Genomic DNA, 71,657 nt, shown 5'->3' with positions numbered 1-71,657 from the left:
CCAAAAAAGACAGGAAAATGGTGGTACCTGACACAGGTGCATCTTGATCCATGGAGTAGAAGCCAGGCAATAGATGCTAAGTGGAATGAACTGAGTTCAGTTTCTGCTTTTTATAAAGGAAGGCATTGGGATGATTTTAGTAATTCAACCCCCCGCCCTCCAATTTGAGCCAAATCTTCTGACCTTTCAAAGTTCATACAATTATCCAATGGTCAGAGATTAATAAGGAAAAGAGAAGGCGAACTTTCTCCCCTCAAACCCTAAGTCAATTCCTCTAACCAGCACTAGACTGGCTTGTTTCTAGAATCTTACCAGAAAAATCTAGGGTCTAAAAGGCTAGAATGCTGGAATATATAAGCCTAAAAGTGTGTCTGACTCAATAAAAACCAATACCCCTCTCTTTTGTGGTATCATCTGATTTTATCCAGTGATCAAAGTACTTCACTCCTTCCAAATTTATTAATGATGTGTTTTCACCTTTGACTGACTGTTCAAACTGAAAAGTCCAAGTCCTCCACTTTCAGATTAAATAGGGTTAAAGGCTTCTTTCTACCCCTCACCCTTGTACTTTTTGGAAACTGAGCCTTGTGATAACCTCATGGACTTGGCTCAAGGGAATTTTCATTTCTGGGTATTCAGAAGCTTTGGATGCTGAGGAGGTAGGGCAGAATCACCTGCAGAAGCAGTTGTTGGGTTACATCTCCACAACGGTTACTTCCCTTAATGGTGACTGCTAGGTCAGGGCTGGAAGCTGTCTCACTTCCAGTGCTCCAGAGAGTGGTCCAGGGGACACTGCTATGCCTGGGACTATTGGGAACCTGGCTGAGTGGAATATTAGGATCAACTGCTGGGGGTAAAGTGCATCTGAGACATGCCCACTGAGATTCTTTCCAGCTCTAAATCTATGATCCTAAGATTCTAGGCCATCGCCCTTTCTTTTCTACTCACTTTCTTACTGCCTTTCTCCTATCATACTTTTTTTTTCCTTTCTTTTTTTTTTCAGGGCAATGAGGGTTAAGTGAGTTGCCCAGGGTCACACAGCTATTAAGTGTCAAGTGTCTGAGGCCAGATTTGAACTCAGGTCCTCCTGAATCCAGGGTTGGTGCTTTATCCACTGCCCCTCCTATCATACTTTCTATATTGCCCTAGTGCCTGGCACATAGTAGGTGCTTGATAAGTGTTTATTGACCCACTCAACTGATTAATGACAGTAGTAATCTTGGAAAAGCAGATGTTGACATTATCAAAAGGAAGGACTTCAAGAGTTGGATAAAAACTTTTTTTAAAAATTACTATGGTTATTTGTGGTCATTTTTCCTTTTCTTTCCCTTCCTTTCCTTTTCTTCTTCTTCTTTTTTTTTTTTGGTGAGGCAATTGGGGTTAAGTGACTTGCCCAGAGTCACACAGCTAGTAAGTGTCAAGTGTCTGAGGCTGGATCTGAACTCGGGTCCTCCTGAATCCAGGGCCGGTGCTCTATCCACTGTGCCACCTAGCTGCCCCTATTTGTGGTCATTTTGAGCTTTGTTCATATATTCTGAGAAACAGATTAGAGGACTTTGTCCATATTTTCAAGGAAACAGCAAGACTTGATGTCCTAGGAAACAGTACTTGTATGTTATTAGGAGGGAGGTGGGGATAAGGGGGAAGTCCTAGGTCCCACTTGAGAAGTGCATATGATCAAAGTGATAAGCTATAGATGATTCCATCAGGCATTTGCCGTTTAACTGGCCTAAACTCAAGAAAGAGCATTTTATTTGGAGTACAAATGCCTGGGTTGTAAATCCTGGCTCTGCTACTTAGTATCTGTGGGACCTGTGCAAAGACAACTTTTGTGGTGTTCAAATTCTTCATCTTTGTGTAACACGTGGCCCAGAACCACAATTCTGGATTCACACGGACTTGGTTTGATCTAAGGGTTGTGTTTCAAAAATCACTCTTTACTTGTGCTCCCATCCAGTGTTTCCCTTGTGAACATCAGAATATAGCCCATGTATATTTAACAATGTTGTTATTCATCCTTTGTTATCAAAGAGGACCAATGACATCAGGAGGGTGATCTCTTGACTTGCAAGTATGAATGGGATTTAAGTGAAGCAGGTCTGTGCAGAGTCATCAGCCTCACTTTCATCTCCAGAGTCAAAGTCCAGTGGCAAGATATAGGTTGGGATAACAATGGCCCAGGATGCAGTGGGAAACCCTGGCCTTTTTAAGCCTAAATTTTCCCCAGGTCTTAGTTTATGTGAGGCAATGCCCATTCAGTGATTAAAGGAATTGAGGCAAAGACGGCCTAGTTTGCCTTCACAAAAGAATCCGTCTGGGAGGGGAAGACCCTCAGATTTTCTGGCCAGAACAGAAACAATCATTATTTATACTCACTTTGATTATTTGGGTTTGATATAACAATGAGAGTTGAAATGGATAATCTCAAAGTGTCCTTTCAGCTCTATGACCCTATCTGTTTCTGGCATTCCTCTTTACCCATTTTCTTGGCATCATTCCTCTGTCTCCTTTTTTTTTTGGCTGGGCAATGAGGGTTAAGTGACTTGTCCAAGGTCACATAGCTAGTAAGTGTCAAGTGTCTGAGGCTGGATTTGAACTCAGGTCCTCCTGAATCCAGGGCTGGTGCTTTATCCATTGCCACACCTAGCTGTCCCATTTCTCTGCTTATCTTGATAAAGTTGCCATCAATTCTCCTAGAAAACCTCTGGGCAACATTGGAACTCATAAGATGGAATGCACTAGAGATTTTACATTTTTTTTTTCTGGTGGGCTTTTGAGACTTTGTTATGACATTCTAGGTCCCTTCCAGTTCTAACAATTAGGAAACTATTAGTAACTAAGATGAATGATTTTTCCCCAAAATATTTCCCCATCTCCTTTTTTCCTATCCTGGAAGATTATATCAGAACTCCTAGAGAATACCCCCATAGCACTACATTAACTCTAGCCTTTCATTCATTCTCCAAACATTCATTAAATGCCAGGCGCTATGCCCTGTTATGGGGCAGCTAGTTATCACAGTGGATAGAGCACTGGCCTGGGAATCAGAAAGACTCCTTTTCCTGAATTCAAACATGGCCTCAGACACTAGCTGTTTGACCCTGGGCAAGTCATTTAACCCTGTTTAATTTAGTTTTCTCATCTATAACATGAGCTGGAGAAGAAAATGGCAAACTGCTTCAGGATCTTTGCCAAGAAAACCCCCAATGGGGTCAACAACAATGTCCTATTATTAGGATACAAAGATAAAAGAAAAGTCTTCTTCCTTAAAGCTTATATTTAAGTGAGATAAGGGCAGGAACAATGTCTATAAGGATGAAGTAGTAAATACAAAATACAAAGTAATGAGAGACAGGGTGGTATACAATACTGGATAGCGAGGCAGCCTCTGAGTCAGGAAATCTTGGGTTAAGTGGCTACCTCTGACACACACTGGCTGTGTGACCCTTAGCAAATGTGATACTCTTTTTTCTGTTTTTGTTTTTTAAATCTGATACTCTTAAAGGCTACAAGTTACAGAGCAAGTATAGATCTGTATCAATAGAAAGATTTTCCTTATCTGGGAGTTCTTAATACCAATAAAATCACAGGTCTGATTTTAAAAATACAAAAGAATATTGGGAGGGGACTTAACTGAGGATAAGATCAGGAAAGTTATCTTTTAGGAGGTGGCATTTGAACTGAGCCTTGAAGGAAGTTAAAAGATTGAGAGGTCGAGGTAAGGAGAGTGCATTCCAAGCAATGGGGAATCAAGAGATGGAATGTTGAGGACAAGCCAGTTTGACTGGAATGTAGAATACTTGATTGGGAGTCAAGTGAAATAAGCCCAGAAAAGATAGACTGTGTCCATATTGTGAAGAGCTTTAAACTCCAAAACAGAGGAGTCTGTATTTTGTGTCAAGTGTCTTGAGCAAGGGAGTAACATCCTCAGACCTGTGCTTTAGGAGTATCAATTTGGCAGCTGTTTAGAGCAAAGAACCCTGTCAGGGGAATTTTGAAAATCAGATGGTCTTACCCTGAAGATGGTGAATTTGTTTCTTAAATTGTTTTTTTTTTTTGTTTGTTTGTTTGTTTTTTTTTTGGGGGGGGGCTGGGCAATGAGGGTTAAGTGACTTGCCCAGGGTCATACAGCTAGTAAATGTCAAGTGTCTGAGGCCGCATTTGAACTCAGGTCCTCCTGAATCCAGGGCCAGTGCTTTATCCACTTTGCCACCTAGCTGCCCCCCCTTAAATATTTTGATAATTGTATTACAATATAATTTATTTCCTTTGTGATCTTCCACATTTCATTTTATGCATTTAAAAACATGATTTTGAGAAGAGATCACGGGGCAGCTAGATGGCGCAGTGGATAGAGCACCGGCCCTGGAGTCAGGAGTACCTGAGTTCAAATCCGGCCTCAGACACTTAACACTTACTAGCTGTGTGACCCTGGGCAAGTCACTTAACCCCAATTGCCTCACTGAAAAAAAAAAGAAAAGAAAAGAGAAGAGATCACAAGACTGTCATAACACACACACAAAAGGTTAAGAATCCCTGCTTCAAAGAATGGCATTCCTAGGATAAGGCCATTCGGATGTAGTGGAAAGCACACATTAATTTGAAATTTGGGATTTGGAACCTGAGTTTGAATCACAACTCTGCCATAAGTACCCCAAAGGTCACCTAGTCCAACACACTCATTTTACAGGTAAGAAAGCTGTGAAGCCCAGGAAGGTTGAGTGATTTGATGAAATCTCGAAGGGAACATATAAGTGGCAGAGGATGGATTTGCAACTATATACCAGGATCTCCAAGGTGCAATTTTGGTCAAGTCATTTCCCCTCTCTGAATCACAGCTTCTACCTCTGAAATGAGATGATCCCTAAAATTCTTCCAAGATCTAAATTCTCCAATTCTATCACTTTGGGGTTTCTTAAGACAGACATGCCATTTGTCATTTCTGACACACTAACCCTTGAAAGAGTGTGGGCTGAACCACCAAGTTCAATCTGACGTCATAAACGTCTATTAAGTCCCAACTATGTGTAAAGCACAGCAAGGCTCTGGGATTACAAAGACAACGAAGACACAAGAAGCTAACTAACATCCATCTACACAGATAACATACTAGAAGGTAGGAAGTAATAGGGTCAAAAGAGGGATCCAGATCAAAATGCTCTAGGAATGTTTGAAGAAACTTGCCAAAAATCATCCAGAAGGGGTTTGAAACGCAGGAGAAAGTTATCATCTGAGGGGGGAGTCTGTGATCAGAGGATTGGCAGGGCAGTGGCGTGCATTGTGACGAAAACAATTTAAAGAGATTTCGAGACCTCGGATGCAGAATGGGACACTGGCCATGGTCACTTCAGAGCTCGACCGCCTGGTGGAATATGGTTCAAGGAAGGCCCGCCCCAACGCCCCTGAGCCCCAAGTCCCAGTCCTAGCCTCACTGTGCTCCAGGGTGACGCAACTCCAGTCTCTTGCATCAGTCTGTCCTCAGAGTTCGTCTCGGCCCCGCCCTACTTGGTCCAGCGGATAAGCACAGCAGTCTAGCTTCTCTTCCCCATTCGTGGATCTGGACTCCGATTGGGCCACGTTGGGGCTGACCCTAGGCTTTAGCCAATAGGCGTCAGCCACAGTGTATCCAGTGTATTCGTTCGCAGTGGTGGGGAGGGGCTGCCCATAAAAGGCGGCTGGGTTGGGGTCGCGCGCACCAGATCTGGGAACTGTCGCTTTTGCGGTTGTTTGTGTCCCGAGCGAGGGAGCAGAGGCAGCGGCACCGCCCTCTCGTCGGTCTGGTCTGGTTTGGCCGCTGCGGGCGGAGCCCAGCCTTAGGAACCCAGAAGACATGGAGTCCGAGCCCGTGACCCTTTTGGTGAAGAGCCCCAATCAACGGCACCGAGACCTAGAGCTAAGCGGAGACCTGAACTGGAGCGTGGGCCGCCTCAAGGCTCACCTGAGCCGGGTCTACCCCGAGCGACCGGTGAGGCTGGGGGACGTGGTCCCGATTCCTTCCCTGTGCTCCCCGCCGGCCAGCTTGGCCGCTGCGCGGCTCCCAAGGGACGGTTTAGAGCTAAAAGGGGGAGGGGGGGACCTTAGAGATCGGCTAGGCCTCTCCCCGATTCTCCAGCAGCTGTCACCTGTCTGCTGTCCCTCTTCCCCATCGCCGTCCTCCCCCACCCCCAACTCCACTTGTCACCAACTACCCTGTGCCCTCTTGTCCATTTGTCACCGACTTCCCCCTTCCCCCCGCCTCGCCTTACAACCAATTCCCTTTCCTTCTCTCTACTGCTCCCTAATTTCCTATCTATATCACCCCACTCCCCGCCCCCAGGTCTCGTCTTCCGCCATAATTCCCGCACTTCCGAGGATCTGTTTTCTCACCAGGTCTTCTCCTTGCTGTCCACCTCCTCCCTGCTCAAGCCCACTTCCCTTAACTCCTTTTCCATTCCCCTCCCCCCACAATTCTCATCCACTTCCCTCTAACTCCCTCCAGTTCCCCATCCTCCAGGAATCGCCCCCTTCTCCACCCAGGAATCCTCCGGTCTTTCTTTCCCTCCCTTTCACGACTCCCCATCCACCCAATCCACCTCTCGCCCTAGTTCTTCATCCTCCCATCAGCCTCAGCCCATTTGTTCGCCCTTCTCCACCCCCACGGAGCAGAAACAGTTCTAGATGGGGGGGTGGGGGGAGGGGGGAGGGAATCAGGGAGTCAAGGAACCTGGGTTTCTCGTTCCAGTTCTGCCCTGACTCTGACCTTGAGCTTTACTCCTCTCTGACCTCAGTTTCTTCCCCAGTAAAGGAGGTGGTTGGATTAGGTGTTCTCCAACGTCCTCAACATAGTTGTTGTAAAAAATTATAGTTTCTTAATGTATTTGTGTCCTCTGTTACATATTGTGTCTGCAAATTTATAGACAAAACAGTGGGCAGACCTCCATATCCTGTTCAGTGTTAGCACTGTGACTTGAATTGATCCTTCTTGGTGTTGTTACTATGACAGTCCTGACTTTACTCTTACTAGGAAAGAGTTGGCTTAAGAGTTCTGCTCTGCTCTTTCCCACCTTCCTTTCTCCTAGTTCCTTATTCCAGTCACAGTGCACCTAAATTAGTTAGTGTCCTTTCTGGTACAGAGAGGCATTTTCTTGCTTAGGTGGTTATCTGAGATGAACTTTTTCAGAGGCAAATAGGACTTTGTGCCATAAGGATAGTGTCGTTTCTTGTTTGGGCTATTAAAATGATGTCAACCTTGCCTTTTATCTGAAACCCTTCCCCACGTGATCAAGTATGAGTTGTTGAGCCTTCGTTTATTTACCCTGTGGCCTTATATAATAGGCAACAGTAATGTTTGCTTCTAATTATATAATTCTTGATTATAGGGAGCAAAAAGAACCAAGGTGGCAGGAAAGGATTACAGAATATCTCTTTTAGAAACTGTTAGAACTCAAAACATTCAAATTTATTTAAAGTTAAATAGAAGTAAAACTTTCTGAACCTTATGAACATGTGAATTGTTTTTTGTTTTTTTACTTTTAACACAGTTACTTTCTTTCCAGCCATCAAGATTTAGATTGGTTTATTGTTCAATCCATTGTTTGCCGTATTGCATTTTGTAAGAAAACATTTGATTTTGTGAAATTTGTAAATCAGTGCCATAGAGTAATAATAGGTAAGGCCACAAGGATTTATTAAATAGCCCGTACTCCGTGCCAGGCACTCAGTTACACTGATATTTATGGAACTTTCAAGTCTACAAATGCCTGAAACTCCTACTGCACTGCTTAGGTGACTCTGGGTTCTTGAAGGCTTAGTCAACAAAGCACAACCTCTTGATAGCCTCTGCCAGGAAGGGCTTGGAAGAGAGTCCCAGCAACAGATTATGTCAGCTTTCTGGCGCAGTTTAGCCACTCAAGAGACTCATTTCATCCCCAGAAGGCTGACTCCTTGATGAGAAATTCTTTGGCCATGGTAGCCTGTAAACATCAAAATCCAAAATGGTGCTCAGTTTTCTGAGACCTACTTTCATACCTAAAGTGGCAAGAAAAAAGGAGGGGGAATTAAAGAATTACAGTTTTTAGAGCATTTATGGATTTTAACATAGCTGTTGATACTTTAAACAAGTGGAAATCCTTACTTAATGACTAAAAAGCACCTACCACTAGAAAGAACCACATCAATTGACATTCTCCTTAAAAATGAAACCAGAAGACAAAAGGAAGTTGTAGTTAAATATGACTGACTTTCATTAGAGAAATAAAAGGAATTGTAATTGGTTTTAGTGGTCATCTGAAGACAACAACAACAACAAAATACATTTCATGGAACATCATTCATCTAATATTACAGTATTCGTGATAAACATTTACAAGAAGCCTCCATGTAGCTAACTCCAACTTATGTACCAACTATCTATTGAAGGAGCTGAGAAGGTAGAGCAATTCAATGAATTTGATTAGCCCTCCCTCCAAATTCAGCATATAAATTAAATTATCTCGGTATAAATGCAAAGGCAGTCATTGGGACACAGCAAAAAAAATGTTGGAAAATATGATTTTGGAAGAAAGGAGAGAGCTCAAGCTTGCATAGTATATAGAAGCCTCAAAATCAGTAGTACTCTGAGAAGAGAGTCAGGAGGCACTGGACATAGCAAGCACCAAATAGCATTATGAGAAAAATGAAATGATTTTAACAAGCAGAAACTGGTTCCTTAAAGTGGGAATTGTTTTCAAGTTAGTGTCTTACTTAGTCAGACAACCAGATTTTTAGAGCTAATGTCAAAATCAATACCAAATAAAAAGAAAAAAATTTTAAATGCAAAATTATGATCCTGTGGATGCAGAGTTGTAAAAGACTATAATATTAATCTAGTCCAATCCTTTTATTTTACATATGAGGAAACTGAGACTCAGAGATCTTATAGTTGGTAAGATTTGATCTGAACTAAGATCTTTTCTGATTTCACTACACTGCCTTTCCAGGATATTGCAACTTTTTAATTAAAAGGTATTTTTCTTCATTTAGTTAAAATTTAGGAGAGATATTTTCATTCTTTGAGGGTTTAATATCCATCAGGTAAACATCACATTCTCTCTGACATATTTCAGTGGACTAACTGCAGGCATCTTTTAAATGTCATTTGGAAATTTCCTCTTTCTGGGGGTAAAATGACAAATAGTTCTGTGTTGTATAGTCCTACTTGGATTTTGTGAAGACTAAAGTTTAAGAGCATAGTCTCAGAAACCCAATTCAGATTCTGTTTTACTGAATGAAAAGTAGAGGTTGTATATTTCCTGGGACAAGTTCCAAATTCAACTGTACTTTTATCAGTGGGTAGGATAACTAGGAGTTGAAAATGTATTTTCCCTATGAATTTTAGGAGTGGAAAGAATTTTGCGTTACTAAATATATTTGTCAGTGAAAACCGCTGGTCAGCTGAGAGTGCTTTCTAAATTTAATATTTTTATGGATGTTAACGTAGTACTTTATAAGGATTTTTTTTCTAGAGAGTTGAAAAAAATGAGCATATCCAATATATTTTCTTTATAGAGGGAGTTCAGTATATAGGGAATTGACCTACCACAGTTACTGAATTATGATTTCTCTTCTGTTCCCTCAATAAGAGAGAAGAGGACCAGAGATTAATTTATTCAGGAAAGCTGCTGTTAGATCATCTTTATCTCAGAGATATACTACCTAAGGTATGTTACTTATAAATTAATTTTTGAATTTACTCAAAATATTTACCAAGTTTAATTCAGCTTTAAGGACCTTATATGTATATATATTTTTTTAATTTTAGCATGAAAAACGGCATGTTCTTCATTTGGTTTGCAGTATAAAAAATCCTTCAAAAATGCCAGAAAAGGTAAGTCTAATTTTTAGTATTGCTGTGAAAGACTCTTGAGCAAAAAGGGGTTGAATTTAAATTCTCAAGTTGACAATTTTTTAGTTGTAATATGTTCTTTTTTTCTCTTTTCCTTGGAAGGATCAGAAATTAGAAATAGTACCTTAAAAATAAAGTGAAAGTATATAAAAATTAATATACAGGTATCAGCAGGAAAGAAAATAGTTAATGTGAACAAGAATAAGATTTGATCTACATATACATGCATAACCAAATTCATGGCCTAGATTTCATAATATATTTTTATTGCATTTAGACCATTTTAAGGTATGACATGGCATAGTGTTCAACTTTTGATAGAAGGTAAATGAGTGACTATTTATCTTTTGCAAATTATTTTCCTTGATGTTACTATGTGAACATAGAATATTCAGCTGGGTATCAAAAAACCAAGATGTTTATAAAAGATTATAGAGCCTTTAAACATGTTAGACTCAAAAGCAGACATTTAGCATTGTTTCCCAAGGGATATCACTATATTTGCACTTCAAAAATAATTGTTCTTGGAAATAAAAATAAAAATCTATGGGGGTTTTTTATTACATAAAGTTTTATTTTTTTATTTTATTTTATTTTATTTTTTGGTGAGGCAATTGGGGTTAAGCGACTTGCCCAGGGTCACACAGCTAGTAAGTGTTAAGTGTCTGAGGTCGGATTTGAACTTAGGTACTCCTGACTCCAGGGCTGGTGCTCTCTCCACTGCGCCACCTAGCTGCCCCAAGTTTTATTTTTTAAAAGTACAATGATACATAGGAATTCTAGGTATGTTGTACAGATCAGGGCTTCTTAAACTTTTCCCCTCCATGATCCCTTTTCACCCAAGAAATTTTTACACCACCCCAGGGATATAAGTATATAAAATAGGTATACTTAACATTTTACTGTTGCCAAATTTTTCACAACCCCCACATTCAGTTAGTTACCTGACCCCATAAGACCCACAGTTTAAGGAGTTTAGGTATAGATGAACTTGATAGGTTAAGTACAAAAAAAATTGTTTTAAATTTCATTTGTCATTGTCATTTATCTTATACCAAAGATACATTGTATCATCAGAAAATGTTCTTACCAATAGAACTGATTTTTCACACTTCTAAAATGAAGAAATTTAACCAAATGGTATTTAAGGTTTCTCCCACATCATTCTCAGATTTTTTATGACCGTCTAAAGCCTTCTGTTAGACTGAATGAAACAAACAAAAAATGCTTACATTAAGAGAGTATGAGCTTAATAACCATAGATAAAATACTGTGTTTAACAAGAAACTTTAATAATGATGAAACTCAATTTATTTTACAAAACTTCTCGTAACAACCCAGTGAGGTAGGTAGTACAAATATTGTTAACCCTTTTTTTATAAATGAAGAAACTGAGGCTCAGAGTGGCTAAATGACTAAATTTATCTAGGACCAATAGCTAGTTAAGTATCAGAGCCAAAATATAAACCCATGGTATCTAATGCCTTCAAATCTGGTACTCTTTCTACAATGTTATGGCACCTCTCTTTGTGTGGGGAAAAATTAATTGAGAAGGCATGTTCATTTTCAGTTGATTCATTTTGATGCTTAAAAAATTTAAGTTTAGTTGTAGAAAGGAATATCACAAGATCAAGAAATATTTGCAGGCGCCACCCCCCCCAAAAAAAAAAAAAACTACTTTGAGCTCTATTTCTTACTATTGCATTAGCTATGTTGTTCTGAATTAAATTTCTGGTATTACTAGGTTTCTGAATCCAGTGAGCAGTCTACTGGCCTGAATCAAGACCAACATTCTTCTGTGGACTCCTCAAGTGCTGGATTAAGGCAAAGGGATGTTCTTCATAATCCTTCTCCACTTGCATGGGAAAATAATTCAAGGTGAGTGTACTCTTTAAACACTAAGAATGTTTTTGCAAACACCAAGTGCCATTTCTAATTGTAAAAAATTCTAGAAATTTTGTGGGGTTTTTTGTTTGTTTTTGGCAGGGCAATGGGGCTTAAGTGACTTGCCCAAGGTCACATAGCTAGTAAGTGTCAAGTGTCTGAGGCCGGATTTGAACTCAGGAACTCCTGAATCCAGGGCCAGTGCTTTATCCACTGCACCACCTAGCCTCCCCAATTCTAGAAATTTTAATGTTAAAAATGGATAGATTCAAGAGTGATTACTTGCATTCATTACAAAAGGAATGTTTTGCAAAGAGCTTTTTTGCTTTAGGGTATCTTTTGTGTCATGGACCCCTTTGGTAGGGAGTACTTCTCATCATGTTTGTCACCTACATTGATACTTTGAAGAAAATGTTATAGGATAGTGAAAATAAATATGCATTTTTTCCTGCCCAGGTTAGGAACCACTACTTTAAATAGTGATCTTTTCTAGTTATTAATATTTTGCAAATATTTTATTTACATATAACTTTGCAGGATTGTATTTGCCACATAAGTGAGGTACACACATTTTTGGAAGGATCTTCTAGGAGGAATTCATCATTTATCAATTTTGCTTTGATAGTTGGGTCTCCACATTTAAGCCTTTGGGGAAATTGAGCTGCACATTTACTACTCTCAATGGCTTTCAGTGTGAAAATAATCTGAGCAGCCTGAAAATTTTTTCTATTTAAGATAATTTAGGTATAAAATGAATTCTTAGATTGAAATATTGGAAAGCCCCTGTGGCACCATGATTTGTACAACACATACTGTGTCCCACCAGGGAGTTATTGTTTAGTACAAAGGTGAAAAGTTATATATCATGCTTAAGTTCTTTGAAATGTGAGCATTATAGAGTACAAAAGCACAAGATCAATGATGTGTTCCCATATGGAACTGTATGTATATCTTTTAAATATGGAAGAAAGCAAATAGGTTACAACCCTGTGGGTTCTGGAAGAAAAAAATGAAACTTATTCTTGACAATGGATAAGTCTGGTTTTATTATACATTTACATGAAAAACCTCTTCAGTTAAGTTTATTTTATTCTTTCAAATTTAAGTGATATCATGGCTCTTCTCATTATTATACACTGTATTACCCAATGTAACAGGAATGATTTGGATTTTTAGTAGAGAGCGCTTTCCGCCCACCCCCAACCCCCAGGCAAGCATGTGACCAAGCTCTCTATGCATAGAATAGAGAGGCTTGATAGTTTTTGTGCTTGCTTTGTAACTTACACTATACTACATAAAGATACTATATATAAGCTTAAAGGCCTTTTTGGTTCAAATGGAATCGCAAAGCAATCCACTAAAGGTTAAATCATCCTGAAAATCTAAAATGTTATATTTATTCTTTTAGAGGAAAAGGTTTTTGTTGCAATGTGGGAAGAGAGACAAAAATGTCAGTGTCCCATTCATTCACCTTTCATTTTGAATTAAGCAGAGGACTCATTCCACTAATTAGGCTGAAATGGAGGGGGGTTTTTTGTCATTCTCTGGATAGCTTAAAAAAAACCACACAACAAAAATGACCACTTTCTAGAAACAGTCATCAAAAACAAAGGGTACATTCCCTCCAATAGCCTCTGCCTATTAAGTGTGTGTGTGTGTGTGTGTGTGTGTGAGAGAGAGAGAGAGAGAGAGAGAGAGAGAGAGAGAGAGAGAGAGAGAGAGGGTATAAATAAAGAAAATTAGATATTGTACAGCTAGGATATAGATACTGATAAAATGAGAATTTGAAACTTTTTGGTGGTCGATGTTCTGTCAACATAGCTTCTGCCTATTTTCTATAATGAAAGAATGAAAGAAGTGGAAAGGGAATTAACATGCTCTGTCAATTAGTATAGTCCATAATCATGGACTATGGAATTTTGGAAGATAATCTAGTCAGTTCTTTCCTCTGACTCTTGCCAGTTTATTCCATTTTAAAGTTTTAATTGATTCACCCCTCTTAAATATGTGATCCTACTATGTGTAGGTTACTGGGATAGACTTTTTAATCTTAAACTGAATTTCCCTAGCTATTGTGTAAGTCTTAGTGAATAAGTAAAATTTAAATGTATCTTCTTTTATTTCCAAATTAGAATGGAAGCAATTCAACAAACTTTCCAAGGTGTGGGTCCTGGCTTTTCAGGCTATACTACCTATGGTTGGCTACAGCTCTCCTGGTTCCAACAGATATATGCCAGGCAATATTACATGCAATAGTAAGTATTTTCACTTATTTCTTCACCTCTGTGCGAACTAATGGAATTATCCACGTAGTGAGACTGTCTTCAGAACTCTTATTGTAAATCTAAGTTTTGCATTGTTCCAAAGATGAATCTTTTATGTGAGATTTAAAATTGGATATTAGATCATAAATCTCCCCTACTTAACCTTTCCCTTAATTTATCTCCCAAACTAGTAAATGGAAGCAGCTTTTGGTTTTCTAGATAGACCTTTTTATTTATAGTTATGATAGTCACAAGGTGATGTTGGTTAGAAGGATAGGAAAGTAGAAACACAATACAAATCGTCTTAAGTCTAAGCTTAGTCTATATTCCTTATAACAACTCACCAAACCGACAAGGCCACCTTTGGAGAGAGAATCTGTGCCGAACCGTCAGGAGTCCCGCCAAGCAGGCAAAAAAGGGCTCCTCTGCTTCTCTCCACCCCGGAAGTCCCCAAAAAACCCCGCAGGCAGTCTGACATGCGCAGCAGGCGCACTGTACCTGGCAGGCAGTCTGACATGCGCAGCAGGCAGACTGTTCATCTCCTCCCCAAAAGGGTGGTCCTTGAAAAACTGGCGTCTTTCAGTTATCCTAACCGACTGTTAAAAACTTTCATATTTTACCACATTTAGGAAAGACCATAAATGAGATCTCATGTTGTAATATGGAGATACATGTGGACATGTATGCAAGAAGAGTATATTTAGTGTAATATGAGAAAAAGATAATATCTTGAATGTTTTTTTAATCAGTATTAAATATTGAAATGTATTTTGTTAGGACATTTTAATCTCTAAAAGCATCATGTAGCCTCACAATGTCAATAAATCAAAGACCTGCAGTTTTTTTCATTGGGGGGGGGCCTCCATATACCATCATAGGTCATTACAGTCTGTCTACAATTTTTATAGTATTAAAAGGTGTTAGGGGCAGCTAGGTGGCGCAGTGGATAGGGCACCAGCCCACATCTCATCTGTCTGGATTCCATGTCCTAACCCATCCACCATGCTATGCTGCTCACTAAAATGAAATGCCATTAAGGCTGGAGAAATTTTGGTTTTGTAAAAATGGACACATGGTATTGTGTGAAAAGTATTGGACTTGAAACCTGAGGAGACCAAGCAAGGTTCATATCCTACTTCTGACACAATTAAGTGATTCATCTAACCTTTTGGAGTCTTGGTTTCTTCATCTGTAGGAGAATCAAATGAATGTATGTAAAGTGCAATACAAACCTTAGCTGATAAAGATAGGAACTGGACCTGTGATTTCACTGCCTAAGTATTCATTATTTATGTATGTAAGTGTATTCTGTGTCTTGAAACTAGTTCCACAAATATTTGGGTTCATTTACATTAGTGGTGACAAACTCAAATAGAAATGACTCCTTCAGGCTACATATTGACTTAGAAAACCAGCAAATTAACATTAACTATGTTGTATTGTATTTTTATTTATTTTGTTACACATTTCCAAATTATATTTTCATCATATTTCTCTATACTTGAGTAGACTTAAGTTTGATGTCTCTTGATTTACCAAAAAATACATTTATTTCAAACTGACAACTCTAGTTTTTTTTAACATCAAGCGTATTAATCAACATATGGCTTATTGGTAAAGAAATTCATATGTAGCCTTAATTATAAAAAAAGTGATAGCTGTGTGACCCTGGGCAAGTCACTTAACCCTCATTGCCCCACAAAAAAAAAAGTCAGGTGTGTTTCTTATAAAATTCATGGAGAAAAAGAAGTTTCATTCAGCAAATGTTGTGACCTTTATGGGCAAAATATAATCTGTTGATCTAAAGTATTCTTTTTTTAAAAAAAAATTTCAGTTTAGCAGCTACTGCTGCTTCAGGGGCCTTCACGTCATCACCAAGTGCACAAGAAATACCTGTAGTCTCAACCACAACTCCAGCACCTATTCACAATCAGTTTCCTGCTGAAAATCAGCCTGGCAATCAGAATGCTGCTGCTCAAGTGGTTGTTAATCCTGGAGCCAATCAGAATTTGCGCATGAATGCACAAGGTGGTCCCCTTGTGGAAGAAGATGATGAGATGAATCGTGACTGGTTGGATTGGATCTATTCAGCAACTACCTTCTCTGTCTTCCTTAGCATCCTCTATTTCTACTCCTCTCTGAGCAGATTCCTCATGGTCATGGGTGCCACACTTGTTATGTACCTGTAAGTAGACAATGTTTTCTTTTCCTAATACAAAACACTCTTTAGAAACACAAACACACACACACAGTGACTCAAACCAATTGAAGTTTTTGTTCCTCGTAGGCTGGTCTTGATCATTTTCTAGGAATAATATTTTTAATTGTCCACCATGCTGGTGCTCAGGCACAGACTGTATGAAACCCAAGGTGACTTGGGTTCATATCATTGATTCCACATTAACTAGCTGTTTGATCCATGGTGAGGTTCTTAACCTTGCTGAGTCTATTTCCTCATCTGTAAAATGGAGATGGTAATACTAATACTGCCTGCCTCACAGAGGTATTATGAAGAAACCACTTGGTTAACCTTAAGGAAATTTAGAAATGTGAGTAAGCTATTATTACAAGACAAGTGTGCAATGAGGAAATGTGTAGCTTGTTTGCAAAGATCAATTTTATTTTCTATTTTTGATATGAGCACTTTGAATCTGCTAATAAAACTTTGTTCTTTTGGTTTTTTGACAAGGTGCCCATGGTTTATAGTCCAGAAGAACATGATCACACTGAAAAATACAGAGACTGTTATTATTTGGTTAACAAATTTAGACAATATAAATAAATTTATAAAAATTGAGTTAAGAAGTTAATAGCTTATTTATGTGTCCATCTTTTTGCCACAAAGCTGGCCAAGTGACAGAGGTTAAATTAGCGCTGGCTTCTCTGGTTATCAGGGTCAGTCTCTGCCTACATATCCATTAAAGAAGTACAGAGTTGTCCTAGTCCCTTTCCAGGTGATTGTCAGGAGTTTAGAAGCCACCACTCCTCCAAGTTTGTATCTTAGAGTGATATGTTTCAGTCAGGTATGGACTTCCCAAGAAAGTTCTCAGTTTTCTCTGGCTCACTTGTGAATTTACCTATTTGGGTTACCAAATATCAGGTCTCGTCCTTTTAAGACAGTGCCTACTTTGTTTCCTCCTTTTGAAGGAAAAAATCCAAAATGTCCCTCTATCTTCAATCTAAGATTACTTTAATGTTCTTTCTTTTAAGGCATCACGTTGGGTGGTTTCCATTTAGACAAAGACCAAATCCACACATCCCAAATAACATGCCTCCTCGAGTCGCCGTTAATCAAGATCCAAACAATAACTTACAGGTATGTTATTCGATGTATCGAGACATTTTACATCATAACATTTCTTGATTAACCATATAGAATAATAAAATGGAAAACATAGCTTAACTGTATAGCATGATACATATAGAACCATATGGAATGATACAATCAGTTTGAAGCAAAATTCGGTTTCTTCAAACTAGTACATGTATTATCTATTTATTTGGTTATTGCCATATACATGATTCCTTGCAAGCCTTAAAGTATTATGTAACTATGAGCTGCTGTTATTATTGCCATGCTACTTGATCTTTATGTGTACAGGAGAGGAACTTAGTAAATATTTGGTGAATGATTTAATGAATTACCAGTGACTAATTTAAACCAATATGAAGGTCAAAAGATCCATCATTTCTTTTTTGGCAAATGATAATTTGCATTTTTATACAAGTCAAAATATGTCCCCTGTTTTGAGCTTTTAAAGTATGCTATGATAACACACAGAGCAGCTAAGCGATGCAGTGGATAGAGCACCAGGTCTGGAGACAGGAAACTGAAATATGGCCTTAGTCTTTGACTAGCTGTGTGACCCTGGGCAAGTCATTTAAACCCTATTTGGCTCAGTTTCCTCATCTGGAAAATGATCTGGAGAAGGAGATGGCAAATCACTTGTTTGTTTTTTTTTTTAAATATATCATAACACTTATCACTTTGAGATCAATTATGGTGAGAAGACAGGAAGAAAGCTCCAGGTCATTCGTTTTCAACAAGATCTTTCCTGCAGAGGGAAGTATGGCTGACTTTTCTATCAGGTCAATTCTAATGGTTTTCTCTATGTATTACCACTTCATAGGAGGAAAATGCTGATGGAGATGGAGAACCTGGATTAGTTCCTCCCCAACAGGATTTATTGGAAGGTCAACAAGGCAGTCCTTCAATTATGAGCACTGCATGGCTTGTCTTCAAAACATTCTTTGCCTCCCTCCTGCCAGAAGGTCCCCCAGCGGTAGTGAACTAACCAGTTTGGTTGCCCAGCCTTTAGATAATTTTCCAAGTGTGGACTGACTGGGTCGTGTAACTCCAACTTATGACTTCCATGTCTTCTCAACTGGACAGGGCTATGACTCCGAATAATTAAAAGAACCAGCAGGGATGTTCTTTTGTGACCAAGCAAATACAAAAAGCAGGATTCCCGAATCCATGTTACAAGTTTATGGACTTCATGAACTACATCGTGCTTACTATGTCTTTATTCCAAAGAGCTTAATATATGCTGAATTTAGTTTAATAAGCATTTTAAGTAGAAGGCATTAGTGTCGCACTGTTATGCCTGAAGAGCACTTAAGGTTGTGTGTTTGCATGTGTTTGTACATAGATGTAATAGGAGCAGAATGCTTGGTTCTGCCCGTGTGATTTGATTCCTGTTGGAATGTTTAAATGTGGTTTAAATTACACTAAGTGTAGTACTTTGTATAATCAATGAAATTGCTAGACATGTTTTAGCAAGATTTTTCTAGGGAAGATATATGTCTAAATTGCTTTTTTAAATGCAGTGCTTTATTTTAAACCAAGGGAAAATTTGTAGAGGTGGAAACCTTTGCTGGGTTTTCTGTACAATAAAGTTTTCCTACAAATGAGGTTAGCACAGACTCCTTTCATCTTAACAGCTCAGACTGTGCCCCTGCTGAGATGCTGACTGGATTTTTAGGTAGCCTCAATTTATATTTGGCTGTTTAAGAGGATTGTTTCTGCAAATGAAACATTGTACACACGCGTGAAAGTTTTTTCACCCGTTAAGAACATTATCTGCATTTTGCTCCCTTTTTTGTATTCAGGCAGCAATACTGTATTGATAATTCCTGTCCACACTGATCAAACACTGAAAAGAGCTTTAAGAAAGCGCTATGCTCCAATCCAACAATAGATATGCAATTCTCTTCCAGTAGTGTTCTGGGATTGCAAAGGTAAAACTGAAGAACAGTTCCTGCCCTCAAAAACGATCACTGGAGATGAGGGTCTTTACATGGAGGAGGATGAACACGTTCAGTGCAATTCATCTCTTAAACAGCCATTATGTGTTGGGAATGGAAACACTGAGAAAAAGAAATGAAACAGTCCTTTTGCCTTAATAATTTGAGGAGGAAAAAAATATTGAGTGTTGAAGGAAGCTAAAATTCTAAGGGGCAGAGAAGAGAGAGTACCTTCTAGGTGTGGGGGACAGACAGTGCAAAGTCCCAGAGTTCAGAGATAGTATGTAGATTTAAGAGATTGGCCAGTGAGTCAGTTCACCTGGAAGCAAAGCATGGGAAAGGAAATAACGTGAACTTTTATCTGGAAAGACATTCTGGAGCCACGTCAGGAAAGGCTTTAAATGCCAAGCATGCAAAGGTCATTCCATTTTGTCCTAGGTGTGGTAAGTAGCCCCTGAAGATTTTAAATCAGAGAAGTGACTTGAGCTTTAGGGAAATCATTTGATAGCTTTGTGGAGAATGGATTAGAGACAGAGGTGAAGAGTGGGAGATGGAGGACTTGGAGAGGCCACTGTGGGGTGTAAAATAGTCAACCAGGGAAGAATAAAATGATTGTGCTATGGGAGTCCAGCTGAAGTTAGGTAACGAATCTGCAGTAGATCTAGTCATGGTTGTTCAGTAATAAGGAGTAGAGAAAGTAGATGGACAGGAATTGGAGGGGGTAACCCAGGCATTATGGGCCATGGCAGTATGACAAGGGGCCAAGGAATTCAGGAGTAGAGCATGGGATAGTTGTACTGATTAACCATAGTATCACTACTGTGAAAAGGAAGAAAGACCAGAGTAGAGGCGACACACTCAGAGAGCAGGAAGGACTAAAGTGGCTGTAGATCTGAAAATTACTGTCTTGTAACTTGGATCCTTCCAAGTAGGAAAAAAGGTCAAGTTTTGGCTTACTTGCCACATCCTATGCATAAGATCCTAAAGGCAGGGGGAAAGTTATTTCCAGTATATCAAATTGACTGTTTCATTGAGTCAAATGTGGTGGTAAATAAAATCGGGTTTCATGTGTCAATTTGCTGATTTAAAAAAAATCTAAGTACTAATTAGGTATATGGCACTATATACTAAGTACCAGAGGGATTTACAGGGTCTAAAACATGGTCCCTGCCTCCAAGGAGTTTGTAATCCAGTTGAAATGAGATGAAAATGTAAATAACAAGGGAATTCTCTAAGTACAGCCTACATTCCTGCAATGATTGAGGTAGCAATACAAAATGGAGGACATATAAAAGGCATCATAAAACTGGTTCTCAAACAGATTGTACAAACTTGGCTCTAGTATTGAGAAGGTGAGGTCTCCATGGGCCAGGCTAATTGGAGAAAATGTTTGGAAGATTTAGGATTGGAGCTGAAAAATGGTGAGCAATAACAAACAAAAGTCTTGTTGTATTTTGTAATCCTTAGTAACATCCTGAAAGTTGTGGTTACAATTAGAAGGCCTTTATAAAAACAAATGTTGAAAAAAAAAACTTGGTTTTTTTTTTTTTCCTATAATATGTAAGCATTTGGCTGGAAGCATAACACTTAAGACAGCTGTTCTTATGACTTGTTTCTAAACATCTGAATGTTGTAGGTGTACTGTTTTCTTTGATATAAAGATGAGTTATGGCTCTGAAATTCCAAATTCCAGTGGTAGCAGAAGTTTGTTTTTAAAGGAAAAATCTTTGGGAGGACACTAGATCCACAGAGGATAATTCAAGGTGACAAAAAACATCTGACAAGTTGCGGGGGGCAGCTAGGTGGCACAGTGGATAGAGCACTGGCCCTGGAGTCAGGAGGACCTGAGTTAAAATCTGGCCTCAGACACTTAACACTAGCTGTGTGACCCTGGGCAAGTCACTTAACCTCAATTGCCTCACTAAAAAAAACAAACAAAAAACCAGTGCTGGAAGCCCTTGGGATTCTAAGCAGCACTGAAGATCTGGGTATGTGATCTTTCAGAGATATTAATAGATATTCTATAGAAGAAAATATGGCCTAGTGTTAGAACTAAAGTCTAAGTAGTATGAAAGGACAATCTGATGAAAAGCATTAAGTACCTAAAAACACTAGGGGATACAAAAAAGAAAATAGTCCCTACTCCTAACAAGCTCTCATTCTAATTGGAGAAGATAACAGTTAGGGGGTAGTAGCAGGTAGGTGGATAGTAAGGCTTGGGAATCCATCTCATCCTCATAGGAAGGATTGTAGATGGGAACTTCAGTTCATCCAAGGAATATGAGAATCCACACTGCAGCACAGTGGGGCTTAAGGGGGCCTCCCCACATTGAGGGGTGGGCCCTGAGTCCAAGTAGAGCTGGGGTTCTGTGTTCTTTCCCACCAGAGAGGAGATTGGGACTTGGGGGAATTCACCAGCCAGTAATGGGGAAAGCAAGAAGGTTGAGAAAGGCCTTCACCGGCAGACACTCTTTTCTGGCCCCCTGTGGGATCTGAGTTGGCTGGGTAGGGGAGGGAGAAAAGGATACCCAAAAAACATGTATTCCGTGCTAGGTACACCCCAGAACTTTAATGGGTTTTGCTTAAGATTCTGACATCTAATGAGGCATGCTTCTTTCCCTTAGCAGTCCAGAGATCTCTGTACCCTTACATTAATGTTCTCTTCTAGCCTGTAGCCAAGCAGGGTGGCCCTACCCCCAGACTTCGTTTACCTGAGGGCTTCTCTCCCAGAGGCCTGCCTTCCCCCTCCACAAACCCCAACAAGAGCATAGGTGGGGGGTCTCTGAAATTACCCCTTCTCCCAGGGCAACTACACTGTACTGTATATCTGCATGCCCGTTGTCTCTTTCCATCCTCCCATATTTCCCCAGTCCTCTCTATAAGGAGAAACTACAATATGACTCCTGGGAAGTTCAAATGGGGGGTCTTCAGTTACCCATATCTTGATGGGAGGGATACTACCTGAGGAAGACCATGCAGATAACACTTTCCCATTGACTCCCATTAACATTGTGTGTTAATTTTAACACACTTTTGCTCTTTGGGAATTATACATGGCTAGTCATGCTTCCCATTGAGGATAGACTATGTTTATTAGGTTCTCTTGAGTTCTTTAAGATTCTTTGAGCTAATATATAATCATGTTCACAACCCAATTGTAGTAAATGTAACATTCTGGGAGGAAAGAGAAAGCTTTCATTATGATGCCAAGAACCAATATGAATTTAATCTTTTAGAGATTGGAATCATGTCAAAATGTAGATTGAGGGGGTAAAGTGGAAAGGAAGGGTTAAATAACCTTGAAGCATGTTTAAACATTTTATGGAAAGCTGGAGAAAACATGTATTACAAATCAACAATACCAGGTATTTGAAGAAAACCACTTAGCTAACTGGAAAAAAGTTGGCAGTAGTGACGAAAGGTTTAATTGAATGAAAATAACATATAAGTGAGAAGAAGGGAGGGCAGTGGGATAGTCCAGTCCAAAGTAGATTGGGAAAAGACCTGGCAGAATTACAGCTCTGCCCTTAACTTGTTATATTTATCTTGGGCAACTTACTTGCCCTCTGTGCCTCTGTTTTTTCATCTATTAGATGAAGGATTTTGACTTGATCTCTACAGTCTTCCTGAGCATTAATGAACTAGAAAATTCAGTCTTTTCCCATCACCCACAAATCACTAGATTGGGGTATAGCATCCTCATCTCTGCATCCTTGGCTTTCCTGGTTTCCTTCGAGTCTTTGTTAAAATCCTATCCTCTGCAAGAAGCCTTTCCCAGTCCCCCTTAATCTATAGGACCTTTCCTCTTAAGATTTTGTCCAGGGGCAGCTAGGTGGCGCAGTGGATAGAGCACTGGCCCTGGATTCAGGAGGACCTGAGTTCAAATCCGGCCTCAGACACTTGACACTAGTTGTGTGACCCTGGGCAAGTCACTAAACCCCAATTGCCTTGCTAAAAAAAAAAAATTCTATCCAATTTATTCCATATCTTGTTTTTAGGTAATTGTATGTTTGGCTGCCTCATTAGGCTGTGAGAACCTTGAGCTCAAGGACTGTTTGGCTTTGGGTTGGGTTGTTTTGTTTTTGGGTTTTTTTTTTTTTTTGAGGGGTTGGGGAGGTTGGCACACAGTAGGCACTTAATAACATTTGAGTAGGTGTTTAATAAATGTTTGACTGTTGTGATGGCTTTTGGCCACAAGGTGGCAGAAGGTGAGAATGTCCCAGTTTTATTCTTGAACGAGGAAGAGGCTCCCTTGAGCAGAGTCAGACTTTGGGCAAAAAATGTTTAACAACAATTTTTACTCCTCCACCCACCCTAAGTCTTTTCTTCCTCCAGCTAAATATCTTCAAATATAAATAATGCCCCAAGGCCATTAACCAAGAAAAACTGATTAGGCAAACCGAAAGAGGTGGTGACAGCCTTTGATGCTTCATCACTCCAAGTCTCCAGACAGTGCAGCAAAAGAGGGAGGGGGATACATTTCCCGTCTCTGGGACCACAATTGACCATTACAATTACACAGTCTTTGGCTGCACTCGCATTCTTTCATTTATAGCCCTTAGGTTTCACTGTAGGGCTGGCTATTTGTATCATCCTTCCCAGCCAGAAAGGGATAAACCTCTCCACCTCCTCGGACAGCCGGCATCAGACTTCTAATCCCTTCTCCTCCTCCTTTTTCTCCTTTCCCTCCCTCCCTATCTCTGTCTTTCTATTTCCATCTCTCCACTCCTTCTCTTGGTGGGGGTGAGGGAAAGGGAGGTAGAGGAGTAGTAGAAAGGAAATGCTTACCTTCTTTCCAAGGAAACCAACCACACCTGGTTATTATACCCAATGCAAATGGGTTATAACCTTATGGTCTCTGAACAGAAAGAAAGCCCTAAGATCCATCTGAATTCTGTTCTTGGCAGTTTAGTTATGAAATGTTCAGGATAAATAGTTCATAAAATATGCCCCGAGGTAGTCTCCTTGACCACAAAGCCAGGAGTGGAGTCCTGGCTAATAATATATTCTGTAAAATAGTGGAAAATGGATTCTTTATCTAAATGAAACAATTTAAACAATAACAGAAAAGAAAGGAGTGAAAGATAGTCAATCAGTGGAAAAATAGTCAATAGTCAATAAACATTTAGTAAATGCCTGGGGAGATACAAGTAAGAAAAAGAAAGTCTTTGCCCTGGGATACAATCTAATAGATAAAGGCAAAACACAAAAGGAAGATTGGGGGAGGGGGACAACCGGAGGAATTGGAGTCAAAACAAAGTCGAGATAGTTGGAAATTCTAAGGCCACCTATAAAAGGAGGCTTTAGGAGGAGCCCTTCCATCCTAGGGGAGCGGCAACTGAGGGAGTAGAAAACTTTAAGGGGAAAAATTCTCTTTGGAAGGGAGGGAAGAATGGAAGGAGATACCCTAAGCTGCTTACCTTTGCAGCCTTATGAGGGAGAAGACCACTGCCAATATTTTATTCTACTGCTCTGTTTCCTAATACCCTCCCTGCCTTCGCTTCACTTGCATAGTCTATCTGCTCTCGCCATCTGTCAGCTGCAAGATCTCATACTTTCTTGTCCCCAAGTCCCCACAACTACAACTGTGAACTCCATCCTCCCCATCCCAGGGAGCTCTCTCAGTCCCTGGAAGCTTGAGGGAGGAGCTACACAGTCATTGTGTAAATTGTTTTGCTAGTTCTGCTTCCTTCACTGAATCATTTCATGCAAGGTCACATTTATTTTCTGAGCTCAAGAGTAAGATTTTTGTGTTTATCCACATAAAACTTCATCTTACTGAATCCAACCCCAGGAATCCTATCACCCAGTGTACTAGCTCTCTCTTCCTTGGTTACTGAAGATATGCTTAGGATTCTTATCTATGTCTTTATTCATTGAGAAAAATGTACATGTACAGTACCAATCCAAGCTTGAATCCCTGGAGCACTTCACTCCCCTTGGACCTCCTTCCAGTTAAAACAGACCTATTAGTCATTCTTCTTTGGGGTTAGCCATTCTACTGACAAGTTATGAATCCACCAACTAGCATTGAGACTGGCTCTCATTTTTTTGTTCTTACAAGAATAATACGGAAGACTTTATCAGATGCTTTGCTAAAATCTAAGAAAAGTAGATTAACAGCATCCTTCTGATCTATTTGTTCAGTAACCTTGTCAAAAAGCATGACTTCTTCCTGGTGAAATCAAGCTTCATCTGTTATCACCATTTCCTTTTCTAGATATTTACTAACCATCCCTCTAACAATATGTTCTGGAATTTTTATAGACTTCATTCCCTTCCTGTTTTTGCAAATCAGAACATGTGCTCCTCTCCATTCTTTGGTACTCCTCCTGTTCACCACAAACTTAAAAAAAAAATTATGAGCTTTACAATAAGAAACATGATCATTTCAATATATGTAGAGCAGAAAGTAGACTTGTGTATGAAACTATCACAACAACATCACTGACAGTGGCTCAACAATCACATTTTCCAATTCTTTTGTGCCCTGTGGGATTTGGTTCATTTGGACCATTGTGACTTGAACTCACAAAAAAAGCAGATGCTTTCTTACCATCTCTACTATCTTACTTATCATTGCTATTAGTTGGCCTTTGGTAACAGCCACTTTTATTCTTTCTGGTTAAAAAACAAAATTCTCCTTGGCAAAGAAAACAGAAGCAAAATTAGAATGAGATACTGAGAAAGAGACAGAGAGACAAAGATGACAGAAGTGTTATGGGCCTAGCTTTCCAGAAGTTCTCTGGGGTACATCAAAGAACCTTCTCCTTCAGAAACTAAACCAAAGGACAGACACACCTAAAGAGATAAGTGGCACAGGATTCAGACTGAGTTAGCTCCAGGACCACAACCCTTCATTCCAGTCTCCCCCACCCCAGGGGAGATAAGATTAGTTGTGGCTGCTGCCTTTGTGGCCCGAGGAAGAGAGAGATGGCTTGAGAGATCCGAAGCCATCCCTCACTCAGCTCCCCCAGCCACCACCAGTGGGGGATGGTCTTCCCCCAATAAGGGAGCTTTCCACAGTCAGATGATCATCACCTCTATAAAAGTATCTGCCTGTCTCCTGCTGGAGGAGATAGGTATCTCAGAGCCCCGCCTCTATGCTATGCCTTCTCCCCAAGAGAAGTCAAAGGATTTCTTTCTTGGTCTCCTTTCCCTAGCATCCTAAATAAAGTATCTGCCTGTCTCCTGATAGGTATCTCAGAGACACGCCTCTGTGCCATACCTTCTCCCCATGAGAAGAAGTCCTAGGATTTCTCTCTTGGTTTCCCTTCCTCAGCTCCTAAATAAACTATTATCTTATTCTATTTGGATTTGTGTGCAAGAGGGTGTAATTCTTTAAAGAGGAATTCCTAAGAACCCCTACCCCAAATCCCTACCCCATACTCCTATCCCAAACCCCACTCTATTTCCCCCATAACAGAAGGGAGAAAAGAAAGGAAGGAAGAAATTTATAAAGAAAGCTCTGGTTTCTGTCATCAATTATTATCATCCTAATCACTCCAAACATCAGTTCTACTCTACTCTTCCTTGATCCTCCTTTTTTCTCCTCTGTAGTATACACACCACCTTCCCTCCCCCCCATAAATCTCTTATCACCTTTTCTGTTGTCCTTAACTTTCCTCACCAGTCTGAGTTCATTCTGCACTTCAGCACTACAGACACTATTCATTCGTACAGGACTATGCCATGGAGTTGTATTTATCCTCCGTTAACTATCCTTGTTTCCAGTTTCTATGTGTGACTTGTTAAAACCTAAATTGGTTCCCTATGAATCTGAAAAGGTCTTTTTAGACAAGTTTCCTTTTTCTTCCTAATTGGAATTATTTTTGTGTCTTCAGAGTTTCACTTTGACAGCTTCCCATTCTTTCTTAGCTGACTTTCCCTGTAGAATTTTTTAGTTCATGAGATCCTATCTAGTCTTTCCCTAAACTCTTTGAAATCTGCTCTTCCAAAATCTAGGATTTACGTCAGACTATTTTGGGCTTCCTTTTTCTTCTTGATCCTAAATTCTAAAATGAAGCAGCTACTTCCTCATAAGGTTTTCATCAAGGCTATTTCAGCAACATTTTCCCTTGTTGGTAAGAATCAAGTCCGGAATAGAATTTGCCCTTTGTTCCTGCACTTTTTGAAGGATGTGCCCCTCCCCTACCCCAGCCAGAAGGAATTTAGCCAGAAGAAGTCTATTGTCTTGACTGAAGTGCCCTAGGGGTGGGCAGGAGATAAGGGCTGTGCCTCCTACCTCTAAGCCGGCTAGGTCAGCTAGGTCAGAAGTCAGACCCATGGCTGTGGAGAGCAAGCTGGTTTGTTCCACCATTAAAAAAAAAAAAAGAACAGACCCTGATTTGTAACATATGAAGAACTCTGACAAAGAAAATACACTTTGACAGCTTCACACCCTCACTGCAGGCACCTGATTAGAGCTTTCAGGCTCTGGGGGACCAGAGGCCAGAAGGGCTGCCCCAGTTAGCAGGAGAGTCAGCCATGCCTACTGGTGGGACTCTTTCCTCCTTCACCAGGGTGGAGCCTGCTCACTGGCTATCAGCACTTATTGCTCTGCTTCTCCATTCCAATGTCTCTGGTCTCATGAAAATCTCTAATCTCTGTGTCACCCTTTCCAGTGTATGTGGGCAGAATGGTTGACACATCTGCCAGCAAGTCTGAGTTTATTCTGAATACAGACTGGGCTAAGAGGCTTGGTGTTGGAACACAGTGCCAGTAACTGGTAGTTTGTGGATTCAAACCATGTCGAGGTCAGTCAGCTTCACTCATAGACATTTTCACCCTCAAAAATCAGCCCCTTAGAAGTATGTCTACTGGGGCAGCTAGGTGGCGCAGTGGATAGAGCACTGGCCCTGGAGTAAGGAGGACCTGAGTTCAAAGCCAGCCTCAGACACTTAACACTTACTAGCTGTGTGACCTTAGGCAAGTCACTTCAATTGCCTCATCAAATAGATAAATAAAAGATTAAAATAGTAAAAAAAAAAAAAAAGAAGTGTGTCTACTTGGAGAGGTCAGTAGCATCTCGATGCCTCAGTGTACTCTCTCTATTTTTTTTTTAGTGAGGCAACTGGGGCTAAGTGACTTGCCCAGGGTCACACAGCTAGTAAGTGTTAAAGTGTCTGAGGCCGGATTTGAACTCAGGTCCTCCTGACTCCAGGGCCAGTGCTCTATCCACTGTACCACCTAGCTGCCCCGTACTCTCTCTATTAATGGAGATTGATGACTATTTGGTAAAATTTCTTTCTTTTTCCAGAAGAACTGTATGAAAACCCAGCCTAACAAATCAGAGGTCCCTCCCTTATGGTAAGAGATTGAACCTGGTTGATATGTGAATAATCAGAAGTTTTTGAGCAGTAGAAGGACAAACCAAGTAGGTTTCTCTTGAATCTTCTGGAGACAGCATTGTTTGCTGTCTAGGCTCCCCGACATCACTGAGCTAATTGGGAGGTTACATGGATTTCTCTTATCTGCAAAAACCCCCAGAGGCTTCCTGCTTCACATCCACTGTGTTTGCTTTTAAGGAGTGAACTAGAGTGAAATAGAATTAAGAGCATTCTGTTGCAAACCCAGGAAGCAATCTTGAACTGACTGATCCAGGGACTGTACAACCTTCCCTTTCAACTGCTTGAATACTTCTTTTCCACATCTCATGGAAATCTCACAAACAACAAACAATAATATACCAAATCTTTACAACTTCATAGTTAACTGAAAGATATAGAAAATATAAGATGATGTTGTGCTTATGCTGAGAATAAAAATGGGTTCTTGTCCTTATAACTGTGATTCACTCTGCATCTGTTTTTGTGGGGGACAGGTTTCTGTTTAACAAGATGCAACTTGTAGCACATGCCCTGGTAATGGTGGGGAGAAAATTCATTGGTATGGAGCAAGGAGTTCTTAACCTGGGGACCACAGAACCCTAAAAAATATAGATTTCAGGGTGTCCTTGAACTTGGATGGGAAAAAATATTACATCTTTATTTTCATGAACTTCTAACTGAAATTTAGCATTTCTTTTCATTATGAATGTAGGCAACAAACGGAAGGGATCCACAGACTTCACTAGACTTCCAAAGGGTCCATGAGAAACACAGAAAAGCTTAAAAACTCCTGTCATATACAGAATCCCACAATCACTGCAAAGTGACTCTGGGGGTCTATCAGATAGAAAGGAGGGTGACTGTTTTCTGCCTTCTGGCCTGTGATAACCCCAGAAGAACAGGAGAGGGAAACTAGGGGATCATTTTATTTTCTTCTTCTTCTTCTTTTTTTTTTTTTTTAGGCAATGAGGGTTAAGTGACTTGCCCAGGGTCACACAGCTAGTAAGTGTCAAGTGTCTGAGACCGGATTTGAACTCAGGTACTCCTGAATCCAGGGCCGGTTCTTTAACCACTATGCCATCTAGCTGCTCCGGCGATCCTTTTCCATGGGTGTCAATGAAGACATTTGGAGCAGCCCTACCTCAAGGCAGGAGGATGGACATGATGCCTCCCTAGGGACCCATCTAACCCAAAGTACCTATGGTAAATAAACATAGGAGCAGAGATTTAAAATTGGAAGGGATCTTGGAGGCTAGATAGTTTAACCCCTTCATTTGACAAGTGAAGAAACGGAAACTCTCTCAACCTCAGGTGACTTCCCTAAGGTTACACAATCAATATCTGTCAAAAGTAGTGTTTGAATCTGGGTCTTCCTAGCTCCAGGTTCAACACCCTAACCACTATGGTGCTCTGCCTCTTAGAAGCCTCCAAACCCAAACTCACCTTGGCCTGAAGTTTCTGTCTCTGACTATAAAGGGAATTTAAAGGTTTCTCAACAAAAGGGTGAAACCAGGACAGAAGGTCAGCCAGCTAGGACAGGATGGCCAGCTGAGACCTGACACACCCTGTCCAGAATTGTAGGACTTTTCCCTCCTTCAGAAAGGAGCTTGTGCCAAGACTTTTGTTTGGAACCCTTTGGGGGTGTGCTGTGTGGCATTCCTGCCTTAGGTAAATGACCGGGAGTAACTCTTGGCCTCAAGTTTCCAGACTGAGGTCCTTTGAATAGACTTCTCAACCATGGTCTCTAGGGGCAAACCTGAGGTCATAAATCTAGGCCAGAAGTTCCTCTGGGTAGGATTAATTGGAATTAAAAATTTCTCTGGGTAGGATTAAATAAGCAGCAAAGCACAGGGGAAAATACCCTGACCTGGGAGTCCATAGATCTGTTTTAGGCTCAGCTTTACTGCCAATGAGCCATGTGACCTTGGATAACTTATTTCTCCTCTCTGGGTCTCATATGATCATTGGTCTAGAACTGGAATTGGCCTTAAAGATCATCTAGTCTATCCCCTTCATTTTACAGATGAAGAAAATGAAGCCTAGAGAGTTAATAGACTTGTTAATAGTTTAATAGACTCACCCAGAGTCACACGGCTAGCACAGGGCAGAGCTGAGATTTGAAGTCAGGCCCTCTGACTCTAAATTCTGTGGTGGTGGTTGTTTACCACTCAGCATTCTTCTCTAGGGAGAGAGAAATTGAGAGTTGGTCCAGCTGATGCTCTTCAAAGAAGTAGCTCTAAGCTGGATCTAACCATTGAATCATTCCAAATCTGATGTACTCACTGTGGTTTTTAGGAGCAACAGAGTTTTCCCTGAAGTGATACAGGCACCTGTGACTAGCTCCACTTATTATGGCAACTATACAAGGTCAGGTGAGCCAGAACCAGCCAAGGTAGGTACCCAGGCTTCCCCACCTCCTGATCCTCCCATTCCTGCTTTTTAAAAATTAAATAATTTTATTATTTTTTTAGCTGACAAGAATTTATTTTCTCTTCTTCCCCAGTTGAATAATATATATTTTTTAAAACCCTTACAACCTATATATAGGCATAGTCAGGCAAAGTAAATTCCCATATTGGCCAAGACCAAAAATGTATGTCTTATTCTGCAATTGGCATCTATTTCCTCTCTGTCAGGAGGTGGGCAACATACTTATCATCAGTCATCTGGAATCATGGTCTGTCAATGAAATTTTTCTCAAGATGTTTTCCTTTATACTACTGTTTTACAAAATAAATCGTCCTCTTTCTTCAGCTCTCTTCCCTCTTCTTCACCTCATAAAGCTCTTCCCAGGTTTTTCTAAAACCATTTCATAAATTCTTATGACCCCAAATTATTCCATTACATTCATGTAGCATAGTTTGTTTAGCCTTTCCCCAGAAGCTAGACATCTCTTTCATTTCCAATTTTTTTTTTTTTGCTATTACAAAAAGAGCTGCTACTTTTGTATATACGGGTCTTTTTCCTTTTTCTTTGATATCTTTGGGATAGAGGACTACCAGTTTCCTAGGTAAAAGGCATGCATAACTTTGAGGAGTAGTTCCAAATTACTTTCCAGAATGGTTGGATCAATTCATAGTTCCATCAACAGTGCATTCGTGTGCCTGTTTTCCTGTGGCCCTTCCAATATTTTTCATTTTTCTTTTTTCCAACTTTTATAGTCTGATGGGTATGAGGTAGAACCTTAGAGTTTATTCAATTTGAATGTCTGATTTTATTTGGAACATTTTTTTCATATGCTTGTCTATACCTTAGATCCCTTAAAAAAATGCTTTTTGATATCATCTGACCATTTATCTATTGCTTCTGGGTCACATGATAAACAAGATGGTGGACTAGATATTTTCCCTGATCCCTTAGACCTCTCAAAACTCTCCAAAATAGAAATTGTGCCAAAGATAAAGTGACTCTGGCTGTTTCCATGGTCTAGGACACCTGGAATTTCAAGGAAGATTAAAAAACAAACACCTTGGAACTGACATCTGCCTTGAGCTCACTCAGGACCCTCTTCACCAACCATATACTATGCTACCAGCAATGAGGCTGTACCAGCCAATGCAAGCACCCTGTCCCCACTTATGCCTACTAGTACCATGGAGATCCTGGCTCTGGGCTGCACAAGCTAGCTAGGGCCATGTCAGACAGGGGTAGCATTCTGTGCTTCAGAAGATCTCTGAAGGGGAGCTGAGGACCAGAGGGGAAGAGTCAGGACACATGTCTGGGCTTGAAATAGAGCTCAACCCCATAATTCCCCAGCTCCTCCCAGAGCCTCAGAGACCCAGACTCTAGAAATTGACCATATAGCATCAGCGCTGCCAACGCTGAACTGCTAGTACCGGATCAAAGAACTGAGGACCAGGAAGGGAGGGAGAGAATTACCTTATTTGATCCTCACAACAACCCTGTGAGGCAGGTGCTTTTATCATCTCCATTTTATAGTTGGGGAAACAGAGGCAAAAAGATATTTAAGTGACTTGTCCCAGATCACACAGCCAGTAAATGTCTGAGGTCAGATTTGAACTCAAGACTTTCTGACTCCAAGCCCAGTACTCTGTCTACTATACTACCTAAATTTCTTCTGTACCACCTTGCTGCCTTGAACAACAGAACAGGTCATCATGTGGGGGTGTTGCACAATTCTTTGAGCCTAAGGAAAGGAATTCAGCATCCAGCTAAGACCTGACCATACAAATAGTTGTCTCCCCCAAAGTTCACTTGAGGCAGAGACTTAGGCTAGTGAACCGTATATTGCTCAGCATGTAAAGAGGCTAAGATGCTTTGAGATTCAGCCCCAGGGAAATCACCTTTGGTGGGGAAGGAATCAGAACATAAGCAATTGGGGAAAATAAGGGGGACAGAAGGGGGCAGGGGATAGGACTGAAAGTACCAAAGATCTCAGGAAGAAGAAAACAAAAGCAGACAAATCGATAGGAAAAACAGCAGAAGGAAATACAGCCTCCAGATCTAGTAAATGAGTTCAGGCATCTATGAATAAAGAATACAAAACAAAGGGAAATGGTTAACACAATGAGTCAGAGAACCCTCTAGAATCTGAAGAGAACATGGAACATGTAATTCCTAAATGGTTTGAAAGAGAAAGGAGGGGCAGCTAGGTGGCGCAGTAGATAGAGCAGTGGCCCTGGATTCAGGAGGACCTGAGTTCAAATCCGGCCTCAGACACTTGACACTTACTAGTTGTGTGACCCTGGGCAAGTCACTTAACCCCAATTGCCCTACAAAAAAAAAAAAAAGAAAGAGAAAGGAAATTTATGACAGCGTAATTTATGATCTGCATGGCAAAAAATAATGGGCAGAATAGAAAAACTGCAAGTCTCACCAAAGAAACAAAAGAAAGAACAATAGTTTGGGAATACAAATATACACCATCGAAGGACACTCTGGAAGAAGAGAAGCATAAAGCAATTATATGAAAAGAAAAAATGCCCACTGTGTAGAAAGACAGGACTAGCTTAACAGATCTCTTAAGGTACTTGCAAATCTAACTTGTGATTCTGCCATTTAGTTTACTCTTTCACCCCCACGGCTGTGAGGTTTGGTTGATCCTTCTCTGAACTGGTAAAGCAGGCCCCAGAGGACGAAGCCCAAGAAACTTGTATCCATGATTCAGGTCAATATTGCTTCTTTTCCCCATTCAGAGAAAACTTGGAATCATGCCATGTCTGCACATGAAGGCAGGTCCTTTATGTAGGACCATGTAATATAGGTAAGATGAATGCTGTATAGGAACCGAGTTAAGTTTTGACCTTACTCTCAAAGATTGAGGATGGGGCTATGCCTTCGAGGTATTAGGGAAAGTGTTTGCCCATTTGTTTTTGCTGTACCTTTGAAGAAAATATCCCTTGATCAAAGCTAATTGAGGTACTAGTTAAATGAAATTGGGACATCACTGGTCCCCAAAGTGAAGGAAACAGCTGGTGGGAGCTCAAGCCAATGGCATTAGAGATTTAAAAAAAAAAAAACCTAAAAATCCATCAGGAGACCCTAGAACCCCGGCAGGGAGATGTAGGCTGCCTACAGGCTACAGGGAAAGCGAACGGGGCAGACATGCTACATAGTTATACAATTTTTTTTCAATGTTTTTGGATTTTAGTTTAAGAATTCATGGACCAGCTGATTTTTAAGGTTGCTTTCAGCTCTAAGATTCTGTGAGAGATAGAGAAGGGGAAAATTAGGAAAAGTGAATTGGAAGACAATAGCTAGTGGATACTTTAAGAGACAACACTCCCCCACCCTCCCCCATTCCTTTGCAGAAGTGGGAGATCCAAGGGGGTGGAACATTGCATGTATTGTCATTGTTGTTTTTTTTTCAATGCATTTACCAACTTCACTGATTTTTTCCTCTTCTTCCTCATTTTCTTTAAAAAACAAAACAAAACAAAAACATTATTAACCTGTAAAAAGGGGAGGGGAAGAGATATAAGGGGAAATTGGGCAATGCAAAAACAAGACATACCAATAAATTTTTTTTTTTAAAAGAGGAGACCTCAGAGTTAGATAGATGTGTCCCTCCCCCTTTGCAGGGCTTTGTGACCATCACCACCACCATCATTATCATCTCATTTCAATTCAACAAACATTGATTAAATACCTTTGATTAAATACCATTAAATACCATTGATTAAATACATTTTGCCATGTCAGGTATTGGGAATACAATGATGAAAAACCACACAGTTCTTGCATGAAGAAACTTACAATCTAGGAGTAGGAGGGAAGAAGCATATACACCTCTGACTCTTCTAGTTGGAGTAAAATTCAGGGAGACAGGAAGTGGTCACCTCTAGCTGGGGGGAATTGCAGAAGGTAAGGCCTAAGAAGAGCATGCTAGCTGAGTAATCTATCATATGTATCCTTTTTTTGTTGTTTGTGTGTGTGTGTGGGGGGGGGGGGCGATGAGGGTTAAGTGACTTGCCCAGGGTCACACAGCTAGTAAGTGTCAAGTGTCTGAGGCTGGTATCATACATATCCTTTCCCAAGTCATTTTTCCCTCCCAAGAACAGGGAGTTTCATCAACTTATTAGCTGTGGGTTCTCAGAGGGAGCCAGCCTCCCCACTGCTCTGGCCTCCTACCCACTAAGCAATGACCGACAGTACCCTTTCTGGGTATTCACTGGGGTCATTGACAGTCTCAGCTCCAGAATAAAGCATAAACAACCAGTGTATGCACCACTGGCCCTGTGCCTATACACCTCCCCCGTGAAGTGACCAGGAAGAACAATACCCATCAGGAAATCCCTGTGCAGCTGGGGAAAGACACTGGCCATTCCATGAAGAAACCTCTCAGAGTGCTCAAGTTCCCAGAGTCAAGTCAGGCTGAAATGATTCCTTACTGTACTCCAAGTGAATTCATGAGCCACTTCTTTTTTTTTTTTTGGTGGGGCAATGGGGGTTAAGTGACTTGCCCAAGGTCACACAGCTAGTAAGTGTCAAGTGTCTGAGGCCGAATTTGAACTCAGGAACTCCTGAATCCAGGGCTGGTGCTTTATCCACTGCACCACCTAGCCGCCCCCCATGAGCCACTTCTGATGAGGCCAACATCCCTCTATCAATCAATCAACAAGTATTTATTAAAACAGCCTGGTATAAACAAAAGTTGAGAACTATCTTTACATGTAACGGAAAAAATAAAATACCTCATACATTAAAAAAAAAACAAACGGAAAAAAAAAACAGCTTGGGGCAGCTAGGTGGTACAGTGGATAGAGAACCAGCCCTGGAGTTAGGAGGACCTGTTCTCAGACACTTGACACTTACTAGCTGAGTGACCCTGGACAAGTCACTTAAGCCCATCACCTCACAAAACAAATAAATAAAATTAAAAGGTCTGTGTCAGGCCCTCTGCTAAATGCCAGGAATATGAGTAGAAAGAAGGAAACAATCCCTACGTGCAAGGGGCTTACATTCCAATAGGGAAAGCATTTACATATATGGGTATGTAGAATAAACATAAAGGGAATCAATGCAAATAACTACAAAGTAGGTCAATACAAGTTAGTTTGGGAGGGAGGGAAGTCAGGTGAAGGAGAGATCAATAAAGGCTTCATTTAGAAGGTGACACTTCAAGGTGTCTTGAAGGAAGAGATTCTATGAAGCAGAGGTGAGGAGGGAGTGCACTCCAGGTATGGGGAATGACTAGTGCAAAAGCATGGAGATGGGAGATAAAGTGTTGTGTATGAGGACTAGAGAAGCAAGTCTGGTGAATCATAGTGTACACGGGATGGGGGTGGGGGGTAGTAAAGTCCAATAAGGTTGGGCTCAGGTTGTGAAGGACTTTAAAAGCTAAACATAAGTGCTTAGATTTTATCCTAGAAGCAATAAAAAGTCACCAGAGTTTATTGAGTAGAGAAGTGACATGGTCAAATCTGTGCTTAGGTATAATTGGTTTAGCAGGATGTATCGGAGCAAGGAGATCAATTAGGAAGGTGCCGGAATAGCCTTGCTTTTGAGTCATTTCAGTCATATCCAATTCTCTATGACCCCATTTGGGTTTTCTTGGCAAAGATACTGGAGTGGTTTGCCATTTCCTTCTCCAGCTCATCTGACAGATGAGGAAACTGAGGCAAACAAAGTTAAATGATTTGCCCAGAGTCTCATAGCTAGTTAGTGTCTGGCACTAGATTTGAACTCAGGTCTTCCTGGGACCAGGCCCAAATACTCTATCTGCTGAAATAACCTGAGTGAGGTAAGGAGAACCTTAATTAAGGTTACAGACATATGAGGAGATAGAAAGGTTGCAAGAGATATTGCAGAAGTTGAAATAGCATATTTGGGCAACTACTTGGGTATGAGAGTAAAGACTTGAGGAAAATGCTGTCATTAGGAACCTGAGCAACTAGAAGGATGGTGATAACTTCATCAGAAATAGTTTGGAGGAGAGAAGACTTTTGGATAAAAGATGAGTTAAATTTTGAACATGTTGGATTGAATATGTAGCTGGGGTATTTGAAATGCTCAGTAGGTAGGTAGTGAGGTAGAATTGAAGCCCAAGAAAGAGGTTGGAGCTGGATAGAGAGATCTCTGAGTTGGCTGCTTAGAGATGATAGTTAATCCTTTGTGAACTAATGAAGTTAGACAACCAGAGGGGACAGGGAGACACAGACAGACCTACAGACAGATGGAGACTGGGAGGGAAAAGAGCTAGGACAGAACCTTGGGGAGCATCCCCATTTAGGAAGCATGCTATGGGTGACAGGCAAACAAAGGAGACTGAGAAGAAGCTGTAAAATAGGTAGGAGAGGGGGCAGCTAGGTGGCACAATGGATAAAGCACCGGCCCTGAATTCAGGAGTACCTGAGTTCAAATCCGGCCTCAGACACTTAACACTTACTAGCTGTGTGACCCTGGGGAAGTCACTTAACCCCAATTGCCTCACTAAAAAAAAAAAAAATAGATAGGAGAATCAGGAGAGGGAAAACCCATGCCATGAAAGCCAAGAGAGAAGAAAGTGTCTGGGAAGGCGGTGGTATAAGGTGAGGAAGATGAAGAATGAGGAATTGATAACTATGGAAAAAGTAGCTTCAGTTTAGTCATGAGGTCAGAAGCCAAGTGCAAGAATGAAAGGAGGTGGGGGGGCAGCTAGGTGGCACATAAAGCACTATCCCTGGATTCAGGAGGACCTGAGTTCAAATCCACTTACTAGCTGTGTGACCTTGGGTAAGTCACTTAACCTTCATTGTTCTGGAAAAAAAAAAGTGAAAGGAGGTGGGGAATGGAAGCAACGAATACAGACAGTTCCCTACCCCTACCTCCCAACCCCCACACCAGAGTTTGAGAAAGGGAGGAGAGATATAGGATAATAACTTGAGGGGTAGGGCAGCTAGGTGGCACAGTGGATAAAGCACCAGCCCTGGATTCAGGAAGGAAACTGAGTTCAAATCTGGCCTCAAACACTTGACGCTTACTAGTTGTGTGACCCTGGGCAAGTCACTTAACCCTCATTGCTCTGCAAAAATAAATAAATGAATAGATAAATAGATAAATAAATAAATAAAACAAAATAAAAATAACTTGAGGAGATAGTTGGGTCTAGTGAACTTCTTTTAAGAATGGAAGAAACTTAGACATGTTTGAGTTATAGATGAAGTGCTTTGCAAACCTTAAAGAGCTATATAAATGCTATTATGAAGATAGCAGGAAAGGAACTAGTAGCGAGGGAAAAGTTGAAGGAGTGTGTGTGTGTGTGTGTGTGTGTGTGTGTGTGTGTGTGTGCAAGGGAGAGACACAGACAGAGACAAAGATAGAGACAAAGGATGATTAAGGTTTTTACCTATTAGAGAAGATGGGAGATGATGGGATCAAACATACTGGCTTAGAAAAGATGGCCTTGTCCAGAAGGGCCAGCTCTTTGTCACTGACATGGGGAAAGGAAGAGAGAAAGGATATGAAGTCAAGGGATTTTGAGAAGAAGAAAGTTGGAGAAGAGGGAGTTCAGTTTTCTCAGTGAAGTCATGTGAGTGATGATGGCACAAAAGATGAGGTATTTGAGAGCAGAGGGTGGTGTAGAGTTGGAATGGCTAACAATAGGGTTCGTACTGGAAGAGGAAGAAAGTAAAATCATAGTCGAGGTAATGTTCTGAGAATGTATTGAGTTGTGGAGAGGTTGGAGATGTCAAAGATGAAGAATAGGCTTAGGAGCATTGAGGTACAGGGAGAGATGGAATGACATAAGGTTATGGTCAGATAAAGGAATGTGTGACTCCAACTTTAGTTGGTATGTGAGCTTAGGAAAGCTAGCTCTAAATGAGTATTCTTTTATTTTAGAAATCCCACATGGAGAACTCAGAGGAAGATTTCATGATGATGAAAATCCAAATGTGGATTTGCTAAAATAGGTCATTGTTTGAAAAGGCAGTTGATAGTCTACAATTGTGTTAGAAACTGCAGCCTTGAGTATAATATAACCAAAGTAGTATAAGGTACTAACATACATATGCATATATGTGTTATATTGATATAGACATGTATTTATCTGTATATATTTACAAAGAAATGGCTGCTAAATTTGGAGTAGCTGGGCATCAGGGTTAGAAAGCAATTAGTGGCTTGGATACCTATTTTTTACAGTATACCTTGTTGTTTAAAGGTTGTAGTCCATAAGGTCAACTTCAGTTGTTGGCGGCATTCTAGAACAAGTGGTTAGAAGTGACGCTTGTAAATATTTAGAGAAAGAAGTGATCATTACAAACAGCCAACATGGGTTTATCAAGGATAGACCATGCCAGGCTAGCCTCATCTCCATGGGTAGATCAGAGGAAGCCATGGGAATGAAGGAGTGCAATTATGATCACCAACAGATCTGCCATCCTATCAACTTTGAGTAGCCTAGAACAGGGGGACTAAACTTATTATGCATAAATAAGGTTATTAGAGATAAATGTAAAACTCTACATTTGGCTTTACTAAAACAATTATAGAGGATGGGGGAGGCTTAGCCTAGCTAGACAGTGATTGATGTCTGGGGGGTTTAGACTATAAACTCGATATTCGTGAGAAACGTGATAGGGAGCTTTAAAAAAAAAGCTCATTTGATACTAAGCCACATTAGTAGAGGTGAAAATATAACTGTATTCCCTCCCAGCCAAAGCATATTTGGAATATTCTGCTTGTGTTTGTGTATTGTATTATAGGAAAGAATACATTGTTAGACCAGGAAAGACAGCATTATATAGTGGATCTGATCTGGAGGCCAGGAAAATCATGTCCTACCTCTGACACAGACTGCCTGTGTGACCCTGGGTGAGTCACTTAACTTAATGTTCTAGGCAACTCTCTATGACTCTAAGTTGCAGAGAAGGTAGTGCTCCACAGTGAGAGTTTGTTGAGCCTGGAGTTCCCTTTATCAATGAAATCACAGATCTAGTCCCCTCTTCCTTTCCTATTGACAATCAAGAGAGATTCCCGAGGAAGGCAAAAGGCATCCAGGAAAGAAAGGAAATTGGAGACCGTGCTATACTAGGGGCCATCAGAGGAAATGGAGATTTCTAGCCTGGGGAAGACAAGACTTAAGTATGAAATGCTGTTAGGAAGAGGGGTTTCACCCATTTTGCTTGGCCTCAGTGGGCAGAACTAAGAACAGTACATAGTAGGTATAAATTTAGGTTCAGTATGGGGAAAGTGTGGGGCAGCTAGGTGGCACAGTGGATAGAACACTGGGCTAGGAATCAGGAAAACTCATCTTCCTGAGTTCAAATCTGACCTCAGACACTAACTGTGTGACCACAGGTAAGTCGCTTAACCCTGTTTGCCCCAGTTTCCTTATCTGTCAAATGAGTTGGAGAAGGAAATGGCAAACCACTCTAGTATTTTTGTCAAGAAAACCCCAGGGGCAGCTTGGTGGCATAGTGGATAGAGCACTGACCCTGGATTCAGGAGGACCTGAGTTAAAATCCAGCTTCAGACACTTAACACAAGCTCTGTGACCCTGGGCAAGTCACTTAACCCCAATTGCCTCACCAAAAAAAAAAAAAAAGAAAAGAAAAAGAAAACCCCAAAGGGGACAGGAAGAGTCAGATGTGACTGAAGTGATAGAACAACAACATGGAGAAAACATACCTAACAATTTAGCTGTCCAAAAGTGAAGTCAGCTGCTTCAAGTAGTAATGAGTTCCCTCTTTCTGAAGGTATTCAAGTACTAGAAGCTGGAAAGAACCTTGGAAGCCCCCCATTTATGGATGTGGAAACTAAGACCCAGCAAGATGAAGTCACTTGCTCTAAGTCCTAGGTTCTTAAGCTGTAGGTCGAGACCCTACATGGAATGGTGTAACTGAATGTGGGGGTCGTGAAAAATTTGGCACCAGTAAAATGTTATGTATACCTATGGTCATGTAAAAATTTCTAGGGCAAAAAGGAGTCTCGAGTGGAAAAGTTTTAAGAAGCCCTGTTCTAGGTCATGTGGGTAGTCATGGTCAAAGGGGTCATTTGAAACCAGGCCTTGGATAATGTTGAGAAGATTCCTGTTCTGTATGGTTTGGACCAGATGACTCAGGAGGTACCTTCTAATTCCGCCATTCGATGAGATGCTGACAGTACTTCATATGGTACTCTGTACAAAATAAGCACTGAATAAATATGCTTTGAACATTTGTATTTTATGGTGGCTGCTCAGGGTGGGTAGGTGGTGCAGTGGATAGAATGCCAGGCCTGGAGTCTGGAAGACTCATCTTTCTGAGTTCAAATCCATTTTCAGACATTTACTAGCTGTGTGACACTGGACAAGTCATTTAACTCTGTTTGCCTTAGTTTCCTCATCTGTCAGATGAACTGGAGAAGGAAATGGCAAACTACTCCAGTGTCTTTACCAAGAAAACCCCAAATGGGGTCACAAAGAATCAGACTTGACTGAAATGACTGAAAAACAACAATGAACAACAAAAAATGGCGACTGGTTAGTCTCCAGTTCAGAAGAGGTAGAGAAAGCAGACACTAACTACAGACTATAGTTTTCAGGGAAGGCTTGGAGCTCACCTGGACTTTAAACTGGGCCTTGAGGTACAGAGTCAGAATCTTGGCTATTGGTAAGACATTATTATGAGACATTCTTCCCTGCTCAAGGGGAGAGCTGAGGAAACTGGAGGCCAGATCACATTAGAAAGGAAGGAATAATCCCTAGGGACTGATAAGGAAGACTGAGGGAATAATAGACCTAAAAAGAGGATAGGAATGTTCCAGAAGACTGAGCCCTGTACTAGGGATAAAAGGGCCTTGGGAACAATGAGGGGAAAGGGGAAGTGATTAGATAGCAGGCAGGCAAACACCCAGGTTCCTACTCTCTCCAATACATTGCCCTGCCCCAGAGAGTGGCCTTGGTGGCATTTCTTTAGAGCAATTGAGGTCTCTGGGGGGATGATAGATAGGCATTCCTAGTAGCCCTAAGTCCCTGACCCTCTACCCTGGCCTGGTAGTTGGGTATTTTTCTTTCTGGTCCTGGGGGCTTATATCCCACACTAAGCCCACTGTGAGAGCCTTATCTGAACTTGTACTTTGTAGTTAGCAGGATGAGGGGCTGCCATTCTCTAGGGGATAAAGACCGACACTTTTAGGAAGTGGCCCAGCTATTAAGGAAGCCAGTACTGCTCCCCCCCACACACCCGGGCCCATCGGGAGTGAGGGAAGTCACGTCAGTCCCGCCTCTCTGTTTCTGGAGTATAAGAGCTGCTGGAGGCTCTGGACAACCAACTGCTCTCTCCCCTGGGCCTTAAGGACCATGTTGGTGGCTGTCCTTCTCTCACTGGCCCTGCTGGGCACAACTGAGGCCTGCAAAGGGCACTCTTCCTCCTCCCAGACTGGCATTGTATGTAGGATCACCAGACCAGCCATCTTGGTGTGTAAGTTTCAACTGTGGGTCCCCCCTGGGGAAGAAGTGGTGCTCTTCAGGGTTGGGACAAGCCCTCTGACGGGAGCCTTTAGGGGCAGTCTGCCTAGGGGGAACATGTTGGCTTTTCTTCTCAGCCAAGCTGAGCCCATTTCAAAAGTGGGTTTTATGCATGGGTTAAGACATCCAAAGAGAATGGGGGTGGGGTGGGTCTTAAGAGTATCAGTCCTCTTCAGGTTTGTGGCATAGACCCCAAATGACACCACAGTAGCTCTCCATTAGCCACACTTGGCTTATACCAGGCAGCTATTTAATCTCAATTTAACTACCCCTACTTGACCTCCATTGCATCTTTGATAGATGATGTGAGTCAAGTGTATGCTCAGAAAATTCAGACTCACTTTGTTACCAACCAGAGACAAGCATAACTTGGAAGGGCAATTTGCCCCAAGGGGGAAAATATCATACTGATGACCATCTAGAGCATCCTATATCCAGTTTTAGGAGAGCAGTCTATGGCCAAGGTTTAGGAGCAAGGCTATGACTGGGGGCTGATGGCTGGCAAGGTGGATAGAGTGCCAGGCCTGGAGTCAGGAAGATTCATCTTCCTGAGCTCAAATCTGGCCTTACACACTTCCTAGCTGTGTGACCCTGGGCAAGTCACTTAACCCTGTTTGCCTTAGTTTCCTCATTTGTCAAATGATCTGGAGAAGGAAATGACAAACCACTCCACTATCTTTGCTGAGAAAACCTCAAATGGGGTCACAAAGGGTTAGACATGACTGAAGAACAACTATGATGGAAGCAAGAGAGGTTATAGCCTGTGATAAAAATCAGATGGTCATTCTATTATCAAAGTTAGAGATCATTCTATGCCTAGGGTTAAAGGTCAGTCCTATGACCAGGCAACTTTCTTAAATGCACAGAGGTCTTTAGCAAATTATTTAAATGTAGGTGCTTGAGGGGTGTAGTAGAAAGTCTTATGTTCACATTTACTTCTGTTTCTAGTGAACCAAGAAACTGCAAAAGTGATTCAGAAGGCCTTCCAGCGTGCCACATATCCTGACATCAAGGGAGAGAGAGTCATATTGTTCCTGGGCAAAGTCAACTATGGCCTATACAAGTGAGTCCAGGGACCTGATGAGAAACCAGGTTATTCTTTGCTCTCTTTCCTATTTCCCATCCCATATCATACACATTCAAGGTCAAGATGCTCTTGTGGGAAGAGGACAGGCCAGGAGTTTCTTGCCCAAGATCACAGAGTCGGGGCACAGTCAGACCAGAACCTAGGTTTCCTGACTCCCTTCTCCCTGTTCTTGCTGCACCAGAGAAGAAGCCCTAGACACACCATCCTGTCTAGACATGGCATGCTATACTCTATGAAGCAACTATCCCCACCCTGAATGAAGTCACAGCTCTGAAAATAAGTGGAACATATTGTAGCACTGCATAGATGCCTGCCATTTTTGTTAAAAACGAATGAATCGGGGGCAGCTGGATGGCACAGTGGATAAAGCACCGGCCCTGGATGCAGGAGGACCTGAGTTCAAATCTGGCCTCAGACCCTTGACACTTTCCAGCTGTGTGACCCTGGGCAAGTCACTTAACCCTCATTGCCCCACCAAAAAATAAAAAAAAAAAAAAAGAAAAACGAATGAATCATAAACACAATCAAGGTGAATTGTTATATTCGCCTCATAGTTTAATTAGGTAAAGCTTATTGATTTATGAAAGGTGGTATAGCGTAGTGAGTAGAGAGCTGGCTTTGGAGTCCCAAACAGCCGGCTTCAGGGCCTGTCTCTAACACGTGTTGGCTGTGTGACTCTGGCTAAGTTAATGTCTTATTGTCCTAGTAACTGATTATCTGCCTGGAGAGAGATGATTTCCTCATGGTGTATGTCCCCTATCCCAATGAAATTAGAGATCTGGTCCAAAAAGAATGAATAATAAATACATCTAATATTCATATATCTACTTGTAAATGTTTGATGTTTTGTACTTAGACCCTCTGTGAGCCCATTTCCCAATTCTAAAATTATAGAATTGGGGTCAAGATGGCCTTGGAGGTCTCTTTTCCCTCTGATATTCCATATTCTAAGAGTGATTTAGAGCACAAAGAGATGGCCTCAATGCCAGGAAGACCTGGGTTCAAATTCTCCCTATGACTCATCCTTGGTATAAGAATCTGGGTAAATAAAGTGTCTAAGACTATATATTGAGAACAGGAGTGGGCCTGCATTGGAGGGAATGCCTCCAATTTCCATTAGAGAGAAGTTTCTAATACAAATGAAATTCCAGTCCCTAGCACCTGCATTGCCTATTGTCAGGCCCCTTTTAGTGCCAATATTCTGTGATTCTTGGATTTATTTAAGTAGTGGTGACTGGGGATGCCTCTTCTGCTCTCTTTCTGCCCTGGATCCTGCTCCACCCCCACCCCAACCCAGTCTGATCTCTGTTCCCTCTCCCAGCATTCAGATCAGCAACCTGTCCATCTCCAGTAGCCAAGCAGAGCTGAAAAAAGACAAGAGCATAGACATTACAATTCAGAATGTGTCTGTGATCTTCAAAGGGACCCTCCAATATGCCTACAATGGCGGATGGCTGTAAGTATCATTTCAAATACTTTCTTGGACTCAGAGACCTAGCTCCTTGAGGGCAGGGACTGTCTTTTTGTATCCCTAGCATGTTAGCACTGAGCCTGGCACATAGTAGATGCTTAATAAATGTTCATCAAGTAGCAGCTAGTTGGTGCAGTGGATAAAGCACTGGCTCTGGATTCAGGGGGACCTGAGTTCAAATTCGACCTCAGATACTTGACACTTTCTAGCTGTGTGACCCTGGGCAAGTCACTTAACCCTCATTGTCCCACAAATAAATAAATAAAAAATAAATAAATGTTCATCAGCTGACTGAGTTCCAACTTGCTGTGTGAGGTTGAGCAAGGTGTTTCTCTCCTGTAGGCCTCAGTTTTTTCTTCTGCAAATTGGGAGTACGGACCTAGATTCTCTCCTAGGAACCTTCCTTCTCTGATGGCCAATGGTTCCATAATCCCAAATACCTTCAGGCAAATGCCTCCTAGAAGAGCCTTTCTAGCTGAGTTTTCCTTTCTGGTTTCCTGTTATCCCAGATAGTGCTTAAAGCTTCTCTGCAGATAGGCTTCATTTTTCTTTCTTTCTTTCTTTCTTTCTTTTTTTTTAGTGAAGCAACTGGGGTTAAGTGACTTGCCCAGGGTCACACAGCTAGTAAGTGTTAAGTGTCTGAGGCTGGATTTGAACTCAGGTACTCCTGACTGCAGGGCTGGTGCTCTGTCCACTGTGCCACCTAGCTATCCTAGGCTTCATTTTTACAACAATTCTTTATACCGAAACCCAGAAGCATAGCAAGGATATGGATGTAAATAAATCATATTACTTGAAAATTCACACTTAAAGGATTTGGGGAAAAGATTCCTGACTGTATCTGGGAATTCCAGACCCTGGGACAAATTCAGAGTGGAGGGGAGACAGAGACCCTGGACTTTTTTTTTTCCTTCGGTGAGGCAATTGGGGTTAAGTGACTTGCCCAGGGTCACACAGCTAGTAAGTGTCAAGTGTCTGAAGTCGAATTTGAACTCAGGTCCTCCTGAATCCAGGGCCAGTGCTCTATCCACTGCACCACCTAGCTGCCCCAACCCTGGACTATCCCAAGGTGAGTACAAACTGCCTTTGCTGTTGCTTCCTGGTGCCCTGTATATCATGGTTCCCAAACCAGGCAGTATGAAGGCACAGCTTGTGTCTGTAGGATTCAGATCTTTAAGGACTGGGTGTGCATTTACTTCTTCCCCACACTTCCTCAGGGAGGAAGTGCCCTCTCTAGATGTCAATACCCTGTGACAAAGCCCTTCACACTCCATGCTAGTTACTCCTCTGCAAGGACCTAATGTGATCTCTGATTGATCAGCTCCAGGGTTCCTGCAGCTCTGCTCAGTTAGCTTGCTAAGTGTCACAAACCTGGCAGGTCTCCCACTCCTTGGGTCCCATGCTATATCTCTTATTTTATAACAGGAGTTTGTGGGGACGTAGAGTTTGTTATGCAGAATTTCTCTTGCCAGCAATGCATTAGTTTGCCCTGGTGGAGGCTGGTTGTAGAACAGACCCCTGGATTTTTTTTTGTTTTTTTTTGCAGGGCAATGAGGGTTAAGTGACTTGCCCAGGGTCACACAGCTAGTAAGTGTCAAGTGTCTGAGGCCAGCTTTTGAACTCAGGTCCTCCTGAATCCAGGGCTGGTGCTTTATCCACTGTGCCACCTAGCTGCCCTCCCTCTAGGTTCTTTAAGGTGAGAAGGGATGAGTCTTGGTTCCATGGAGCCAGAGAAGTGTATTTTAGTACCTTAACTTTCCTTATTCATCTTCCTTGTTAGATTTCAAGTTCATCGGTCTGTTGACTTTGAAATTGACACTTCACTTGACCTTCAGATCAACACCAAGCTGGGTAAGTAAGCAGATACTGAACCATGCTTTGTGACTTGGGCCCTGCTCTTGGCATCTGGGAATTTATTCGGCCCCAGGAGTCTGAAGCAGCTACTTGGGGGTGAGCTTAGGAGCTGGGTCCTCAACTCTATCACTTGCTAGTTATTTGACCATGAGACAGTCATTTCATTCTTGTTTTGTTTTGTTTTGTTGGTTATTTTTGTTGTTTTGGGCAGGGCAATGAGGGTTAAGTGACTTGCCCAGGGTCACACAGCTAGTAAGTGTCAAGTGTCTGAGGCCGGATTTGAGCTCAAGTCCTCCTGAATCCAGGGCCTGTTCTTCATCCACTATGCCACTTAGCTGCCCCCCAGTCATTTCATTCTAAAGCTTTCATTTCCTTATCAGTCCTGTGGGAATAAGGCTGACCTTCATCACAGTTTTGTAGTAACTGAAATCAGAAACATGGAATAGTCACATAATGAGCATGAAGGATCGGTTTTACCTTTGCAATCTCTGTGGGCCCCTACACCCATCCCAGGAGGGGAGAGACTGCACACAGAACACCTACATGCCCACCACCCACAACCCATTGCTCAGTCGGTGTGGTGTTGTGGCCTAGATGGTGCTTCTGCTCCCCCTGCTGGCTTAGGCTGCTTCTAACTGGGGTTTATTTTCCAAGAGCAGCTTGCAATGCAGGGCGTGTGCAGGCTGACACCTCCGACTGCTACTTGTCTTTCCACAAGCTGCTCCTGCATCTTCATGGAGAAAAACAGTAAGTGCTTCCCTTACCCCAGGAACTAGCTCCCACATCCTGTGTTCTAAGGTCCTTCCCAGCTCTTATATTCTGTATGCTGAGGTTCCTACTTTCATTTTCTAAAAAAATAATAATAATAAATTTAAAATATGTCTATGTCTATGTGTGTGTAACCCATGTAGACACGGGTCTCCATGAGTCCACAACTGTACTGTGCATAGACATGTTACAGTCATATATTACACATAATCATGTGCTTGCATATAGATAGAGCTCTTTAGGGTCAGGGACACAGTGTATTAAAGTAAAAAGAACGATGACTTTGGAGTCAAAGGTCCTGCCACTCATTATCTCTATGACCCTGGGTAAGTCACCACCTCTCTGGAACGGTTTCCTCATCTGTAGAATGAGGAAGTTAAGGCACTCAAGGATCCTTGCTAGCTCCAACTCTATGATTTGTAAGCAGTGGAAGAGCTACAAGCAGTAATTTGGGCTTCTAGGGAAAATTCAGTTGAAGAAGGTCTAGAAAGGACTTGTGGGTTCTTTTCTTCTTTGTATCCCTCTGATGGGAGTTATAGGCTGCACAGGCAAAAAATCCCTTTTCCTGCTATCATTCCTTGTTCCTTTTGCCCCTTCTCCTCAGTTCAACATCTCTGGAGTACCTGTGCTACTGCTCTGCCTTCCCTTTCCATTGTGCTCTCTGGAATGCCTGTTCCATTGATGACAACCCCCGCCCCCCTTGTCTTTCTTCACTCTCTCTTTCATTTATTTTCTTTCATGTAAACTTATTTCCCCAAGAAGACATGCATTCCTGGCTACTCCCACCTCAGTACTATATTACCTTCTCCCATGGCCCAGACACAGTGAGCCAGGAGGAGGAAGAGTAGGCATAGCCTTTGCTTCTCACTGACACTTCCACATTTTCCCTCTACCAATTTGCCCCATCCCTCTATATACCACCCTATATATATATACCATATATGGGTGGCTATTACTAAATGGTACCCATCCCTGCCTCCCTTGCTATTCTCACCAAATTTCTACCACTAATGATCCTCATCCCTGGATAACCTTCCCCTTTAATCCCAATGGTAATGGTGGAGAACCTCTAGATGAGGCTGGTCTCCAGACTATAGCACAGAATGCTTCCTTAGATTTCAGTGCCTGGGTCAAAGCCCTAGCTATCCCACATGAGTTATGACTCTGAACAGAAGCATAACTGGAGGGTCTCCCTCCTAACCATGAATACACTAAAACCAGATGCTTTTCTACCTCCAACAGACCAGGCTGGATTGAACAACTGTTTACAGACTTCATCTCTTTCACCCTGAAGCTGATCCTGAAAGGGCAGGTGAGGAGTTTTCTATAGAGGCAAGATGACGCTTCCCCAGAATGCCTTCCTCTGAGCTGACAAGGCTCTGTCTCTAAAGACTAGGCTGTGGAGCAGAGTGGCAGGTGATTCAGGCCTTCACATTGAAAAAGGGCCCACAAAGCAGGTTACCCCAAGTCCCTGAAAACAGATGCTATTGACCTTTGAAGGAATATGACTGATTCGTCATACTTCTTCCTTGGGTTCACTTGGCTTGACCCATATCTCATTGCTGGGGAGTTAAGGTACCTGATGGGGCTGAGACCTGGAAGGGAGGGAGGATTTAGCCAGCTGTAATGCCACCAGGGATTTAAAAGAAGCCCTCTCCCTAGTCTGCACCCCCTACATCTCCTTTTCTGCTCTCATCTCTCATTTCTCAGGTGTGTAAGGAAATCAATGTTCTTGCCAACATCATGGCCAATTTTGTCCAGGAAAAAGCAGGTAAAACGTGACCTCTTTTAAACCCTCCCTCTGTTTTACATCTGACCTCTTGCATCTCCATCCTTCACAAATTTGTGCTGGGTAGCCCAACTAGTGGGTCAAAGAATGCTGCCCATACCTTCTAAATGTTACCCGGAGGGCAGCTAGGTGGCGCAGTGGATAGAGCACCGGCCCTGGAGTCAGGAGTAGCTGAGTTCAAATCCGGCCTCAGACACTTAACACTTCCTAGCTGTGTGACCCGGGCAAGTCACTTAACCCCAATTGCCTCACTTAAAGTTTAAAAAAAAAAATCTTTATAAATGTTACCTGGAGCACCTAAGTGACTGGGCCTCTGAACCACAGAGATAGCAGTTTAACTGGAAGAGGAGGAGGAGGAGGAGGAACAGCAGCAGCAGCAGTAGTATTAGTAGTTAGCTAGCATTTATATAGCAACTACTATGTGCCAGGAACTGTGCTAAGCCCATTACAAAGATTATCTTGGGGGCAGCTAGATGGCGCAGTGGATAGAACACTGGCCCTGGAATCAGGAGTACCTGAGTTCAAGTCCAGCCTCAGACACTTAACACTTGCTGTTGCTGGCTGTGTGACCCTGGGCAAGTCACTTAACCCCAATTGCCTCACCAAAAAAACAAAAACAAAAAAACAAAGATTATCTCACTCGATCCTCAAAACAACCCTGGGAGGTAGATGCTATTATTATCCCCACATTTTTTTGTTTTGTTTTTTGTTTTTTGATGAGGCAATTGGGGTTAAGTGACTTGCCCAGGGTCACACAGCTAGTAAGTATCAAGGGTCTGAGCCCCGATTTGAACTCAGGTCCTCCTGAATCCAGGGCCGGTGCTCTATCCACTGTGCCACCTAGCTGCCCCCTACTCTAGTTCCTTTGGAAGGAATCATTAAAAGCATGCCTGTTCATGAAGAAGCACACACCCCACCCCCAAGGTTGTGGCTTGTGGGAAAAGCCCCAGCAGCCTCATGCTGATGTGGCTCTGGTTTCAGAAAGTGCTCTCTCTTGCACCGAAGAGTCTTATTCAAATTAAGTCAGTAAGTGTTATCCCTTACTGCACTTATTATGCTAAGTGGTTGTGTCCTAGGCACTATAGGGGGCTAAAAAAGATTAAGTGTCCCTGTCTAGAGAAGCAGTACAAGAATCACCCATGCATCAATGGAGGCTATGTAAATATCATGTGAAAGGCCCAGATAATAAAAACTAGAGGAGGTCCAAAAGAGAGATACCTGCAGGCCAGGGTGGACAAGGAAGGCTTCGTGATCTGAGCTAGACCTTTCTTGTTATCATTAACAGTAGCAGCAAATATTTGTAAAGCTTTATTCTGTGACCAGCACCATGCTAGGCATTAGGGCTACTAAGAATGCTGCCTGGGTGATTTGGTGCAAAGTACTTAACCCCCCTGGGCCTTATTTTCACTCTCCATAAAATAAAAGGGACTAGACTAGATGACCTCTGAGATACCTTCCAGGTCTAGCTCTCTAAGCCTAAGTATAAGATGTAAGGAGCTAAAATTCTAGCTAGTCTGTCTAAAATCTAATGAGTGGTCACCAATAAATTAGAAGCTTTAGCAAGAGTTTAGACTTTTAAGCATTTATTAAGGAGAATAAGAATTTGGTGAAGAGAGAGAAAGAGGCCTAGATGCCTACATCTATCTCAGGGAGCCAGCATCTCCTGCTCCGCTCCCCCCTGAGGTCCTCATGAAAGAGAGCAAGAGAGCCAGCCTCACCCTTCTTCATCCTACAAGTCTCCTGTGGAACTGGGAACATTCCATACACACATACACACACACACACACACACACACACACACACACACACACACAGCTCCAAGCTAATTGGCCGGTAGCTTTGATAGACAGTACCCACGAGCAAATGTCACTTCCTGACGTCAAGAAACTGACCACATGGCTTGCCCTCTGATGCTTTCTCCTCATGGTGGAGCTTTCCTACAGTAACTCTCCAGCAGGTGGCATCATTGGCAATCGTTACAAAGACACAGTCCCTTCTCCCAAAGCGGGGAAATTAACTTAGAAAACAAGACAGATGACATTGGTCATTTGTCAATGAGAGATACATGATGTGGGATGGAATTTGGGGTCAAATTGATTGTCCCAAAAGAATTACAAGACTCAGTGACTCAGTTTCCCAAGTTTTATTGCAATACTGTGGGTGACCACAGGGAGAGAACCAGAATAGTGGAAAGGTATCTCTCAAATAGGGAAAGGAAAGACAGTTATATTTATAGTATGGATAAATTGATTATCAGTCTCATTATAATAATCTCCACCTTGGGGAGGTACAGGGGAGGGCCTGTCCTACTCATTATAATATTCTCCACCTTGGGGAGGTACAGGGGAGGGCTTATCCTAATTTGGAGTTCCTGGGGGTCCTAAGCCAACCCCCGAGGTGGGCACCGTTTTCAGTGGAGGTGTGTTTTGGGGGTTTACACATCATCAAGTGAATCTGGGGACAAATTTGGCCTTTTCTATGCATGTCTCTTTCTGATTCCCATGGCTAGTTTCAAAATATAATCATTTTTCTTTAGAATTTCTACAGTCTTGTCAGGTCTCCACGGCCTAGCTCCCTCTGTTCCTGTTATGGGTACTGATTTCTGTGGGTACAAGGACCTAGTATAAGTTATCCATTAACTGGGGTCTGACTCCCTTTTAGAGCTAATATCTGAATTAGAGCTTAGATCTTGGGCTTTTCTATTAACCCCCTTTTGCCTCCTACATCAATACAGACTATAAGTGCTTCAGGAGACCAGAGACAGAAGAGATCAGTGAGAAATAGAACAAGGGGAGACTTTGTAGAGGAGGGAAGATATAAGATGGGCCTTGAATGGGTTTAAAAAGAAGGAAGAGATGAAGACATCCACCCCCCCCAAATTGGGGGCCTTGGGGTATCACTTATGGCTTGCCATGCTTGGACTTTAACAGAATCCCGAGGTGTAAAGAGAGGGGAAAACTAAGTACAACCCCAAGATTCTGAGCCTGAGTGACTGGAGAATGGGAGTACCATGAACAAGGACTGGGATTTTAGGAGGGAGACTGTTTAAGAGAAAAGGAAAATAAGGAAGTCGAAGCCATGACCACACCCTCCTTAATCATTGGGGAAAGTGTGGACGACTTAAATTTCATTAACTCTCCAATCAAATGCCCCTTTGCCTATGGGGAGAAATAGGTCCTGACCTGGATCCATTTTGTGCAGGCAGGAAATATCTAAGTCTAGAGAAATGAGGTCATTTTTCTCCCTAAATCAGAACTGAAATGGGGATAAAATCTTGGTGTCTTAAAACTAGGCCTCCAAATCCCACAGTCTTGTCTCCTCCCCCTGTATGTATATGTAATGGCTGGGGGGTGGGGGGCAGATGGGGATGGGAGTTAGAACCAGATGAGGTTGAGAAGAAAATGCCAAGAGGGGCATTAAGGATTCCTAAGAGCTCTTGTTTTTCCTCCTTTCAGCTAACTTCCTCACAGATGGAGACATTGGTGTGGACATCTCCCTGACCAGAACCCCAGTAATCAAAGACAGCTACCTGGAGTCACATCACAAGGTTGGAATGAGACAGGGAAGGCATATGTAGGTGGGGCTTCTGGAGGTACTGCACCTAGGATAAACCAGAATTCTTTATTCTACTCCCCACTCCTCTCATTCATCATTCTTAACTACCACTTATCACTTATCTCTTAAGCCAATAGCACCTAGGGAGAGAATTGGGTTTAATGGAAAGAACATTACATTTGGAGTCAGACAATTCTATTACTGGGATATACTCTGCATGAGATCTTGGACGAGTCATTTCATTTCTCTGGTCCTCATAAAATGAGAGAGCTGGATTAGATTATCTCTAAAGTGCTTTCCAATTTTAAATCCAATGATACGTACCCAGCTCCCTTCTCATGGAACCCATTTGTGGCAAAAGACCACACTTGCTTTACTCTCTGTAAGGCTCTTTCTCAGTGTCTGTTTCAGAGGTTAATCTCTTGGGAATATTTCTGTTCCTCCAAGTCATACTGTAGCCCCTGTACTATTTGTTTCCTTACCTTCACCACCGAATTAGGGCAGAGATCAAACTCTGTCTCCATCTGCAAAGTCAAGTCCAAAAAACTGACTTTGCATGCTAACAGGGGGGAGCATCTGGCATGGGATAATCCAGGAGCAAGAGGGAGAAACTAGCAACGGAACAAATTTAGTTTGGTGGTGAGTGAAAGCCTAACAAAGTGGAAAAGGCTGCCTCAGGAAGTGGGGGATGAGGACCTCATTGAAAGTCTTAAGCAGAGATTGTATGACTGTTTAGTGGGTATGCTGTGGAAAGGATTCTTTTTGAATTATGGATTGGACAAGATGGCTAAGGAGGCCTCTTCCAGCTCTAAAATTCTGTGATTCTGATTCTGATAATATTTGGTTTTGAAGTTTGGGGATATATGATAAAATTTGAGCATGACAGCAGATTGCCATTTCTAATTTTCTCTGACTTGGGCTGATCACTGGATCATAGATTTTGTGCTGAAAGGAACTTCGGGGTCATCTATTCCACTGCCCCTACCCATTTTACAGATGATTAAACTGAAGATAGGAGAGGTAAAGTCGCTTGCCTGAGGTCTCAAGGTAGTAAGTAGCAGTAGGTTTGAAGCAAGGTCTTCTGAATCTAAATCTTTTTACTGCTGAACAGTGAAAAGGATCATTTTGCTGATATTAAAACCAGTCTCTGTTCTTTACATGTGAAATAACTGATGTCAAGGTACAGAGAGGGCCCGGGTGATGTGCTGGAGGGCAGGGAGAATTAACATTGTCTACAGTTAATATGAAAGACTGGCAAATCTACCAAAGAGTTGAAAATAACTTGACAAAACAATGTTTTGGAGATCTCTCACCTTCCTGATTTTCCTTCTAGGGTTTCCTGACCTACAAGAACCAATCTTCAGGCTTTCAAGATAACACCTATACCCCAAACCTCCTGGGTGACTCCCGCATGCTGTACTTTTGGTTTTCTGATAAAGTCTTAAGCTCCCTGGCCAAGGCTGCCTTCCTGGATAAGAGACTAATGTTGACCCTGACAGGAGATGAGTTCAAGGTCAGAAAAGATGGGCTTTTATGTCTGTGGGGAGGTGTAAGAGCCACCTATGCCTGATTTTAGAGAGTTAGCTGTGGAAAAACTTGTTGGCGCTCGAACTCAGCTCAAATAGAATATTTCGGTAGGATAATATCTTATTCTAAAATCACAGAATCTCAGGGTTGGAAGGGACCCTCAGAGTCATCTAGACCAGCTGTCCTTGAACATAGATCCCCTCCACAATAGCCCCAATAAGGGGCCATCCAGATAGAAAACCAGATCAAACAAATTCTCCTGAGGATTGATAATTATATGGAGTAAGACCCTGAAAGACAGTGTTGCAGAGGCAGCTAGATGGCACAGTGGATAAAGCACTGACCCTGGATTCAGGAGGACCTGAGTTCAAATCTGACCTCAGACACTTGACACTAGCTGTGTCACCTTGGGCAAGTCACTTAACCCTTATTGCCCCACCCAAAAAAAAAAAAGACAGTGTTGCAAGGAGGTGAGAGAATTAGCCACAGAGGCAGGATGTCCTGGGTTGAGTCCTGCCTCTAAAATATATTGGTTGGGCAAGCTGCTTAATCTCTTAGTATTCTGAGAAATTCTTTAAGACTATCGATTGGAAAGGTGCTGGCCTGCTTTGGTAGAGGGATTTTTCTCTCCTGAAAGTTGTCTGTAGGAATGAAATCATAGGTCCATCCCTTTCCCCTTATTCCTAAGACCACTGGTATAAAATTATCATCCTCTTGGGGGCAGGTAGGTGGCTCAGTGGATAAAACACTGGAACTGGATTCAGGAGGACCTGAGTTCAAATCCGGCCTCAGACACTTGATACTTACTAACTGTGTGACCCTGGGCAAGTCACTTAACCCCCATTGCCCTGAAAAGAAAAACTTGAAAAAAAATTATCATCCTCTGGTTTGAGGTAGTCCCCCTCATACCAGCTTTGAAAAGGGCCAGCACTACAGTTGTATAAGGATGTGAACCCAAGATTGGTCCTGTGCTGCTGAACATTTTTATCAGTAATCTAAATAAAACTGCTGATGGAATACCTCTCAAATTTTCCTCCTAAGCAAATCAGAGAGATATAGATCTAATTTGCTGGATGACAGAATCAAGATTCAAAATGATCTTTGATGGTCTAGAATTCTGGGCCAAATGTAAGAAGATGAAATTTAACAAAGACAAATGTAGTCTTCTACTAGGGTTCAAAAGAACATACTCCATAAACACGGGAGGTGAGGCATAGCTTGAGAGCAGTTTGTCTGAAAAAGGATCTAGGAGTCTTAGTGGAATGCAAGCTCAATATGAATCGACAATGCGATATAGCACCAAAAAAGTGAATATACTTGTATGTGTGTGTGTCTGTATGTATATATGTGTGTGTGTATAAATATATAAATATATATATATATATATAATTTAAGAAGCTAATGTAATCTTGGGCTGCATAAAGAGTAATATTCATGTTATCTAGGATTAATGAGATCATAGTACTTCTGTACTCTTCAGCAGTGGTAGTAGTAGTAGCAGCAGCAGCAGCAACAACAGCAATAGCAATAGCAATAGCAGCAGCTAACATTTATAAATACTATGTCATTTTTCCTCACAACAACCATAGTAAGTAGGTACTAGTATTATCCCATTTTGCAGATGAGGAAACTGAGGCAGATAACGATTAAATGGCTTGCCCAGGGTCACATAGCTAGCAAGTATCTAAGGTCAGATTTTCATTTAGGTCTTCTTGATGCCAGCACTCCATTAACTACACTTGGTAGACCACATCTAGAATACTGTGGTCGGTTCTGGTCACAGTGTTTTAGGAAGGACATTGATAACCTGGGAAGCATCATCTAAATGTCTTATGGCCTGGAAAGGCCATACAAGGATTGGTTGAAAGAACCAGAAGGAAGTACAATCTATAAAAGAGAAGGCTTAGAGCAGGGCATGATTGGAGCTGTTCTGAAGTAGAGTGAACCGTGAGAAGAGGTAGTGTATTCCCTCTCCCAGAAGGTCTTCAAGCAAAGGGTGGCTAAGCTTTGCTGGACCATCTGTTGCTGAAGAGGGGGTTCTTATTCAGGCATGGGTTGGACTAGGTGGCTTTGGAGAACACTTCCAACTCAGATTTGGTGTTTCTGTGACTAAGCTTTCAGCCTATTCACAAGTCAATGAGTAGGGGCGGCTAGGTGGCGCAGTGGATAGAGCACCGACCCTAGAGTCAGGAGTACCTGAGTTCAAATCCGGCCTCAGACACTTAACACTTACTAGCTGTGTGACCCTGGGCAAGTCACTTAACCCCAGTTGCCTCACTAAAAAAAACAAAACAACAACAACAAAACCAAGTCAATGAGTTACCAAATGTTTCCAACTGTTAGCAAATTCTTCACAAAAAATTCCTCTTCTGTGTTTGATTTGGTAGAAGGGATTCCAGGAAACTAACCTCAAAGTTTGTGGACATCTTGATGTCCCATGAATGCAATAGCAGGCTCTCACTCAATGCTTCCAAAGCACTTTTACTTCCATTGTCTCATGTGATTCTCACAACAGTCCTGAAAGGGAGGCAGCTTTTTTACAGGTGATGAAATTGAAGCACAGAGGTTAGGTGACTGGAACTCAGGTTTCTGACTTCTAGTTCTGGGTACTTTCTACTGCTAGGCAGCATAGTATTATAAAAAGAGCACTGGATCTGGAGCTAGGAGAGATCTATGTTCAAATCCTGGCTCTGACACTTAAATAGTTGAATGATCTTGGACAAGTCCCTTCACTTCTCTGTATCTGTTTTACCTTGTCTGTAAAAGTGCAAGCCATAATATTGATAATCTCTCACCGGGTTATTGTGAAGAAAACATTCTATAAGTATCAAAGTACCAAAGACAGGTGAATTAAATGTTAATGGTACTATTATAATTTCACTAAAAAATTGAGACCATGTACCCCATGAGATAGCTCTCTTTTCTCCTCACCTCTAGGCTCCAATCTACCTCTACATTTTCCTGGCCTCACTTAATTCTCTTTTGCTCCAATCTCAAGTTGAAGAGGTAGCCCTTCCCCTTGCCAATCCAACCCCTCTACTCGTGCCACTGATCTCTATTTCATCCATTACTGATATTTCTATCATTGCTTCTCTGTCTCTAATTTTCAGCCTCTCCTTATCTACTGCCTCCTTTCCTATTGCTTATAAAGATGCTTCCCTAACCCCACAAAACCCCTTTATACAATTCAACTATTCTCTCGAGCTCCCATCCTGCATTTCTCTTCCCTTTTATATCCAGACTCTTAGAGAAAGCTTCCTACAGTCACTGCCTCCACTTTCTCACACCTCCCACTCACTTCTCAACCCCTTGCAATCTGGCTTCCCTCCCCACCACTCAGCTGAAACCATTCTCTCCAAGGTTATCAAAGATCTATTAATTGCTAGATTCAATAGTAACATTTGATATTATTGACTATCTTCTCCTCCTAGACATGCTCTTCTTGCCTGGTTTTCATAACATGGCTCTCTCTGTCTTTCTACCTATCTGGCAGTTCCTTCTCAGACTCCTTTGCCAGGATTATCATCTTTGTCATCATCTCCCTCCCCACTGCACCCCCCCCCCCCATGCCCTACTGTTCTGTCCTGAGCCTTCTTTCTCTACAGGGGAATCTCATCTACTCCCACTAGTTCAACTCTCTCCTCCATGCAGACAACTTCTAGATCTATGTATGGAACCAGCCCCAGTCCCTCTCTTGAACTCTAGTCCCACATCGCCAACTGCCTATTGGACTGTCCAGTTGTTCCACAGGCATCTCAAGCTCAAAATTAAAACTCCAATCTCCATGCCTTTGCACAGACTGTCTCCTCTTGCTAGAATGCACCCTCTCCTTACCTCTACACCAGAAAATCTCTAGCTTCCTTCAGAATTCATCTCAAATTCCCCCTCTTTCAAGAAGCCTTTCTTGATCTCCCAAGTTGCTAGTGCCCTCCCCACTAAGAAGTCATTTAATATATATTTTGTGTTCTCTCTCTCTCTCTCTCTCTCTATATATATATATATATATATACATACACACATCTACCTATACATCCACATATAGACATACATATATACATTCACACATGTATACATATATATGGAGGGGGAGAGAGAGAGAATTTTCCCCCAATAGAATGTAAGTTCCCTGAGGGTAGGACTTAATATATATTTTGTATTTCTTTTCTTTTCTTTTCTTTTTTTCTGGGGCAATGAGGGTTAAGTGATTTGCCCATGGTCACAGAGCTAGTGTCAAGTGTCTGAGGTAAGATTTGAACTCAGGTCCTCCTGAATTCAGGGCCTGTGCTTTCTTCACTGCTCCACCTAGCTGTCCCCTATTTTCTAAATATATATTGTTTTCCCCTGATAGAATATAAGCTCCTCAAAGGCAGAGACTGTTTTACTTTTGTCTTTGTATCCCCAGTAACTAGCACAGTTCCTGGTAAATACAACGCACTTAATAAGTGCTTTTTGATCCCATGATATTTACTATTTTCTATCTTCTTTTATCCTATTCCTCCTTAAAAGTGTTTTGCTTCTGACTGCCCCCTCCCCCTCTCTGCCTTCCCTTCTTTCACCTTTCCCTCCATATCCTCTTCCCCTCCTACTTTCCTGTAGAGTTAAATAGATTAATAAGTGCTTTTTGAAAGGCTAAATGCATATATTAGTAGTAGGATTCAGTCTCTGGGCATCAGAAGATTTTGGAGTTGGAATAAACCTTTGAGATTACATAGTCCAACCCTACCATTGATTTTACAGATGAGAAACAGAGAAATGAGGCATTTTTCCCAAAGTCACATAGGTATTGTAATTGTCAAAAACTAGGATTCAGGGGGCAGCTAGGTGGTGCAGTGGATAAAGCACCGACCCTGGATTCAGGAGTACCTGAGTTCAAATCCGGCCTCTCACACTTGACACTTACTAGCTGTATGACCCTGGGCAAGTCACTTAACCATCATTGCCCTGCAAAAACAAAAACAAAAAAACAAAAAATAACAACAAAAATTAGGATTCAAACTTCTGACTCCAAATGAATCAAGTAACAAGTATTTATTAAACCCCTGCTATATGCAAGACCCTGTGCTAGGTGCTGGGAGTATGAAGACAAAAATGAGAGCACTTGTTCTTAAGGAGCTTATAATCTATCAGGGGAAACAATGTAAATTTAGAAAAATAAATACAAAACATATATTAAGTTCTGCCCTCAAGGAGCTTACATTTCATTTTGTGAAATAACATGTACAAATGTATAAGTATATATAAAATAAATATAAGGTAATTTGGGGTGATGCACTAGGAACTGAGAGGATCAGGAAAGATTTTATATGGGAGTAGGTTCTTGTACTGAGCTCTGAAGTAAAGTAGGAATTCTTAGGGGCAGAAGTCTGGAGAGAATTCATTCCAGGCAGACAGTGGAGATGGGATATCAAATGTCAAATGTGAGACCTCAGCAAGAAGGTCAATCTGAACATGGGAAGGGGAATAGTGTATGCACTAACATATATGTATGTTCTCTAACAGTTGTTGTTGATTTTCTTCTCCCACGGCATCATGCTCAAGTTATTCCCACTTACAAGCCTCTAGACTTGTCCCCCCCCCCCAGGCAATGAGGGTTAAGTGACTTGCCCAGGGTCACACAGCTAGTAAGTGTCAAGTTTCAGAGGCCGGATTTGAACTCAGGTACTCCTGAATCCAGGGCTGGTGCTTTATCCACTGCCCCACCTAGCTGCCCTAGACTTGTTCTGATTAAATTTGGAGACTGGAATCTGGATTGAAAGAGGAGGGAGATTTACAAGGGACAGTTTGATAGAATGTCAGAGCTAGAAGGAATCTTAAAGGTCATCTGACTAACAAACTCCCTCATTTTTCTCTGGGTCTTTTATTTATCTATCTATTTATTTGTTTGTTTATTTATTTATTTATTCATTTATCTATCTATTCATTCGCTCATTTATCTCTCTCTCATTTATCTATCTATCTATCTATCTATCTATCTATCTATTTATATATTTATTTGGTGGGGCAATAAGGGTTAAGTGACTTGCCCAGGGTCACACAGCTAGTAAGTGTCAAGTGTCTGGTCCTCCTGAATCCAGGGCCCATGCTTTATCCACTGTGCCACCTAGCTGCCCCAAACTCCCTCATTTTTCAAACGAAGAAAGTGAATCTAGAGAAAGAAAGTAATTCCTTTTAAGTCCTCTTTTCATCAGACTGACTTCCTCCCCAAGCCATTCCCTCCCATCCACATTCTGGTCTATTTTGTAGGCGTTGCTGGAGAACAAAGCCCTGGATACCACCCAAGATATCTTGCAGGAGGTAACTTCCCTATTTGATGGGCTGTACTCTGGACAAATTGGCAGGGGAGGGGGAGGCGGGGAATGGAGATCTTCCAGACCACTTGATACATCCCAATCCAGGGCCAAGTCCACTAACTCCCTTAATTCCCTGATCCCCACGGTGGGCTGAGCCTGGGTGGGGAAAACCTATTTCCATGGGGATGATAGAGGGCCCTACAGCTTCAGACAATCCCCCAAAGGTCAGGTCCCCTAAAGATGTTTGTGTGACTCTAGATTGCTTACCATCTTTCAAAGTCAGGTGAAATAGCTTTGGGTTGTTAACCCTTTAACCCACCACCCAAATTTCTAGTACAATCAATCAGTCAGTGAATAAGTGTGTTTTTTTTTCCTCAGCATCTTGGATATACACTGGGAAATGCAGAGAATTCCAAATGATGCACAATCCTAGTCATTTCCATTTAGTTTTGGTTACATTAGGAATTTTCCTTTGCCTATTGATTTATCTCTCTAATTCTGGACAACTAAAGTTACTTATAATCCCACTGATGAAGGGCAGGAGTATGTTGGAAAATTAAATGGAGTCTGCTTGGGGGTAGGGGTAGGGTCAGTATTGGCAAAAATAGTTCATAAAGTAGATAATCCAACCGTGAATAATTGAGAATTTATTGTTGTTCAGTTGTTTCTGACTCTTTGTGGCCCCATTTTGGGATTTTTCTTGGCAAAGATAATGAAGTGGTTTGCCATTTCCCCATTCCAGTTCATTTTACAGATGAGGAAACTGAGGCTAACAGGGTAAAATGACTTGCCCAAGGTCACAGAGCTAGTACATGTCTGAAGTCACATTTGAACTCAGGCCTTCCTGACTTGGAGCCCTGCGCTCTATCCACTGTACCACCTAGTGGCTGACAAATGAAAATTCGCAGGATTGTTATTTGTGGGTGTCTGCCCAATTATGAACAGATTTTGCAGAGGCAGCCAGGAAGCTAATTAGCTAACTGCCTTTCCTAGGCCAAACCTTGCCAAGAACACCCACATCTTCTTTGGAACCCAACCCACAGTCATTCGAAAACAATTTCCCCTGGAACCAGGGTCTTCAAGGGCTGAGTACATGGCTGTCAAGCTTTTAAAAAATTTTATTTTTAATTCCTTTTTTTTTTTTCAGTTAGCAAAAATCTATTTTTTCTCCTTGTTCCTTCCTCTCCTCATTAGAAAAAAAGACACGAAAAACAAGACACTAGTAATAAACGTGCATAGTTAAGCAAAACTAATTCCTACATTGGTCATATCATGATCATTATAATCAAATGATTAAACCAATGAATCAGAACCCAGGGCTGATGAGGCCCAAATCATAAGTCCTATCCATTTTAGACTCATTAATTACCTCAAAAGAAATAATGTATATAAAATACATTTCAAATTTTAAAGTATTATATATATATATACATATAGCTATAAATATGTATGTATACACATACACACACACACACACACACGCACACAAATGTGTCACTTAATATAATGATTTTCTGACTGCCATCAAAGCTGTAACTTGGGTGAGGTGCCTGGTGCTTTAAACCAGGGCACTGACATTTGGGTGAAGCATGTTTCTATCATATGGTTTCCCTCTGTCAGGGAAGGAAAGAGAAGGCAGATACCAGGTCCCTGGCAATTCAGTGTTGGGATAAGGAAGAGTTGGGGATATGGTCTGATAAAGAAATTCTGCTTGTTCAGACTGGATGCAACCTCAGGCAGAGGGTCAAGTCAGCTCCTGGGCTTCTTAGGAACAAGTGGTAGACAAGGGTGTAGTCTTCTTGGTCACTTTCCAACCATGGAGAAAGGCTCTTCAGGGCTCTGACTTCTTTGAAGGAAAGGATATATTTCTCTGAAACTCATTTTATTTCAGGGGCCTCTTAGCACGTTCTTCTCAAGAATAAGAGCATTCTAGGGCTTTGCTCTCCAGAGACATATCCAGGCTGGGAAATGTTTCTTTGTCCCACATTCAGTCTGGGGGAGGAGGTAGCATAGCAGCTCCTTCCAGGATGGGCAGGCTGAATATTGATTGCCCATATCATGATTTCTAGCCTACTTCAAATGAATTTGTCCCAAGTGCCAGGATGTCCAGCTATGGCTCTGTTAGCCCTCTGAGTGCTGATAACATTACGGGTATCATTAAGGCAGGATTGCCAAGGAGGTCTAGTCCTTAGTAAAGGACAACAATGGCCACCACAGCAATTGTCTTCAAAGGCTGTGTGTGTCAGTCATAAAGCATTTATGAAGGGCTTCCTATGTGCCAAACACTATGCCCAGTTCTAGGGACAAAAGCAGGGCAAAAATATGGTCCCTGCCCCCAAGGAATTCAAATTCTAATGCAAAAGACAACATGTAAACAGCCTCAGAAACTAAGGAGCTGTGTGACTTCGGGCAGGTCACTTAACCTCTATTTGCCTCAATCTTTCCATCTGTAAAAAGGGGTTGGTAATAGCACCCAGGGTGGTTAATATGAGATAGGAGATCTCTTTGAGAGATCTCATCTCATATCAGATATATGAGATAAAATCTGCAAAGTGCTTAGCACAGTGCCTAGCACATAGTAGGTGCTATATAAATGCTACTTATGATAATAATTATTATCTATATGTACATAATATACACTATATATAAACAACTTACATAGATATATAGAGCACAAATGGAAGTAATAGCATGGGGCAAGGGTGGGGGATAAGGGCTGATGAGGTAGGAAAGACACCACGAAAGTCCTGCAGGAAGTCAGATTTTTAACTGAATCTTGAAGGTGGCCGAGGAAACTAGGATTTGGAGGTAAGAAGGGAGAGCCTCCCAGACATGAGGGACAGCCAGTGAAAAGGCACAGAACCGGACAATGGAGTGTCATGCGCAAGAACAACAAGACATCTAGAATATCAATTATAGAGTCCTGACCTTTGTCTCTGGCATGGGGGTGGGGGATGGGGTTTGTGTCTCTTTCAGATTTTTCAGGGTTCCTCCTTCAGTGACTTTCAGGTGGTGGTTCGAAGCCTGACTGCCCCCCTCATCACCTGTAAGCTGGAGGGCACTGTAGTGAAGTCCTCTGTAGGTGTGGAAATCCAACTCCTCCACCAAGACCAGGCCCCTACTGTGGCATTCTCTTTTGAAGAGGTGGGTATGATACACTCTGGTTCCCAGATGTCACCAGATTATAGCCTTAGGCCATGGTTTGAGCTGCAGACATTTGGACTCCCCTCTCTCTAATTCTGAAGGTCTAGGCCTGACTCACCTTACCCATGTGGATACAATGCCATTAGTATATGGTTTGGGTTTTTTTTGTTTTTGGTGAGGCAATTGGGGTTAAGTGACTTGCCCAGGGTCACACAGCTAGTAAGTATTAAGTGTCTGAGGCTGGATTTGAACTCAGGTCCTCCTGACTCCAGAGCCGGTGCTCTATTCACTGCGCCACCTAGCTGCCCCTCAATGACATTAGTATATGAACCTTCTGCCTACAGAAAGTAGCCTGGGCTCTGGGATTGCCCTGGGTGCCAAGACTGCTCTCATCAGATGTGCCCAAGCCAAAGGTCTCCCTTGGCTTTTGGCCCAAGTACACATAGTATGATGTGGAAAGGCCACTGGATGGGGAATCCAGACATCAGGGTCTAATCCTAGCTCTGCTAGCAATGAGCTATGTGACCTGGGCAAGTCCTTTCCCCTTTGTTTTCTTTCTTTGTAACATGATAACTATCTTTCCCAATTTACCTTGTATTCAGTTACTTAGGATAATTTTACATTTATTCACTGTGTATTTATATATGTACATACATATATACATATATATACACATATTTTCTCCCAAGTCCATTCTTCTATTTTAATTTTTTACAAGTATTTATTTTCTTTTCCTCCCTCTTCCCTCCCTTGCTCCAATTGAGCAATAAAAAAATAAAGAAAAGGAACCCCCCCTAACAAATATGCATAGCCTAACAAAGCCAATTCCTACATTGGTCATGTCCAAAAGTGTGTGTCTCATTCTGTGTTTTAAGTCCTTTGCTTCTCTGGCAGAAGGTGGGTCAATTCCGTATATATTTACGCCTGTATATTGTCTCCCCAATTTGAAAGTTAGTTCCTTTCAAGTGGAGATCTTCTCATTGGATGCCTAGCACCTACCAGAATCTAGTGCTTAAAAATGTTCTTGATAGATTGATTTCCCTTTTAGGTCTATGGTTCTATATGTTACCTAAGTAAAGCCCTTTGCAAAAATTAAAGCACTGTATAAATGGCAGTTTTTATTCTTATATACTCAAACATACTTTGTATAGATTTGTTGGCCTATTATCTCCCCCATTAGATTGTAAACTCCTTGAGGGCAGTCTTTTGACTCTTTTTGCATCTCTGGCACTTAGTACCTGGTACATAGTAGGCACTTAATAAATGTTCATTGAATGAATTAATTGAATGAAGCAGATCTGTGATCTACTTTATTTGGGCATTTCCTCCCCCAAAATGTAGAGCATAACCCATCCATGTCTGTCCATCCTGTCCTTCTTTAAGTTGATCACAAGGGGTCCACCCAACATCTTAGAGACCATAATAATAATATTATGATTCCTCTCCCTAGAGCATTTAGTTCCATAACCTTCTTATCTACCTTCAAAGATTTGGTAACTTATGAGACAACTCAAGGCAACCACTACCTATCCCATGAGAAAGGAAGGACTGAGAAGAAACCCAAAAGGCCCAGGCCCTGAACTTGTTTGGTCTGTATTTTTCACTTGCACACTACGGTTGTGTGGGCCACATCTTCCACATAGCCAGCTCTGAGTGGGTATAATCAAACAACAAATATTTGTTAAGCACCTACTATGTTCTGGACAATGGACTTAGAAAGATAAAAATGAGATGGTTCCTGCTCTCAGAGAACTCACATTCTACTTGAGGCAAAGAAGAGAGTATTTTAAAAAAATGAAGGATTGGGAAAAATATTCACAGGATTCCTGGGACAATCTTCTCTCTGAGTTATTCTCTTTAGCAGGGTTTCTTAATCTGGGGTCCATGAACTTTTTTTTTTTGGTGAGGCAATTGGGGTTAAGTGACTTGCCTAGGGTCACACAGCTAGTAAGTGTTAAGTGTCTGAGGCTGGATTTGAACTCAGGTACTCCTGACTCCAGGGCTGGTGCTCTATCCAGTGTGCCACCTAGTTGCCCCTTCCATGAACTTTTAAAAAATATATTTTGATAACTGTATTTCAATGTAATTGGGTTTTTTTGTAATCTCATGCATTTTATTTTATATGTTTAAAAAAATATTCTTAGAAGGTGCCCAGGGGCAGCTAGGTGGTACAGTGGATAAAGCATCAGCCCTGGATTTAGGAGGACCTGAGTTCAAATCCGGCCTCAGACACCTGACACTTACTAGATGTGTGACCCTGGGCAAGTCACTTAACACTCATTGCTCCACAAAAAAAAAAAAAAAAGGTGCCCAAAGTCTTTCCCAAACAGCCAAAGGGATCCACGTTGTAAAAATGATTCAGAACATTTGCTCTGGAGGAATATCACACTACCTGAGGGATCCCGGCCAAGTCACTGCCTGTCTCTGAGCCTCATCCATAACCATGAGAGGATTGTGCTAAATGATGTTTAGTTCAAGTGAGATAATGATGTTTGACAGTGTTAAAGCTTTACATAAATGTCAGCTTTTTTTGACATCTAAGATATCTTGGCTCTAAAAATCCCATGACCCACCCCTGCTGCTCTGTGTAGCTCAGTCTTCTGTAAGGGACAAGGAGATAAATGAGGACTATTGTCAGACCATGATGAAGGCAGATCTGTGAGTAGAGGGACAGTGCTTCGCTCTCAAAGAACCCCAGGATCTTTCCAGAGTCAGAAGAACAATGAGGGAATCCCTTGGCAAAATGTTGCTTATGGGCCTGGAGTTTGAGCTTTAGCAATCAAATGTAGGATGCAGATGTAAACAGTACCTGAGTCTGGATTTCTCTCCCCAGGATGTTGTGACTGTCATTCAGGCATCCTACGAAGAGAAGAAGCTGATTCTAGACCTCTCGGATTTCCAGTAGGTCCCACCAGCGTGGGGAGGGCAGGGTAATGGAGCAGGAGATCCCTTTCATTTAATGGACCATCTTTAAAATTAATTTAATAATTAATTAATTTAAACTGAGAAGCTTCTGTGTGCCTAGTCCTGTGTTAGGTGCACAGACACAAGAGGACATGTAATCCCTTCCTTAAAGGAGTTTCCAGTCTGGTAAGAGAGTTGGGGCATAACTTACAAGAAAAGAGAACTAACAGTATTCTGAGTGTATGGTACGGTGAATGGAATGCCTGCCTCTAGTCATGAAGACCTAGGTCCAAGGTTTGTCTTAGACAATTTGGCTGTGTGGCCCTGGGCAAAAGATTTGACCTCTCAGTACCCCTAGGAGCTCTCTAAGACTAAAGGTTGCAAAAGAGTTGCTAATTAGTTTAGCTAAGGGAGTTGGAAGTTCTCCATGCCAATGAAATGGCTAATCCAAAAGTGAAAGTTGTAAGTGCCTAATAAAGGGTGTAGACAGTAAAAGTTCAGGGAAGAATGAGATGAGTGAGCATGGTGGAGAGAGAGCAGTGTCCAAGGATGCTAAGATGAGAGTGTGCATGCATGGTGTGTGGAAGGGGTAGGGAGGAGGTGACTGCTCTGGTTGGAGTAAACAGTGTATTCTGCAGGAGGGGGGGGAGCAGATTGGAGAGGTAGGCTGGGGGCCAGAGTGTGAAGAGCCCTGAGGGAAGACTGGAAAGCAACTCACTGGGGAAGGTCAACACTCCCCTCTTCTCTGTTTCCACAGGATTCATCACAAGTCTTTTCATTCTGCTACTACATTATCTATGGTAAGTTGACCCTGGAAGAAGACAGAAAAAAAATGCTTTAACCCTGTTATGCAGGTATCTTCATGTCTGGGGCCTACAGAAAGAAATCAGGCATCGTGCCCAAAGGAAATTAGCCTCCTCCCTCTTTTTGTGCCCTATTTTAATGAATCACAACATAGCGATCTATGTTTGTGGGAAGAGTGCCTATGTTTTATCATGACAGTTGAACAGGATATATGAGCTGTCTCCTGACTCCATTACTAACTTGCTGTCTGGCTTTGGGCAAAGTTCATTCATTCATTCATTCATTCATTCATTCATTCATTCATTCATTCATTCAATTCGTCCATCCATCCATCCATCCATCCATCCATCCATCCATCCATCCATCCATCCATCCATCCATCCATCCATCCCACTTCTGGGATGGGAGGATCAACCCCAGTCCTACCTAAGGATTAATGAAAGAATCACTCTGAATGTGCTTTGAAAAGTATACAACACCTGCACAAATTGGGGTGGGGGGTAGGGGATGAGGAGAGGTGTTATAGATGAAGCAGCCTGGTTTAATAGAAAGAGTACCAAACCTTGTTAGGAAGACTTGGGTTAAAATCTCATCTCTTACACTTAATAGCTGTGTGACCTGGCCAAGTCACTCCATAATAATGCCTTTGGTACAAACTTTGTGGAAATGAAATGAAATAATTTATGCAAAGCACCTTACACACTCTATAGACATCAGCTGATTTTATTAAATGGGGTGTAATTAAGGAGGCAAGGAAGAAAATGAGTGAGGTGGGTGATAAAAACGACCAGAACTCTTGATGGTTTAATAAACTAGTAGCCATTCAGGCTGAGAAGTTGTGGGGAAGAAGTATGTATACTCAGGCTTTCTCCCTTCCCTAGAAATTTTGGAAGATTCCTGTATCCAGATTAGTTCTATCCCCACCTTGGGGCTCTCTCACTTGTAATTTCTCCATTTGGCAGAGCCAAGAGTCTACCCAAGGCTTCCTGAAGACCCTCACCACCATGGTGGGCATTCCTGTGATCATCTCCTGTAAGTGTCCTTGTAGGGGGCAGAGAGGAGCTGGATGGGGCTTGATGGGTTTGCACTACCAGGCCAAAGAGAAAGGCTGAGAAAGAAGTCTGCCTGGGACAGTGGAAGGAGTGCTAGCTGTAGTGCTAGCTGGGCTTGGATCCTACCGTGATGCTCACTATGTGACCTTGGCCAAGTCACCTATCCTTCCTGGGCCTGTTTCTTATTTCCTTGACTGAACAAAAAAGGGAGCTGGCCTGCATGGATGCTGAGGTTCCTTCTCACTCTGGATCTATGGCCCTATGACCTATTGCTGGAGTAGCTAAGGAGCAAGCACCCATCTCCTAAGCTCTGAAGGGATTTTCTACTGGAGTAGGAAACCCTCTGATAGCCAGGGTGGTCCTCAGGGGGATGTCCCATTCCTCAATGGAGTCACTTAGCCTGGGCTCCTTCAGCCCTCAAAATCTTGGTTTTCCTCTCTGTACAAGGGGACTAGTGTTCATCTACTGTATGCTGTCCTGTTCTGGGGTCCTAAGGACCTACTACATGGACTTACTCCCATTCTATCCCTAGGGCTGGAGCCAGCACTCACAGCACTGTTGAACAGTAAAGGCCTGGATCTCTTTGATATCATCAATCCTGAAATTCTCACCAAAGAGGTGAGTTAAGAGATAAGGATCAAGGTCTCCATGTGCTTCCCTAACTCTCATAGGCGTAGGGGGTCTGATTTACTACTCATATGACCTTGAGTGGGGCACTCAAGTTCCTTGGACATCTCTTCTTACTGACTCTCTACACTTCTCTGTCCCAGGGCAAGATCCGCCCAGAGAAGTATTTGGGTACTTCCCTGCCAGTCTGTGGAATAATCTATACTTCTTTTCCTCATAAAGAGTAGAGGAATTTACTAGCTGTGCAACCCTATTCAATTCATTTAACATCTCTGTGTTTCACTTTCCTTTTTTTTGTAAAATGGGAAAAAGAATAGCACCTACCTCAAAGAGTTGTCGAAATGTTAAAACTAATAATATAAATATTTTAAAATATGTAATAAAATAATTATAAAGAAATAAATACAGTAAAATAATTATTTTTAAAAAAAGAGTAGAGGAAAGAAGGCTATCTCTTCTGAGAACTCTGAGCATTCTGGAGATTTGTTCAAACTATTAAGGGAACATTACACTGCCCTGTAGTTCGATATGGCAATACTAAATGGATCTGTGGCAGCTTTGTGATGCTGAGGCCTAGGGGAAAGCCCCCCAGCTTCTGTGTGTGTGTATGTGTGTGTGTGTGGTGGTAGAAATCACCTATAGAGTATTGACATGAGGGCATGAGTAAAAACTGAAAGAGCTCTAGCTCTGGGGTCAGAAGACCTGAATTCAAATCCCACCTCTGACACAATACCTTGGGCAAGTCACTTTAGGTCTCTGACCCTATAAAATCATCTATAAGAAGAGAGAGATGGACCAGATGTTTTTTGAAGTCCCTTCCAGGTTCAGCTCTTTCATCTTATGATCTTTATCCCCCACCACCTATTTCATTTTTTTTTTCTCTCTCTCAGGGTTACCTGGTGCTCCAGATGGATTTTGGATTCCCCCAGCATCTGCTAGAGGATTTCCTCCAAACCATCATCTAGAAGAGAGCCAACTGAAGGAAAGGGAAATTGAGGAAGGCCGCCTTAGTCTCCTTATCTATAAAATGGGGATAATCATGAACACTTTCACTGTGGCACCTCACCGGGTTGTTGGGAGGATCAGATAAGCTCATGGCTCCAAATTGCTTTGTAAATCTGCAAAGCTGTTATTCTTCTAATTATCCTCACCAGTATTCTCATTGTTTGGTTCCCCTTGCCTGCAAGAAAATTTGTCTTCTCACCTCCATCCCCAGCTCCTACCCCTACTCTACAAGGAAGCTGGAGGCCCTCACAAGCTCCTGTTGGTATCAGTCATGTCATTAAAGCTGGGAATCTCACTACTTCTTTAGTGGGAGACTAGAGAAGATGGAGGTGTCTGTTTCTGTCCCAAAACCATGGGATAGTCAGACTTCTCCCTCTGGGCCACCTCCCCGTGTTCTTTGTCCTTCATGGGTTTTTCTTGTGGTCCCTAGTGCTTCTGTTTTATGACACTTCTTCCAACCTTTTATTTCTATAAGACAAGTCCTTTTCATTGTAAGATTCCCTTATACCTTCCCTCCCCCAGTGTTGGGGTCATATGGTAGCCACCACCAGGGATTGAGGGCTTCCTACAAACAGAATCTGAAATTAGAACTGTGGCATAGGGGCTCTAATTCACCTCTACCCTGCACATTCTATGTGATCTTTGCCCTGTGGATTTCCTTTTGTGGGTCTCAAATTTCCTTCCTATAAAATGAGGAAATTAGACAAAATAATCTCTAAGATTTCTTAGCTCTTATAGGCCCAAAATCTGTATTCTTAGATCATTCCTCCTCTCTGAGCTTCAGTCTCTTCATCTGTAAAATGAAAAGATTGGATAAGGTTATCTCTAAGGCCCTTTCCAGCTCTTATATTGTGTTATTCTGAAAAGGAGCATGGGTTTATTGGTTGATTTGGTGGGCGTTGAGGGGATCGTTGACCCTTTAGTGCCCCCTTTAGTGCACTATCACTTGCCAAATTTATCTCCCCAAAAGACTCCTCTGGTCATGTCACTCCTCTGTTTGAGAACTGCCAATGGCGTCAATGGGATAAAGTCCAGATTTCTCATTTGGCATTCTCAGCTTGGTATTCAAAGTCTTTTATGATCTAGCTTCAGCTTATCAAACTCTTGTGTCAGAGCCTTTCACAAAGAGCCAGAGAATATTCTCACCCCTCTGATTCATAGGATCCACCCCCCCAACCCCCCTGCCCTGCCAAAGATCTGGAAAATACTACATGATCCCACCTAATGTGTTGTCACTGACTTCCCACAAAGCTAAAAAAAAAAGAAGTCAACTTTTTGTGGGAAACAAAATAGAACTCACAAC

General features: G+C 41.8%; 2 protein-coding genes across 3 annotated transcripts; both read left to right on the top strand.

Annotated features, from left to right (window-relative positions):
* The first annotated feature begins 5,623 nt into the window (after positions 1 to 5,623).
* On the top strand, positions 5,624 to 20,332 carry HERPUD1 (homocysteine inducible ER protein with ubiquitin like domain 1). Of its 2 annotated transcripts, none has more exons than XM_043982424.1 (8): positions 5,624 to 5,965; positions 9,600 to 9,677; positions 9,779 to 9,844; positions 11,607 to 11,740; positions 13,879 to 14,001; positions 15,845 to 16,195; positions 17,221 to 17,326; positions 18,141 to 20,332. In XM_043982424.1, exons 1-8 carry the CDS (start codon positions 5,831 to 5,833, stop codon positions 18,303 to 18,305), a joined length of 1,158 nt encoding a protein of 385 aa, XP_043838359.1. In that variant the 5' UTR covers positions 5,624 to 5,830; the 3' UTR covers positions 18,306 to 20,332. The 2 variants fall into 2 exon arrangements, with proteins under 2 accessions (XP_043838359.1, XP_043838360.1); XM_043982425.1 differs by lacking the exon at positions 5,624 to 5,965 and adding an exon at positions 5,992 to 8,408.
* A 21,923-nt stretch (positions 20,333 to 42,255) lies between these two features.
* Positions 42,256 to 71,410, top strand: LOC122739752 (cholesteryl ester transfer protein). Its single transcript, XM_043981427.1, has 16 exons — positions 42,256 to 42,430; positions 43,426 to 43,540; positions 44,886 to 45,020; positions 46,816 to 46,886; positions 47,549 to 47,636; positions 48,900 to 48,969; positions 49,368 to 49,428; positions 52,902 to 52,993; positions 54,335 to 54,514; positions 60,772 to 60,822; positions 63,795 to 63,962; positions 66,796 to 66,863; positions 67,624 to 67,666; positions 68,633 to 68,702; positions 69,255 to 69,340; positions 70,240 to 71,410. Exons 1-16 carry the CDS (start codon positions 42,310 to 42,312, stop codon positions 70,312 to 70,314), a joined length of 1,494 nt encoding a protein of 497 aa, XP_043837362.1. The 5' UTR covers positions 42,256 to 42,309; the 3' UTR covers positions 70,315 to 71,410.
* Positions 71,411 to 71,657: the final 247 nt, after the last annotated feature.

Source organism: Dromiciops gliroides, chromosome 2, assembly GCF_019393635.1.
Source record: "Dromiciops gliroides isolate mDroGli1 chromosome 2, mDroGli1.pri, whole genome shotgun sequence".
NCBI lineage: Eukaryota > Metazoa > Chordata > Mammalia > Microbiotheria > Microbiotheriidae > Dromiciops > Dromiciops gliroides.
The sequence above is the reverse complement of the archived record's forward strand: the minus strand, read 5'-3'. Positions and strand labels throughout refer to the sequence as shown.

Coding starts and splice junctions, on each gene's coding strand:
- HERPUD1 (XM_043982424.1), top strand. CDS start 5,831: ATGGAGTCCGAGCCCGTGACCCTTTTGGTGAAGAGCCCCAATCAACGG. Junction 11,741..13,878: donor GCATGGGAAAATAATTCAAG/GTGAGTGTACTC, acceptor TTTCCAAATTAG/AATGGAAGCAATTCAACAAA. Junction 14,002..15,844: donor AGGCAATATTACATGCAATA/GTAAGTATTTTC, acceptor AAAAAATTTCAG/TTTAGCAGCTACTGCTGCTT.
- LOC122739752 (XM_043981427.1), top strand. CDS start 42,310: ATGTTGGTGGCTGTCCTTCTCTCACTGGCCCTGCTGGGCACAACTGAG. Junction 54,515..60,771: donor TGACAGGAGATGAGTTCAAG/GTCAGAAAAGAT, acceptor TCTATTTTGTAG/GCGTTGCTGGAGAACAAAGC. Junction 66,864..67,623: donor CTAGACCTCTCGGATTTCCA/GTAGGTCCCACC, acceptor CTGTTTCCACAG/GATTCATCACAAGTCTTTTC.